General features: G+C 44.1%; 1 long non-coding RNA gene across 1 annotated transcript; it reads right to left on the reverse strand.

The window, feature by feature from the left end:
* Window positions 1-24,658: 24,658 nt before the first annotated feature.
* Window positions 24,659-33,578, reverse strand: LOC130275892 (uncharacterized). Its single transcript, XR_008844942.1, has 3 exons — window positions 33,474-33,578; window positions 29,698-29,872; window positions 24,659-24,728 (listed from the first exon to the last, which is right to left on the reverse strand). It is a non-coding gene; the product is annotated as an uncharacterized LOC130275892 (long non-coding RNA).
* Between the last annotated feature and the right edge of the window lie 38,511 nt (window positions 33,579-72,089).

The following is a 72,089-nucleotide window of genomic DNA, read 5'->3' on the forward strand; positions in this document are numbered from 1 at the left end:
CGCTATCAGACATCTTATCCCCTATCCTTGGATAGGGGATAAGATGTCCAGGGATGGAGTACCCTTTTAAAGGACCAGTGCATGCTCTCTAATGTGTCCCTCATCGATACCTGTCTTGCAGGTTGCTCTACCCAGTCACCTGTGCCTATGTCAGTAATATTGTGGTTTTACTATAGGGAAGCTGTCTGTTCCTAATCAGCTATCCAGTAACTAATCTATGCCTCTTCATCTGGCATTGCCTCTGCCTGATCCTTGTGCACCTCGCTGACTCTTCAGTGCATGACCTGGACTGTTAACACTGTGCATGTTTTAGCCAGATGTATATATGCTACTGATACATCTACCCTTTGTAGCTGCTTAACCTTGGCTGAGTTCAATCTCCTGTTGCTTACCAACACTATCAATATAGTTACAAAAACACACAGAAAACCACAAAAACAAAAAAACTTTATAACTGCACTATAGATCAAAAATTGAGGCTCTAAGTGCACTTTTTGACCAAAACATGTCCCCCATCCACTTTGTGTAGGTGGCCTCATTTCGGATGGGACCCTAACACGCTCACTATACCCACCTCTGCTGGGCATATAGCCTCTGACTGGTTGAATGCATGATCTATATCAATTTAAAATCCTCCTGTGGACAGGGAAGGGTGTAGGGCTAAGGCTTCTTTCACACTGCCGTTGCCACAGCCAAACAGCACAAGCAGAATTTTTTCTCCCGCTATTCTCCCCGGCGGCCCTGACGCCCGTCACACTACCATAAATGGGGCTTAAGAGAGGTTGCCACTCTCACACACTATAGCAAAAACAAAGTGATAGTCAGCACAACAACCAAATAAACAGTGGATGCCACAGTGGTTTTGATCACAAAGTATGCTAAGAATCTCAATTTTTAATCTATAGTGCGACTGCAACTTTTTAATTTCTTTTTGTATCTGTCATCCTGTCATGCACCGAACGAAAAGATAGAATAAAATATTTACAAAAATGTGAGGGTTGTACTCACCTATATGAGACGCTGCTTTTATTGACCATTTGGATCTAGAGATCACAGCAGATGGTTGAGTTTGCAAGAAAAATATAAGTGTTTTTTACCTTAGCTCAGCATTTTCTGCAATTACTCATATGTCATTATGAGAAGTAGCGCCATTGATTATATCATATTTGATCCACCACAGACTTCACACAAATTCAATGTTTTGGACAGATGCTCACAAATGCACTGAGGCTATAGAAACCACTGACAGGAATCAATTGTCTGATGTCTGTGATAATGGAGACTTTCTGCTTAAAGTGAATGCCCACCCTTTTGCCCCATGTATTTATTTATTTGTTTCATACTTTATTCTTCATAGGTCTATAAATGTGCACTAGTGAATGTCTTAATATACAGTGTCTTTTAACATTTAGAGCCTCCTTGTTACAAAGCTTCAAATTCCTTGCAAATACATATGCAGTGTCCCGTTACCGTCTCCCAGCCACTGAAGTAAATAGTTGTTTATGTGGCGGAGAAGCTTTCACTGAGTGTGCAAAATAGATGGGCAAACTAACACATTGCTCTTTACTGCCACCACTGAGAAATTGTAAATTTAAGGATGCTTAGAACATTGGTCACGTGACTTCTTTCTGATTAGTTTCTATGCACAAACTACTAGAAGCTCTAAGGGAGGAGTCTCCCAAGTACATCCCTCTCTCCCCTGAGGACTGGATCCAGTTAGTTTAGCCCTAGCTAGAATGTTGTACTAACTTAATTGTTGGCTTTTTTCTAGCTTACTGGTTTAGGCCTTGTCAGTATCCAGTTTTCTGTTCAAGCTGCCGCAAGTAACCAAGCCCTGGTGTTGCCAGTAAATCCATATTCAGTCCCAGTTGCTAGAGTTTAACTCTTGTGTGTGGAGTGTTTTCTTGTGTGTAGGGCAGGTGCTCATTGTCTTTTTATGTCTTTTTTACATGTTTATTTATATTTTCAATAAAGAACTATGTTCCAATTCTTCTAAATGCTTGGCATTGCAATTTTTTGGGCGATTATTATCAGCCCTGTTGCAGTTTGCATGATAGATCAAAATATTAGTTGATCTACATTTTTTTTTGAGTTTAAAGGGGTATTCCATGATTTTTTTTTATTTGACTATCTACAGGGACTGTAAAGTTAGTGTAGTTTATAATATAGTGTCTGTACCTGTGTGTGATGGTTTCTTCACAATTCTTATGTGATTTTCACTCCAAAATTTATTTTTAACAGCATACAAAATGACTGTTGTCTCAGATTTTTCCCAGCTTGCAATGCGGCCGAGACCTGACTCACTAGTCAGCTGTTGACAGGGAGCCTGTCTGCTTCAATGGGTGGAGTGATCGCTTGGTGAGAGAGAGATCAATGTGCAACTAATGCAACAGCTGGAGGCACCCTGATTGAAAACCACAGGTCTTTGAATGGATGCAGCTCATTAATGTTTGAATGGGTGGGGTGACTGATGTGTGGGAGGGAGGAAAATGTATTTGTGGGATTTGTAGTAAAAAAAAAGAAAAGTCAAACAGGAAATACTAGTTCACAAAAAGCTATCCACAGTGTTATGGTAATCTCACAACATAGCCATTTAGCACCAAGACAAGCACAGATCCTTCCTAAGCATGTCTGTTACTGCCTGCCAGGTACGTACTAAAATCACCTTATGGTGGATAACCCCTTTAACTTAAAGGGGTAGTTCAGTTAATAATTTTTATCTATTTATTAGTTTTCTCCCTCATAGTTTATTTTTATTTTATTATTATTATTTTTTTTTTTTGCAATAAGCATCCATTAAAAATTTACACTCCTTCCACCATTGTTCCTATGGTGAAATGTCATCAAAACCTTTTTCTGCCTCCCTGTTCAAGCATCTCTTGGCTGCTGTCCCTCCTCTTACAGCCCCCACCTTCAGAGACAGAGATCACATGACTCAACTGCTGAGAAGGACCCCTTGACTCTCCATCTGTGAGGGAGAGGGGGGAGACTTCTTCTGCCTACCAACACCTGTGAGGCAGCGCATCTGTTCCCTTACGCTCTGGCACTGATGACTGCCCTGGAGCACAGAGGAGGGAGATGGGAGGCCGCAGAAACCCGGGTGAGCCGCAGCAGTCACAATGACCAGAGCAGCAATTGTGGTGGTGAGTATGACTTTCTGTTTTCTCTATTTTATTTTTCTTTGCAAGCGGGGGTGTTGAACCTATGCTACCTTATGCAGGGAAACTATTCTCCTAATGTGGAGAAACTATGCTCCTAATGTGCAGAATCTGTGCTACCTAATGTGGGGAAACTATGCTCCTAATGTGGGGAAACTATGCTCCTAATGTGGGGAATCTTTGCTACCTAACGTGGGAAACTAATCCCCAAATGTGGTGGAACTGCTGCCTACCTAATGTTTTTGTTTTTTTGAAAACTATATCTCCCAGCATGAACGAACAGCCGAAGAGCATGCTGAGAATTTTAGTTATGCAATAGCTGGAAGGGCTCATTTTGGAAACCCCACTCTAGTGGTCTCCAAAATGAGCCCCTTCAGATCTTGTAAAACTGCAATTCCCAGCATGCCCAGACTGTCCAGACATGCTGGGAGTTGTAGTTTGGCAACATGTGAAGGGCCAAATGTTGCCGAACTACAACTCCCAGCATGACTGGACTGTCTGAGCGTGCTGGGAATTGTAGTTTTGCCCCATCTGAAGGAGTGCATTTTGTAGACCACTGCACAGTGGTCTCCAAACTGTTGCCCTTCAGATGTTGCAAAACTAAAACTCCCAGCATGCACTGACAGCTGAAGTGTATGCTGAGAGTTTTGAAACCACTGTGTAGTGGTCACCAAACTTTTGCCCTCCAGATGTTGCAATACTACAACTCCCAGCATGTCCACACTGTACAGGCATGCTGGGAGTTGTAGTTGTGTAACATCTGCAGGGGCATAGTTTGTAGACCATTGCACAGTGGTTTCCAAACTGCGGACCTCCAGATGTTGCAAAACTACAACTCCCAGCATGCCCGGACAGCCCCTGGTTGCCTAGGCATTCTGGGAGTTGTAGTTTTGCAACAGCTGGAGGCACCCTGGTTGGGAAACACTGATTATATTTAATATATAAAAATATTTTTATATGTTTATATAAAAGATATCTAATACGCACTTATCAGGTGACTGGGGCAGGAAACGGCAGTTAGGAGAAAGTGAGCACAGAGCGGCAGCAAAGAATGCTGGGACCTGAAATTTAAAGACAGCGTGTGGGGAAGGGAACAAGCAGGAGGGCAAAAAGGTGTATTAGAGCCGCTTACAGGAGAAACAAATGTCACAGTAGAATAATAGATGCAAGGTTAATGTCCTATGCTGATCTGAGTTGTTTTTTTTATTTTTTTTACGTTCGTTGGATAACCCCTTTAACTCAGATCTGGGTCTGTCGCTGTAATCATGTAACTCTATGGCGTTTTACAAGGTTTCACCTGACTGTTTCCATTCTCTAAATTCCTGTTCCTGCTGCAGGAAGGATAATCATCTAGTCAGAAGAGGGAATATTTAAGCAAGGACTCTTTCGCAAACACAACTCCTTGTGGGCTTAGTGCTGTGTGGCTACCACATCACGATCATCTTTATCACATCTCAGCCAATCAGTGTAATCCTTCAGTAGAGAGTTGCCTAACTGGACTGCACATACATCTTCACTGTCAACACAAAAGTGCGTAAAGCAAGTCTAGAAATTTACCGTCAGTACAACAGCTTACAAAGCAACTCAGTGGGAATTGTGACAAGATGAGGAGACTGTGGATGAATGGATGGGGGGGGGGTTGAGTGACTGTGGATGGATGAGAGGGCGGGGCGGTGAGGGGCACCAATACAGCACCTTGCCAGGGGAGCAGGGGGCACTAGGTAATCCTCTGGCTATGGCCCATTCTTTCTACTGAACAATGAAAGTCCCAGAGGATGAAGTCCCAGCAATATGTCTTTGATGGATTTTCCTAAGAAAACCTTTATAAACTGATTCTAAATTACAGTATATTTAAGTCTCTAAAATATGAACACCAGTACAGGTTTCTGAAAAGTTATCACTCAGCTTTCCAAAACTCTTGAATGTTAAGTTATCCCAGCGCCAAACACTATAGGAACTGTAATGATGGCCATATTGCTTATCACCCAAACATCTCAGGATCAGATTTTATTAATAGAATTAAGGATGAGCGAATTAAATCTGACGAATCCGAATTCATGACATATTTCAGTAAAAATTTGATTTGCAACTAATGCGAATATTGCCACGATTCGATGGCGCAAATCGCTTCATTAAACTCCATTTAGTGCGGTCCAGGCTCCAGGGCATCTAAAATGGCAGATCCACCTGTGAGGACATGGGGCAAGGAACTCTGGGAAGGCGGATAGTTGGGAGGACCCTTAATCACATGCAGCCTATCAGCAGCCAGCCACCCCTGTGATGTCCCAGCCCTATATAATCAGCAGCCATCTTGTGGCCAGTTACTTCAGCCTTTTATTGCACAGAGAGAGAGAGAGAGAGAGAGAGAGAGAGAGAGAGAGAGAGGGAGAGAGAGGGACTGACAGCAGTGTGTGTTGCACAGAAAAGCATTTTTACAGCAGTGATTCACCTCAAGCCCAAATCCAGCCTAGAAGCACTGATAGGGAAGGGAGTGAGATTGAGAGAGAGAGTGTGTAATTTGGGGTTTAGTACACATGTGGTAAGCTTGTGGGGGTGTAGGGTATATGGTGTGTAGCTGTGCAGTAACTAAAGGGTGCTGGTTTAACCCTTAACTGTCATGACGCCAGGGTGAAGGCTCCTCTGTATATGCTTGTCCTATCGCCACCTGTCCCAAGAGCGATAGGGAGGTATACTAAATAATTGTCCACAACCGGAGGTTTCTGAAAACTGTCAGAACTTTTACTGCAGGTTTTATGCAGAATTAAACAGGAACAGTCTTTGTACAATCAGAGTCTATGAGGATCCTGACAGTTGGTTGGGACCTTGTGAGTTTTAAGCTCAGGAGATTTATATGCGCTGTTCCGCTGGATTTAGGGGATTGAGTTTAGGTCCAGCAGTCACGCGGACTTTAGCGGGGAGTTGTATCATAACTCACGATTTAGTATTATCAGGCTTTGGCCTGGTCTTGTCTTTGAAAGCTGCACAGATCTCTTCTCTTTGCTAGTCCGGAACCCAATAGAGCGAGGATTGGCTGGCAGCTCCCTTATATGGGCAGGGGCTGGCCTTCAGCTCATTGGTCCATACCATCTGTCAATCACTTTACAAGGAATTATGGTCTAGACATGTGACCACCCATGTGACCTAGGAAGGTCCTTTAGCATACCTTAATAGAATTAACATTAGTCATGTGACCTAACGTCCTGCCACTCATTCAACATTAAATATATAATTACATATACATGTAAACATCATAAAATTAAAGAAGGAAGAGGTGACTAGGGGCTATCCCACCAGGAGGACCCTAATGGAATGAAGTAACTCTGGCTTTGGGCACCACCATACAAGGTACGGGATACCATGCAGTATCAGGACACGACACACAACAACTGTGTGCTGCAGCACTGGTGTGTGCAACAACTGATAGGCTAATAGTAGCCAGCTAGATAGGGTGAGCAGAACAGTTAAAGCATACTGTCCTCTATTAAGTGTAAACTGTGCGTACATCTAAGGGGTGTTCCATTTTGTTACTGTAAAAGTCTTAAGCGCCTAGATACTGTGAAAGGCCAGCCAAAAGTACACACCTGCTGGTGTTGTAGACAAATACTGTTTTAAGCATAGTGAAGCGTATTGTACTTACCTCATATACGCACTAAGTATGTCAGGCAGAGAAGCACCAGGACGTGCACAGAGGAGTGGCAGTTTTCAGCATACTAGGGGAGAGTGGTAGCAGGAATCGCAACTAGAGGCCTGAGCTCCCGTATCAGCTAGCGGTCGTGTCTTGACCAGTAACCCTTCTGCTGTCATCGATTGGTTAACACTGTCATCCACTTCATCACAAGTGACATCTGATACCCCCAGCCAACAGTTGGTGAGCTCCTCAGACACAATCCTCAGTTGGCATGGCCCGGGAGCAGTCCCTGTCCTCCCATTGCCTCTGTCCTATGCTGTTCCCTCTCCACAGAAGTATATTATGCTGTGGGTTCAGCTCCGCTATTTAGTGAGGACGATCTAGTAGAGGACAATCAGCAGCTACTGCCCAGCCAAGAAGTGGAGGAGAAATCCGCCGCTTCCTCCGCTAGGCGGGCAAGTAGTGATGAGGATGTGGGAGGTGGTGTTGCGAGCATTCAGGCTGCTGAAGCAAACACTTTTGACGAACCTAAGGGGACATCAGTGACATGCAGACACAACTCAATGATGATGAAGCTGATCACACTTGGGAGCTGGGTGCAGAAAGGGCTTCATTATCATCAGGCGAAGAGGGTTGCAGGTTGCCTGTGAGGCAGCAGCTAAGCCAGCAAGGTGGTAGCATGGTTGTCAGTCAGCATGGTGGCAGAAGTGGAAAGTCTGGAGCCAAACATGCCCGGGGTAGACCACCTGCTTTGCGGAAGCCTACCTTCCCGGGAGGTAGTGGAACAGGGGTTCCTTGAGACGGCGGCAGTAGCAGTCAATTAGTGCAGACTGTTGGTGGGAAAATCAGCTACTCGGCGGTGTGGAAGTTTTTTTATCAAGCATTCGGAGGATGTTAACCCGGCCACATGCAATATGTCACAGGATCAAGGCATGTGGATCTCGTGTAGAGTAAAAAGGTTTCTTACCCACAATTCAACGCGTTTCGCGGAAGACCACTTCATCAGGCATATTGGGAACAGGGAAGGTACATGGTATTTATACAAAGCCATTTAACCCTTAGGTAGACAGAATGTCACAAGTAAAAAAATATATATACATACTTATGCAAACAGACATAAAACAAATATACATAATGTATATAAATCCAATACTTACATATCAAATAGGTTAACAAATACACATATTATATAAATATAAAAAAAAAACATATATGAAAAATATATAAAAAATATAAAAAATATAGAAAAGGAAATAAATCTTTTTTTTATGCAATAAAGGTTTATTAAAGGTTTACAAGGTATATAAATCAGAACAATAAAGGTTCAATATCAGGCAACTTGTCAGGAATATGACCAAAACAAAAACATAAAACAAAAGTGTAAGGCTAAGCCAGGCCTGACTCAGCCTAGAAGAGCGTGTGAGTATTAAAGAACATAAAGAAGCCTGTTAACTATATGTTCATCTCACAAATAATAATAACAGCGGCGGCTCAAGCATAAAAGGGTGGAAGGGAGGGTTTTAGCAATGACTCCCCAATCCACGTCTAGGCTTCCAGGGTATTAGCCATAAACATTAAATGACCTGGCTTAAGCTCGAGAAACCTTATAACTGAAGTACATATATAACTGCAATAAGATAGGGAAAAGAGTGGGAGTAGGAAGAAGAAAGGTGAGAGAAGAGGGAAGAGAGGAGAGAGGGGCGGGAAGGGGGAGGAGGGGTAGGTAGAAACAGATGGCACGGCATGATGCTTACCTCTCAGAACAGCGAACGCGGACGAGATCCCGTAGGGGTCAGCGGAAATCGATGTGTAATATCGGGAAACACGACCGAGTAACATGAGGGGTAGGGTGGACGCTGGCTAGGGCTCTAAGTGTAGGGTTCTGAAATCATTCAAGGAGACGAAGGATGACCATGGTCCCCAGATTAGGTGGTGAGCGACAAGTCCTCGTTTGGAGTCAGCAATAAGTTCCTCCATACGGTGAATGTGGGTGACTTCTTGAGCCCAGGAGGAAAGGGATGGGGGTGTATTTGTTTTCCATAGCCTCGGGATCACTGATTTGGCCGCCAAAAGCATGTATCTGATAAGGCGAGCACTCCATTTGGGGATAGAGGGTGGCAAAATAGAAAGGAGGAGGGGGGCAGGGGAGTAGGGAAGGCGAACAGCTGTCAATTTATGTATGACATCAAGGACCTCGTTCCAAAAGGGTGTCAGTAGCGGACAGTGAACCCAGATATGTGTCATCGTACCTCCCGTTGCACCGCATCTCCAACAAGTGTCAGTTACTCCCGGGTAGATACGGGACAGTGTAGATGGCATTCTGTACTATCTGGTCAAGACTTTGTAGTTTGTTTCTAGGGCTCTGCATGAAATGGACGTCTTGTGCCATTGTAGTAAACCATACTCCAGTCCCCATCGTTGGCTACCCAACTCTCTCTCCGAACCACTCCTGAAAGAAAGAGGATCTTCCGAATGAGAATCTAGGAGGTGGGCATAAATTTGTCTTATCGGGTGGGGGGTGACAGAGGTCGAGCAGCACAACTTCTCAAACGGGGTGAGAGCACGATGCATGTGAAGTTTATTATTGTAGGAGCAATGGAAGTGTTTAAGTTGCATATATTGGAAGTAGTGTATCGGTGTCGGAGGATGACCATTGAGTAGGTCGGTAAGCTGTCTCAGGTCTGTCTCGGTCAAAAAGGATTTAAATGAAGTACCCTCGTTCCTATTGTATCCCAGGAATGTGGGTGTGGATAGGCCGGGAGGGAAGGACAGGTTATTAAATACTGGTAGTAGGGGCCCGTCAGGGGAGAATAGTGTGTTTGCCACGGGTAGGAGACGTTTAGCGTTAAGGATAGAGAGAGTTACCGGGGGAAGGTCAGCAGTGGGTTCAGTCAGGGACGATCTCTTAGTGTGCCACAGTAACGTCTTGGGGTCTATACATAAGGTATACCTTTCAAGGGTGACCCATTGTTTAGTGATTGGGTCTACAGTGCAATCTAGAACCCTGGTGAGGACTGCCGCTAAATAATAGTATAAGCAGTCGGGCAGACCCAGCCCTCCTTTTCTTTGCATCTAGTCAGTGTACGTCTAGATATTCTCGGGTGAGAGTGAGCCCAGACAAAAGTAGAGAGGAGCGAAGAGAGTCGTCCAAAGAAGGCCTTGGAGGGGTATATCGGAGTGCTAGAAAAAAGATAGAGGAGCCTTGGTAGTACGTTCATTTTTATAATGTTTATTCTCCCCAACCAAGAAAAATATTTTCGCTCCCATCTAGCCAGGTCTGATTTCATGGAATGTAGCAGTGGGTGGAAGTTCAATTGGAAAACGTCTTTAGGATTATTAGGAACCTGTATTCCTAGATAAGAGAGAGAGGTGGGGCACCATTTAAAAGGGTAATTATCTTTCAGTTGTTGGAGCGTTCCAGGGGGCAGGGTGATGTTGAGAGCCTCAATTTTTGTGGAGTTTAACTTGTAGTTTGAGTGACGGGTGAAGTTACTTATAGTCGCCAATAGGGATGGTAAAGAGGTGAGGGGCGAGGAGAGGAACAATAAAAGGTCATCTGCAAAAGCAGAGCATTTATGATGGGACGAGGCAACGGAAAGCCCCCTGATGTCCGGATTATCACGGATCGCCCTCAGGAGATGTTCCATACATAGGACAAATAGGAGAGGTGATAGAGGGCATCCTTGCCTCGTGCCATTATAGATGCGGAATGGAGTGGAGAGCTGGCCGTTGAGTCTTATTTGTGCTTGTGAATTCGAATAAAGGGCCATGATACGTGCCAACATGAGAGTTCCTAAGCCTATTTGCGAGAGAGTAGCTCTTAGAAAGCACCAGTCCACCCTATCGAAGGCCTTTTCAGCGTCTAGGGAGAGGAGGCACAGAGGTGTGTTAGTCGAGCGTGCTTGGTGGATGACTGAGAAGGTGCGTAGAGTATTGTCTCTGGCTTCCCTACCTCGAATGAATCCGACCTGGTCGATGTGTACTAGATCTGCCATGTAAGGAGCTAGTCTATTCGAAATCAGCTTGGCAAAAAGTTTTGCGTCTGTGTTCAGTAATGATAAGGGACGATAATTCTGACAGAGGGTAGGGTCTTTGTCTCCCTTCGGAATCACAGCTATGTAAGCTCTTAAAAACGATTGCGGGAGTGGGTCAGCATCCGAGATCGTGTTGTAAGCAGATAGGAGGGGGGGCAGCAATTCCGACCTGAGGGATTTATAGAACTTGGCTGTGTAGCCATCAGGTCCCGGGCTTTTGCCTGCTGGGAGAGAGGAAATCGTGAAGTTCAATTCCTCAGGTGAGAATGGCGCCTCCAGGGCTGATATGGTGTCTGACGATAGCGTCGGAAGTGCCGTTGAAGTAATATAGGATTGAAGAGAGGGGGAGCGAGCGTCAGATGAGGAGCTCGATTGAGGAGTGGGTAGGTGATACAGGTCCGCATAGTAAGCACGAAAGGTCTCGAGGATGTCGGGTGTTAAGTGGGTTAGGGATCCCGTCCGTTTTCGAACCACAGGGACGAAGAGAGCCGCTCTTTTACGTCTAAAGGCCCTCGCAAGCATCTTACTGGGTTTGTTTCCCCATTCATAGAAGGATTTGCCTATTATCTGTCTGTAGTAACGGTGTTTTGCGGCCAGCAAAGCCAGTATTTCCTGACGGACTCCTATAATGTCTCGTAGAACCTGATCTAAGTGTGTCCGTTTGTGTACGGATTCTAACTTTTGTAGTTCTAGGTGGAGTGAGGATAGTTTGGCTGACGCTTCCCTCTTAAGCCTCGCCCCATGCTTTATTAAGACTCCCCGCAGTACGCATTTCAGCGCTTCCCACTTAATTAGTGGAGAGGACTGGGGTTTGGCGAAGGAGGGAAGTGCGAAGGTGATTCTCACTGGGGCATGATCTGAGTAAGTTATTGGGCCAATGGAAGCACGAGAGACCGAGGGCAGGAGGCTATGTGAGCAGAAGATGTAATCTATACGGGAATAGGAGTTACGAGGGTGAGAGAAGAACGTATAGTCTCTATTCAAGGGGTGGAAACAGCGCCATACATCACTCAGTTGAAGCTCGTGTAATTTGGTGCGGAAACGTCTCAATTTGGCATTAGAGAGGAGGGAGTGTCCAGAGGAGGTGTCCAGTATGGGGAAAAGGGGAACATTAAAGTCACCGCAAAGTAGAATTTGACCAGTCGCAAAGGAGGACAGGGCCTCTAGGGTGTTAAGCAGAAAGGATATCTGGTTACGATTGGGCGCGTATATGGAAGCTATCGTGAGCTTATGACCGGAGAGGTCGCAATTTGCAAACAGATACTTAGAGTTGGGGTCTAGGGCTACGTCCTGAACTGATATCGGGAGGGATCTGTGAAACGCCAGGGAGACCCCTTTCGTGCGTGACTCAGAGTTGGTGCTATGAAGCCAGGTTGGAAAGTATCTGGTGGGGAGGGAGGGAAGGTGTTCTGTCTTAAAGTGGGTCTCTTGGATCGCAAGTATGTGAGTGCTTTGTTTGTGCTGGGAATACAGAATTTGGGCACGTTTCTCGGGCGTGTTGAACCCTTTGACATTCAGGGAGACAATATTAATGTCAGCTGCCATGGGGGTGTTGAGAAAAGTGTGTTGACTCACCAACTTCCCAGGGGTTCGCCCGCGCCGCCATCCATCGAGGTTGTTTGCGGAGAGGTCTAGTCCATCTGTAGGAAAAGAAGGGGAAAGGGTCAGGTAAGTACGAGGGTGAGAAAGGTAGAAATAGCAGCCGTAAGAGAACGGACACCCAGGGACTATGGGGGTGGGCCATAGAGGCCGAAGAGAGGTGCAATCAGGGCCTGCCCGAGCACCCAACTAGTGGAAAGCGTGGAAGAGGTGTCAGTCGCCGGTCACACTGGTCTCTAAAGGGTATTAACTTAAGGAAGACAGGTCACGGCACGTGACCCCGATTAGACTAAAGGAATCCCCCCCGAACATACAAAGGGGAGGGATGCTGGAAGATAAAAGGAGTGTCTGAAGACTAATAACACCTATGAGGCATGGGAGGAATTGGTGAGTACAGCGGTCAGTAGAGATGACAAAAAGATGGAAAAAGGGTGAAAACCAGAAACAATAATGCATAGACAAGTAACGACATCAAACAGTCAAAAACAGAAGCAATGTGGATCCAGAACTGCAGTCGTCCCCAATGAGGTGTCGAGTAGGACGAACAAGTTGTTACTTCTGGAGTATGCCGGGAGCAGGTCAAGAGAGACAAGGCATGTCCCTGTCCATGGCATCTCAGGTCGCACGACCCCTCCTTTGTGGTAGCGGGGTAGGAGCTTTTTCAGTTCCAGACTTCCTCAGGGCAGAACATAGGTCAGACGAGGAGCGTGCTGGCAGGGTGGTAGGGGAGAAGAGGCGTTCCCAGTCAGCCAGGTTCACTGGCGGTAGTTTAAACGTAGCCAGGAATTCAGGTAGATCTTCTGGTCTGCGTAGAGTAGCAACAGTCGATCCATGACGGGCTGTTAGAGAAAACGGATAACCCCACCTGTAGATTATTTTCGCATTATTGAGATTGGCAAGTAGGGGTTTCAAGGTGGCCCGTAACCGGAGAGTGCGAAGGGATAGATCTGGAAAAAGACGAATCTCAGTTCCGTTAAATTGTATCTTTTCTAGGCTACGGGCTCTCCTCATAATGTCCTCTTTAAGAGTGTAATGATGGACCCTACATATTATATCACTTGGCTGGAGCGGATCAGGATTTTTTGCTTTAAGGGCACGATGGGCGCGATCAAGTTCCAGAGGAGACTCGGGCGGCCGTTTAAGTATGTCATTAAATATTTTTTGTAGGGTGCCTGGAACTTCCTGGGGGACAATCGACTCAGGTAGACCTTTTATGTGGATGTTGTTTTTCCTGTTCCTATTGTCTAGATCGTCCACATGATCCACCATTTGAGTGTGCTGAGAAAGGAGAGAGGTTGTAGCAGTGCGCAGGGTGTGAACTTCAGAGGCTATGGAAGCTCGAAAGGCCTCCAACTCAGACACCCTAGCTGTCAGCTGGGTCACCTCAGTTTTGACAGGCTCCAGGTCTAGTCGCCATGCGTTCCTCAGCTCGTCCGCCATCGTGAGCATGTCCATTTTGGTCGGAATAAGCGCTAAGAGGGCTTGCAATTCTGGGTGATGTTTTAAGATGTCAGCAGCGGCTTCAGGACTCGGTAAAGAGGAGGTTTCACCTCTATTGGGAGGGTGGGCGGTAGGCGGCTGAAGTGAAGGTATAGGAGGGTCATCCTGAGAACGGACATGTGACCGTTTGGACCTGGACGGGTCACGAGAGTCATCGGAGGAGAAATGAGTCTCTCGGTAGTCCATCTTAGCACGGCCTTTAGAGGGCGTGCAAAACAATTTCTTTTTGGCAGGGGGGCTGTCACCCCAATATTCAGGGACATCGCTATTTCCGGTGGAATCACTATCATCTGGAGGAGTGTCAGAGTCCATGTGATGAGAGTGTGGAAGGGTGTCATCAGCTGGAGGTATGAGGGGAGGTCCATATGGAGCTGGGTTGTGACTACTGCTTTGCCCAGCAGGGGAACTTGTGCTGTGTGCTGTCCCTGATGAAGGGGGCTGAGCAAGGGAGGCCTATCTATGCTCCATGGATGCCTTCAGTGTTGGGGAGGCAGACTTGGGGATCACTATAGTGGTTTTCAGCGGCTTATCTTTAGGGCCACCTCTCGTTGATGGTGCAGGGAGGAAGAGCATGTCCTCCATATTAGCAGGTGGGGCGGATGTACGCAGTGGTACCTGTGTGTAGCCGGCCTCGGTCTGTTCGCTGCACTCCGACGGTCTGGTCACGTGAGGATCCGGGACTTCAGCTGCAGCCGAGGTCAGAGAGGAGAGTGGATGAGCGTCGGCGATGGCAGTCTGCGGGCGCGCAGCGGTGGTGCGGCTTGGGTGCGAACCTCCGGGTAGGTGATTACTGCCGGAGTGTGGCACGCTCTGCTCCAGGGAAATAGGAGGAGTCTCTAGGGTTCCGTGCTGTAAGTCCCGACTAGGCCGCACTTGCAGGCGTGCAGGCGGCTGGCTGTGAAAAACGCCGTGATCGGCTGGGGTGGTCTCTGGTGGTCCTCAATGTCATTAAATGCACCAAGAGAATCAAATGGATGGGTGTTCACATGATGTGGTAATGGTGCAGTTACTGACCGCATGACTCCCAACTCAGAGGGTCTGACAATAGAGGATAAACATATATTCACATGTTGCGATGTTGCATCTCACTTTCGTTTACACCTGTTATTTCAACTGGTGTAGATAGATTTTTTACTGATTCCAGGGTAGAAATGGAAGCAGAATGAGTGGTGTGTAGCATCTCAAATTTAGAATTGGTTACTAATTTATCAGATGTAGTAAAACTATCACGTTCTTTAACATTTCTGTTGTGAAATCTAGAATTGTAAATCATTACCACTTGGGAAAGGTTTGGAGTGTGTATAATGATGTTGATATTTGTTATTATTTCTGTGTTTTGTGTTATTATAATTTTTAGGAATAGCTCCCAGTGATTGCGGTCTTGAATTAACATCAGCAGGTGTGGTGACACTACTGGATATATTCACACTAGGATCAACCAGATTAACTTAAGTTGGTGTAAATTCACATTAAAAACAGAGGAAGTCAATTGCCTAGAGATGTTAGAGTCATCTGACATAACATTACAATCTATGTTGGTAGGTATACAGTGACCGACCCCTCAACCTTCGATGGCCACGACATACGATAATTTCAACATGCGATTGCCTCTCACAGGACATCGCTTGTTGAAGGCAGCATCAACATACGATGCTTTTTTATGTCGGGGCCATCGCATAAACGGCTATTCGGCAGCACTGACTGCTTCAGCTGCTGCCGGATAGTCGTTTACGGTGCCCCGTTAGCTCCGGTGATGTCTCTTACCTGTCCTCGGGGCTCCGGCGCGTCCTCTTCGGGATCCTCTACATTCTCGGTGCTCTCCATCGACGTCATCACGTTGCTGCGCACGCTGTCCCGTCATCCAAAAGGAGCGGCGTGCGTAGCGACGTGATGGCGGCGACGGAGAGTGCGGATGCCGGGGAAGCAGAGGCCTTACCGGAGCATCGGGGACACCTCGGGGAAGCGGCGACAGCAATGGACGGCGACATCCAGGGCAGCGGTGATGAGCGGTGACAGCCCGGAGCGGCGGGGACAGGTGAATACAACTTCCTATACCAGTGGTCTTCAACCTGTGGACCTCCAGATGTTGCAAAACTACAACACCTAGCATGCTGGGTGTTGTAGTTTTGCAACATCTGGAGATCCGCAGGTTGTAGACCACCGTCCTATACTTTACATTGCACGGATCCCTCAACATGCAATGGTTTCAACAAATGATGGTCCGTTTAGAACGGATTACCATCGTATGTTGAGGGACCACTGTATTGGGTCCCATTTTATTTTGATTATGTTTGGGCCATTTACAGACCTGGCCACAAGCATATTCATTCATATCCCTGTTGAATTTGTGGGTTTTCTTTAGTTAATCCACCAGGTCGTCCCATTATTTCTGGTGTTGGGTCCCTTACTAGTAATTTATCACACTATATAGATTTATTTTTGTAACCCTTTGTTTTACAGTTACATTGATACCTTAAGGACTCTACCCAGTTAATTAGAGAAATCAGGAGTGTCACTTTTTATTTCTTACCCTTGATGTTTGTGCACTATATTCCAACATCATCACTTCCATTGGTTTACAAGCTGTACGTGACACTTTTTCCAAATTTTCTTCTGTTCAAGCCCCATTTTTAATTGAAGCTATATTATTTATTTTAGAGCACAATGTTTTTTCCTTTCATAACATTATTTACAGGCAAACCTGAGACTGTACGATGGGGACTCGATTTGCCCCCGGTTATGCCAATTTGATCATGGGGCAATTCCATCCACATCGCACAGTCTCTCACTTTTAGTCAATACATCGCCTTTTACAGGCGATTTACAGCTGGGGACCGGCCGGTATGACGCGGGCTCGAGTCAGGAGCCCACGTCATACCCGGTTAAGGGCCATTGGACGTGTATACACGTCCATGGTCCTTAAGAGGTAAAATTTGGTCATTATTGAAACGATTCCTTCACATATACATAACAGATTTGAAAAATTGATAAATAGAGAATCCTTTTGGATTTTTACACTTGACACGCTTTTCCACGTGGTATTAATGAAAGTATCGAAAACGCAAGATAACATCTTTCGGCTCTTAACAGTAATTTACAGGTGCCATTTTTCATATAAAAAAGATTAATTTTTATTGTCTATATTTTTTATATATTTTTCATTTTTTTATTCATTTATATAATACGTGTATTTGTTAACCTATTTGATATGTAAGTATTGTATTTATATACATTATGTACATTTGCATTATGTTTGCTTGTATAAGTATATATATATATATATATATATATATATATATATATATATATGTATATATATATATATATATATATATATATATATATATATATCCATACATATATATTGTTTACTTGTGACGTTCTGTCTACCTAAGTGTTGAATGGCTTTGCATAAATACCGTGTACCTTCCCTGTTTCCAATATGCCTGATGAACCAGTCTTCCGCGAAACGCATTGCATTGTGGGTAATAAACCTTTTTACTCTATATGAGATCCATGCGCCTTGCTTGATCCTGAGGTTTCCTTAGATGTCTTTGTGTGATTGCTGTATCATCCCAGGAGCTGCTGCCGGATCTGAGACACTTCTATCTCTCCTACCCTTACCATTACTGTACGTGGCTCAGTACAACCACCGATGGTGAGCACCTGAACAATTGTTCGTTTCTCCATTTCCATCTACATTATCACACTATGGAGCGCTTTCCTTTGTTTTACATGCAAGATGTGTTGGCAGAAGGTGAAGCATGGCCAGGGTCCCAATGTTGGCACCACGGTCCTGCGTCAACATATGCAGCATCACCATAAAGCATCCTGGGAGAGCTGTGGTTCCGATGTAGTGGTCCAGCCGGCTGCATCACCCAGTGGCACGCCTCTCCCGGTTTCAGCCAGCCAAGGCTCCACCACCTCAGCTGAAGGGAACTGTGTGTCATACCCATTTTCTGTCGCTCCAGATGCTCCTGCTCCTCCTACTTCAAGTCAGTCATTCCACCAGAACTCCATTGGCGAAGCCATGTCCAAGAGACAACAGTATGTGCCCACTCATCCAACTGCACAGAAGATGAATGTGCTCCTGTCCAAGTTGCTGGTGCTGCAGTCCCTCCCTTTTAAAGAGGTGGACTCTGCACCTTTCAGAGAACTGATGGCTTGTGCCGAGCCGGAGAGTCCCAAGCTGTCATTTCTTTGTGAAGAGGACAGTACCAGCCCTGCACAATTTTGTGGAACAGAAGGTAAGCCAGTCCTTGAGCCTGTCAGTGTGTACCAAAGTGCACAGCAGCACCGACGTGTGGAGCTGTAACTATGGTCAGGGACAATACATGTCCTTTATGGCCCACTGGGTGAATGTGGTTCCTGCACAGCCACAACAGCGACTTGGACAGGTCACCCTGCTTCTGCCTCCACGCTCTCAGGCCATTGCTCCTGCGACAGTGTGCAACTCCGCTTCCTCATCCTCCACCGTGTCCTCAGCCTCCACTGCACGGACAAGTCTCAGTGCCCCTCCAGCATACCATGTGTGCAGGGCATGGCGGTGTCATGCTGTTCTTCAAATGGTTTGCCTTAGCGAATGGAGTCACACAGGGGTGGAACTGCTAAAAGTTATTCGTAAAGAAATCGAATCACGGCTTACTCCATGAAAACTGGAAATGGGAACCATGGTGACCGACAACAGGAAGAACATCTAGTCTGCAACAAGGAAGCCTGAGACATGCGCCCTGCATGGCACACGTGTGCAATCTGGTTGTCAATTGGTTTCTGAAGTGTTCCCCCCCATCTGCAAGACATCCTAACAATGGGAAGGAAACTTTGCATGCACTTCAGCCACTCCTACACCGCGAAGCACACCCTCCTTGAGCTGCAGCATCAGAACGTCATCCCCCAAAATAGTCAGATTTGCGACGTTTCTAAACGTTGGAATTCCACACTCCAAATGTTGGACCGACTATACAAACAGAGAAAAGCCTTCAATGATTTTTTGATGATACAAGCGGATAGGGGGAATCCCCTGTGTAACTTCAATGTCAACCAGTGGCAGCTCATATGTGACACCTGCCATTTGCTCAGGCCCTTTGAGGAAGCCACATTATTAGTCAGTCGCCAGGATTATGGGATGAACAACATCATTCCACTACTTCAGCTACTATAACACATGTTGGGAACAATGACTAGTCTGGGCACTCGAGACATTGTGCCTAGGTATCCTGGCCACATGAACCATGTGGGGGCTGAACTGGAGGAGGAGAAGGGGAATGGGCACAGTGGAGCACAGTTTAGGTTTCACAAGATGGGCAGTTTTTCTAGTCATCGGACAGGAGAGGACAAGCAGGAGCAGCTAGAGGAGCTAGAGAGTTATGAGGAAGGTGAGCCAGACATGCCGTGGCAGTATGCAGTGGAGATGGAGGCAGGGAGTCCCTCCGAGTCACTTGCACAAATGGCATGATGAATGCTCACTTACTTGCGTAGTGACTGCCGAATTGTCACCATTCGGCATCGAGATGACTTTTGGCTCTCCACCTTATTTTACCCTCGCTACCGGCACAAAATGGTGGCCTTTTTTTAAACCCACTGTGAGGAAGGACAACCTAACCTACTACAAAGACATCCTACATAGTCAGTTGGCCGATGCCTATCTGCGCCATGGTCCATTCTCTCGCAGGTCTGACTCGAGGGGCCCTCTGCGCTAATTTTTCACTGCTATGGCTGCTGGGGAGAGGTGGGGTAGCAGGAGCAGTACCATCTTCATCAGCAGTAGCCTGAGTCTACAGTCGCTGATGAGAAGATTTCTTCACCCGCATAGTGAAGCAACTCATCATCAGCAGGTAGACCTGTAGCAGGACCTGAAACAGCAGGTGGTGGCATACCTTGACATGACCATGCCAACACACCTTCTGGGCAGCCAAATTTGATTTGTGGCCGCAACTAACAAAGTTTTCCCTGGAAAAGCTGTCCTTCCTGGCCAGTAGTGTGCCATCAGAGCGGGTGTTTAGTGCAGTGGGGTCATAGTCACCACAAAAAAAAGTCGTCTGTCCACGAAAAATGTGGAGAGACTGACCTTTGTCAAGATGAATCAGGCATGGATCAGCCAGGATTTCCACCCATAAATGCCTGATGCATCAGAGTAGATTGACCATGATGCCACACCAACACTTCACAAATATGGATAGTGCAAAACATATTTAAGGCGCTGCTCCCCAGTTACAGACTTTCCTCCGCATCAGACCACAAGTAAGTATTGAGGATATGCATTAAGTAAAATTTTACTTTTAATAATATTCTTAGGATAAAATATATGTAGCCAATTTTTTTTAAACTCAAACAAAAGGAAAGGTATGCTGGGGGCGGAGCCTGACCGCGAAGCTGGATGGTCGCTCGAGAGGGCAGCTCTCCACAGCTGAGCCATACACCTGCATAAATTAGCCCTCTCCACCCTGCTTTCATGGGCAATAAAGACAAGAATCGGACGGGGGACACCCCTGGCTCCACAAAAACGTAAAAAAGCCAATCTGACATGGCAAAATATTTTAGCAAACGACTTGCTCAGAGCCCGGCGCACACTCCCAAGATGGCTTCGGCACCAGTGAGCGAAGCTGAGCGAAAAGATGAGTTAACCGCAGGGATTCAGGCAACCGCATGGATTAAGCAGGTGAAGACACATGAATCCCCTTCTCATGTTCGGCGATTAAGAAACCTGTCCATCAGGCAGTAGCTATAGGGTGCACTGACCCCGGTGCTCCAAGAATTAGTGGAAATCAAGGCAGATGTTCAACACATAGGCCACCGAGTTTTTGGAAGACGCCATTACTGACTGTGTTGTTTTGGGATACTGCGGCGCACCAGTTGAGGCAACAAGAAGAGCAGCTTAATAGAGCCTTTCTGCTTTTGGAGGATCAAGAAAATCGCAGCAGAAGGAAAAATGTGAGAATAAAAGGCATACCTGAATCCTATGCTGCTGAAGCTCTTCCCTTCACCTCCCTCCTTGGTGAGGAGCGGGCGACGGCCATAGTTATTGATAGAGTTCACCGAGAGCTGCACCCAAAGCCTTCTCCAACAGATCCACCCTGTGATGTGATATGCGGCCTGTTACGTTTTTTGGACAGTGTAGCTATCTGGACAGTGTAGCTATCTTTTCTGCTAACAGGGAGTCCAAGGTGGTCCATTTTGAACCCGCTCCTGCATAAGCTAAGAGAAATGGGCCTGCCTTATCCCTGGCTTTACCCATTCGGCTTCTCGGTGCTGAAAGAAGAAAAACGGTTGACTATATGCTCACAAGATGATCTTAAGAAACTTTGTGATTTTCTCAATATACTACCAATGGACTGTACAGATAAGTCATCGCCTGCCTACACTACCCGAAATGGCGGCCTGGTCTAAAGCGGAGAAACAGAAGTCCCCTAAAGCTCGCAAGGCAGCGCAGAAGACCCAAGGAATAATGGCAACAGAGCCGACCTGAGGTGCCTCTCATATATACAAGATTTTGCTTTAGAGCTTTTATGCTTGCCATGGACCTATTGCCAGGTGAAGTTACCCCTGATAATTCAATTTGATAATTCTTTTTTTTTCTCTATATTTTTGCCCATAACCCTAACTCTTATGGACTGTTTCTCACTGTATACCCCCTTCCCCCCCCCATTACATTTACATCCCTGTTTTATCCTGTAGTCATGCTCATATGCTCATGTACTTCCTTCGCTTAACCCCCCCCCCCCCCCTCACTGGCCATTTTTCCCTCCTGCCCTCAGTGCTGTTATGCTTGTAGTACTGAACCCCATGCAATCTTTTTGTATGATGGTAGTGGCCATTTTTGTTGCATCTTTGTGTGCGGCATATGGATTCAACTGCCTTGGACTCCGTAGCTCCATGTTTGATAACACAGGACACTGACATCTTCCGCTCCTGGAGACTCGGAGGTGGAGTAATTTCGAGAGACTGGGGGTTATGACTGTCTTTCATTATTATTGCCTGACTATTGTGCTAGCTATATTTATCATTCTGCTTGCTACATCTCATTAAAGATGTCATCTCATGAATAGATGTAGATGTCATCTAATGAATTGTGCGCCATATTCTGTTGCATTGCACCAGAAATTCTGTCTGTGCCAGAATTTGCGCCAGAGTTTGCGCCAGAATTGAAAAATCCCGACTAACTCTCCATTTTACTAAGAAAACCCGAAAAGGAGGAGTGACAGCCCGTAAAAAGGGGTGTGGTCTCCGGAAGGGGCGTGTTCACGACATTTTCACAAAAACCCAACATATTTACTAAGGTTTCCACATAAAATGTGGTGGATTTGAGTTGAGGAAAACCAGACAGATCAGAGCATGTGTAAAAAAAAAGCAAAGTGTAGGGAAAGTGGAAAATGTAGGGAATCCATAGTAAATACTGTGGAAAAAAAATTGTAGGTAATTAAAACCCAGAAAGAAACCTACACTCCACTCTTAGTAAATAAGGGCCAGTATCTGTGATACTGAGCGATAGCAGGTGTGGTGTCCTATATGGTACCTGTTTATAGGTCCCCATAGCCAGAGTCCCTAGGACATCGGGGTCCTTTTGTATAGTCCACCCCTAGTCACCTCTCACCCCTATAGTCATTGCTCTAGTCTTATGCTCCTTATTTGTGGAAGTTTAACTGTATAAAATGTACATAAATAGTTAATTACCTGTGAGAAGCGTAGCAGGACCTGCGGGTCACGTGATCAGGTAAACTCTATGGTATTTCTGCTTGAGGACCTTTGGAAGTCCTTGTGACGTAATGCACTCATTTCCTTTGTGATGGTGAGTGACAGATGGCTGGACCAATAAAAACGGCCCCGCCCCTGCCCATATAAGGGCGCGGCGGCCGTTAATCTCCCTCTTGGTTCCTGGCTGTTGACGAGAAAGGATCTGCGCTGCTGCCATCAGTGAGTCTAGGCCTTAGCCTTGCGGCGACGACTGTTCTATTCCAAATTGTGAGTGTATCAATCCGTAAACACTCTGCAAGACCACCGGACCTTATCTATCCCCTAAATCCGGATGGATCTTCGCAATATATCCTGAATTCAGAGACTATTATATAAAGTCAAGGTCCGCAACATCTGTCAGTCATTGAAGTATAGAGAGATTGTTTGATTGAGACTGTTACTACTCTGTTGATGTACCGCAAGCCATTAAGTAAAGTTTATGCAAGTTCAAATTTAACTACCTTGTGGACCTTCAGTCTTTATTCTTATGCACCTATCGTTACTAGGAAGGGTGGCGATAGGCCGGAGAGTCATCTCAGCATACTAGCCCTCAGCCTGGCGTCACAAACTATAGGGTTAACATTAACCCTTGATATACAAAAGCAAATCCCTGACTGTACTACCCCTACCCCTGAGGCCTACCACACAGGGATTTAGGGAATGTTGCACAGTACTGCATCGTTATGCATGGTTATCAATCCTTCATCATTATGACTGACTAGCCTCTGCACTTATGTTCCTTCCCAGCTTTTCAGTCTTCTTTCCCCTTCTATGGTCTTACCCTCACGTTCCCCTCCATACCTGACTATTTCCCCTTGTCCTTTCCTCACTCTTACTCTCTCCCCTTCTGCTCCTCTTTTCCCCCTCCTCCCTTCTACTTATATCATACGAATAATGTTAATGTTACCGGTGTTTAGGGCTCACTATTGTTATTATTATTGCTAACTTTTAACGCTCCTAGTGGTATTCTTTCCTAGTAAGCAGGTTTGGGCCGTCAGTCGGTTTGGGAATATTGCCGTGCCCCAAGTGCATTTGGCTTTCCTTTGCAGCCTTCCAGTACTCTTGTCTTGTGTCTTCCTTACTGCTGACCTCTCTCATCTTGGTTTTCTCCTATGCATACCCTCTGCCTTTGGCTTTCTCCTACTTTCCACCTCTTTTTCTTGGTCTACATTCTTCTTCCTCTTCTCTTGGGCCCAGTCCTTATCTTTTTCGCATACTCACTTTCTCCTTACTAGGTCCTTACCTACCCCTTCTCCCTTCTCCCCACTGCCTACATTAAGTAAGCTACCTATAGAAGCAACTTGGTTGTTTGAGCACAGACTACCCCCCCCCCCTGCTTGTCTCATGGCCTCTTAAAATACTAACACATAATGTGAAAGGCTTTAATTCCCCTACTAAGAGACTTTTAGAGTATTTTCTCCTTATTGAAGAAAGAAGGGGTCTCAGTGGCCTTCCTGCAAGAGACGCATTTTAAACAGGGACATATACCCAAGCTACCTACTAACCACTTCTCTCTTTGGTACCACAGTGGGAGCACAAACTCATCTTCTAGAGGTGTCTCTATTGCATTGCATCGTGATGTACCCTTTCAGTTTGAGGCTTAGCAGTACTCGGGGGATGGCAAAGCATTGTTTAAAAAAGGTGAGATTGGTTCAAAGACATACACCCTGGCCTCAGTGTACCCACCTAACAAGGCCAGGTCCACTGGCTGCTTCGGACCATGGAGGAGTTGCAGGCTTTTGAGGGGCCCATCCTTCTTGGATCGGACCATAATGTAGCTCTTGACCCCAAGTGGGATACTTTGGTGGGGCGCTCCGCAATCTCCTCGTTGGCCCTTCGCACTCTAAAAAATATGCTTTACACTATGGGCTTAGTGGACATTTGGCGTATCTTGCATCCGGGTGATCGCACATACACATTTTTCTCTCTACCTCATTAGTCTGGATTACCTCTTTTGCCACAACAGTTTACTTCAATCATAGAACAAAGAAACTTGGCACTGAAATAATGTGAGATTTATTTCATATGCAATCCAAAGTTAAAGAGAATGTTTCGGTCAAACATTGGCCTTCATCAGATCTAGAAATACATAACAAAAATCGCAATAAGTATATATATAGGACATCATGATCATAGAGGGGTTGAGGGTTGTTTATAAGAACCAAGTGAGGTAGGGACCATCTGGCCAATCAAAATGACATATCTGGTGTTTGGACAGATTGCTAAGGAATAAAGTGAAACAAAACCATCAATATGCTGGTGGCCTGTCTAACAATGGTGTACTGAAAGCTAAGTTAGCTGTATATTTCTAAGGAGTACAGGAGAAATACAAGGTGACTTAGACTTGTTGAGGTCCGTAAAAATACAGGTGGATATATATGTATAGGATAGACAAGCCAGATCGTGGTGACAAAGATTTAAGGCATAGGTAAATGGGGTCTGCTGGGTAGAACACGATAACAGCAGCAATACAATAGCAAATGAGGACATAGAAGCAACCTTCAGAATAAGGACATAAAAGTACATATCTGCATAATAACAGCAACAGTGAAACAGTAATTAAGGACATGGAAGCAACTCTATAATGCTGTACATCTTCAGAGATGGGAAGAGTTAGTGTCAGGGGCAAGGTCCTCTCCGGACCAATCTCCAGAGTACCACCACCTGTATCAGACAGTTGGATTGGTTTCCCTTCGACACACTCTCTCAGGAAGGTGACTAATCCCTTGACGAAAGCCACACTTATGATTAAATAGACTTATGACAAACCGCAAGTAGACGAGGGGTCTGGGGCTAAGGTTCTCTCCCCAGCGATGCCCAGCTTTCTGATACCTTTTATTTTACATCCACAAGTGTCAGTTATTGATGTGTGGTCAAAACTGGATCACATTCCTCTCAAAGACTTATGCCCTAATAAGGAACCTCCAACACCTGAGCTAATTCAGATGCTGCTGCCTACTGTCAAACTTAAATTTTACCACTGCTACTTAATCAGAAGAGCATGTATTGCTGTACCACAGGTGTGTGTCCTTGGGGCTGATCTCAATAAGTTGGAGCGTATGGCGCTGTCTGCTCCCCGCTCTGGGCTCAGATTGCGCACAGTACATTCTGGCATGGTACAGGAGGCAGACTCTGCGGTCCCGTTATTCCTGCTTTGATGGGAGAAGGAATTGAATGTGTCGCTCACTGTGGAAGAACGCAGAGAAGTAGTGAGACATTCACATGGTTTTTCAAGATGTGTCAAGCTGCAGGAAGGCCACTACAAACTCCTCACTGGGAATTATTACATCACTGGGGCCTTGTCCTACAGACACATGCTGGAGGTGCCATGCAGGTAGAGGACCCTTCTCCCATATATGGTGGCACTGCCCAGACATCGTTCCGTTCTGGACAGAGATTGGTAAACTCATATCTATTATAGTAGGCAAACAGATTACACTGACACCTCCACTAGTACTCTTAGGCTTCTCTAATGCAGATTACAACATGCATAAAACATGTTTAGTTGCCCACTTACTCTCTGTAGCAAAGGCTTTGGTCCCCCTCCACTGGCTACAAGTGCTGCCTCCCACCACACTCCATTGGCATCAGAAGGTGTCTGACCTCTGTAGAATGGAGGAATTAAACAGATGGAGTACTCATTCCCATGTTAGCTCTCTGAAAATTTGGATGCTGTGGCTGAACTATAAAATTGGCCTAGCATTACCCCTATCCTCTTCTCTGGTACCCCCTTAAACGTCTTAATTTTTCTCTTCTTCCTTATATTCTGTTTTATCTATACTCTTGGACCGGACCCTCTTTCCTCAATTCCTCTTTCCTCTTTTCTCTTACCCTTATACCTTCTGCTTCTCGTCTCCTCCTTCCTCCTTGTCTCCTTTCTATGTCTGTACAGTTTATTTTCCCCTAGTTCTGTTAACCCTCCAATTTAAGCCCAGATGCGAAAGCTTTGAGGTGATGGAATCCTCTGGACCCCAATGTACAAGTGTATGTATACGGCAATGTATCTGGAATACCGGTGCAGGTGGCGGACCTCATTGAGCACTCCTCACCAATATTTAATACACCATTGGGATCAGCTAGACCTCACTGCCCAGGCATCTATTGCTTTATTGATTTCCTTTTCCCTATCCCCCTCCCGTTTTCCCATACATGTTTTCTCAGTTATAGTTTCTTAAACCAGTCGTGAACTGCAGCTGAGGCGGGCATTTCACTGTCCATACTCCTAACTAGATATGGGCTTCAATAATTCGTATTCTCCAAACTGCCTTATGTGTGTATACTGGTATTGCCAATCACTGCGACACTCTGTCTCTGGGTCACTTTCAGGACTCCTGATGCTGCTGCTGCCACCTCCAGCTGTCTCATTCTGCCACCATATGTTCTCCTCATGCTGCCGCCAGCTCCAGGCTGTCTCATTCGGCCACCATATGTTCTACTGATGCTGATGTCAGCTCCAAGCTGTCTCATACTGCAACCATATGTTCTTCTCATGCTGCTGCCACCTCCAGGCTGTGTCATTCAGCCACTATATGTTCTCCTCATGCGGCCGCAAACTTCAGGATGTGTCACTCAGCCACTATATGGTCTCCTCATGCTGCCCCACCTCCGCGCTGTGTCATTCAGCCACTATATGGTCTCCTCATGCTGCTGCCACCTCCACGCTGGGTCATACAACCACTATATGTTCTCCTCATGCTGCCGCCACCTCCACGCTGGGTCATTCAGCCACTATATGGTCTCCTCATGCTGCCGACAACTCCAGGCTGTGTCATTCAGCCACTATATGTTCTTCTCATGCTGCCGCCATCTCCACGCTGTGTCATTCAGCCAATATATAGTCTCCTCATTCTGCCACCACCTCCACACTGGGTCATTTAGCCACTATGTGGTCTCCTCATGCTGCTGCCCCTCCATACTGTCTCATTCTGCTGCCATGTGTTCTCCTCATGCTGATGCCATCTCCAGGCTGTTTCATTCTGCCACCATATGTTCTCCTCATGCTGCCGCCTGCTCCAGGCTGTCTCATTCTGCCACCATATGTTCTACTGATGCTGATACCAGCTCCAAGCTGTCTCATACTGCCACCATATGTTCTTCTCATGCTGCTGCCACCTCCAGGATGTGTCATTCAGCCACTATATGTTCTCCTCATGCTGCCCCACCTTTGCGCTGTGTCATTCAGCCACTATATGGTCTCCTCATGCTGCTTCCACCTCCAGGCTTTGTCATTCAACCACTATATGTTCTCCTCATGCTGCTGCAAATTACAGGCTATGTCATTCAGCCACTATATGCTGCTTCCAGCTCACTCCAGGCTGTGTCATTCAGCCACTATATGGTCTCCTCATGCTGTTGCCAACTCCAGGCTGTGTCATTCAGCCACTATATGCTGCTGCCAACTACAGGCTGTGTCATTCAGCCACTGTGTGGTCTCCTCATACTGCCACCAACTCCAGGCTGTGTCAATCAACCACTATATGTTCTCCCCATGCTGCTGCCACTTCCACGCTGTGTCATTCAGCCACCACCTGGTCTCCTCATGCTGCCGCCACCTCCACACTGTGTCAGTCGGCCACTATATGGTCTCCTCATGCTGCCGCCACCTACACGCTGGGTCATTCAGCCACTATATGGTCTCCTCATGCTGCCGCCACCTCCACGCTGGATCATTCAGCCACTATATGGTCTCCTCATGCTGCCGCCAACTCCAGGCTTTGTCATTCAGTCACTATATGTTCTCCTCCAGCTACCGCCACCTCCACGCTGTGTCATTCAGCCACTATATGGTCTTCTCATTCTGCCACCACCTCCACACTGGGTCATTCAGCCACTATGTGGTCTCCTCATGCTGCTGCCCCCTCCATACTGTGTCATTCAGGCACTATATGGTCTCCTCCTGCTGCCGCCAACTCCAGGCTGTATTATTCAGCCACTATATGGTCTCATCATGCTACCGCCACCTCCATGCTGTGTCATTCAGCCTCTATATTGTTTACTCATGCTTCCGCCACCTCCAGGCTGTGTCATTCAGCCACTATATGTTCTCCTCATGCTGCTGCAAACTCCAGCCTGTGTCATTCAGCCACAATATGCTGCCGCCACCTCCAGGCTGTGTCATTCAGCCACTATATGGTCTCCTCCTGCTGCTGACAACTCCAGGCTGTGTCATTCAGCCACTATATGCTGCCGCCAACTCCAGGCTGTGTCATTCAGCCACTATGTGGTCTCCTCATGCTGCCACCAACTCCAGGCTGTGTCATTCAACCACTATATGTTCTCCCCATGCTGCTGCCACCTCCATGCTGTGTCATTCAGCCACTACCTGGCCGCCACCTGCCCGCTGGGTCATTCAGCCACTATATGATCTCTTCATGCTGCCACCACCTTCATGGTGGGTCATTCAGCCACTAATTGGGCTCCTCATGCTGCTGCCAACTCCAGGCTGTGTCATTCAGCCACTATATAGTCTCCTCATAGGCTCTGTCATTGTGCTGCTCTGCAACAGTGATTATTATAGCAATGTCTCTGATCTGCATGTCATATGGAATATTATTTCACTAACCCAGCACACACCTTATGCGTGTTACAGCAAGGCAAAGTGTTCTACACCCCTATTGAGGCTCTCTGTAGGCAAGAAATAGCTGTTTTTAATAGCGATTTGCCACAAATAAGTTCGGACCGAAACTAATTTTTTGGGAAAATTCTGTGAATTTTCAAAAATGTGCTCATCTTTAAATAGAATAGAAGAACTCAACAGAAGAGGGACTTATATCGACTAAAAATTTTAAGGTGGAAATGTGGTTTATTCTATCAGTAAATACATCATTTTGTTCATAGGAATTTAATGTCATTATTCTTAGGTAAATTGGGGCCTCATGTGTATTCTGACATTTAATGACAATAAGCTGGTATTGTCATTGTTTCCTTTAATTATAATTTGTCATGAATCACACTGTACCAAGATTCATCTTGCCCTTATTGTAAGAGTTCCTTGGAAATAAAAGAACAATGTTATGCTGAATAGGCTATAAAAAGGTCATGTACTCACAAGAAACTCACTGGGATTAGATTTCAAACTGCCAACCCAATTCCTTGGACACTCCGCTCGCTTTCAAGCGCTGACAAGACCATCGCTTTGCCTTTCAAGTCAGTGAGGAACAATTCTCAGATGTAAAATGCTTTCCACAAACATGTCTGGAAGGAAATATCTTTACCCTGTTTTACTGGAAGTGAGAGAAAAATCTTTGTGGTTACAGACATGACTTATTCACCCTCTCTGTAATTGGAATTGATTAGGAAAAGGTAATAAATCAATATACAAAGCTACAACCACATTCAAGAACTTCTCTCTACATAATTGTAATTACTACATACTATACCAAAAGTATTGGGATACAGTATATCTCTTATGTTCCTATGATTCAGAAAAACTTAAAGGGGTACTCCACCCCAAGACATCTTATCCCCTATCCAAATGATAGGATGTCTAATCACAGGGATCCCACCGCTGGGGACCCTCGCGATCTTCCTGCTGCACCCGGCGTTCATTTAGAGAATCGGGTGCAGCACCAGTGGCTCGTGCAGCAGCTGCATCAAAATAAGGGGCAGCCTGACCGTGGGGCACCCCGTTCTTTTCTTTTTTTTTTCTATTTAGTCTGTGGTCCTTTTAAAGTCAGCTCAGGGGCCGGGGCTGTGCTGCCTTCCTTTGAGGAGAGGGATGCTCCTTCTCCTCTCCCCCTTCCCCACGCTCCTCTGTGTGCATCCTTATTGGTGGAGCAGGCACATGTTTCCTGCTCCACCATGGATTTAAACACCCACAAGGGCCGCCGTAATAAAGAGGACCTCCCCTGCCCACTAGTGATCCACTGATTCTGCCCATCTGGTAGGTTACTTTTTGGTGGGAGGGGGTAGGTTGCAGTTTGGGAGGCATTATCCTAGTGTTTCCTAACCAGGATGACTCCTGTTTTTACAAAACTACAACTCCCAGCATGCCTTTGGCTGTCCAGGCATGCTGGGATTTATAGTTTTGCAACAGCTGGAGGTACCCTGGTGTGGAAACACTGATCTATCTATCCTCCTGTCTATCTATCTATCTATCTATCTATCTATCTATCGTATACCTCTATCTATCTACTGTATCTATTTTATATCTATTTATCTATCTATTTTATCTATGTCTATCTATCTATCTTTCTATCTCATATCAACCTATCTATCTCACATCTACCTATCTATCTATCTCACATCTACCTATCTATCTATCTATCTATCTATCTCATCTCTCTCTCTCTCATGTTAATCACTATTTCTTTCTTCTATCTATCTATATAAGTGTATCTATCTCATATCCAGGGACAGACTGACAGGTCGGGCACCCAGGCACTGCCCACGGACTCAGGCCTGAGAAGGGCCCGCCGCTGCCAGAACCTTTTCTTTTTTCTAAAATCTACCTTCAGCCTACTATGACTCAGACGCTGGGACAGGCTGTGGGCTCTTTAAAATCAGCACAGGGGCTGCCAAGGGCACTTCCTACCTGGGGGCACTGCCTACCTGCGGGAGGGGGTACCACTACTGGGGGCATTACTTACCTGGGGGGGGCACTATCTACTGGGGACATTACCTACCTGGGAGCCTTACCTACTGGAAGCATTACATTCCTGATGGCATTATCTATTACTTTCTGGGGGCATTACCTACTGGGGGAATAACCTACTACTTACCCATCTGGGGACATTATCTACTAACTACTGGGGGCATTGCTTACAACCTACTTAACGAGGGTATTATCTACTACCTACCTACTGGGGCAGTACAGCCCTACTGGGGGTTTCCGTCTCATAGGGGAAATTTTCTAACTAACTACTGAGGGCACTACCTAATAGAGGATGGAAAATTACCTACCCACCAACTCCCAATCTCCCTACCCTTTTCCCCCAACAGACCTACTTCCTTGCAGGGACCCAGGGGGGCATTATTTGGAGCACTGCGGGTAGGAAACAGGTGGGGAATGTGCTGAAAAAGTGTGGAACCTAATATGTTTGCTGTCTGGCTGATTCTTTGGAGAAGACTCATGGTTGGAAGAAGACTTTATGGTGGTCAGATCAAAACAGAGAAGAAAAGGAAAATGAATGACTCCAAGAAGATGCCCCCCGTGAGTCAGTAAATGTAATTGCACTGTAATCAATTATATGGTTTGCAGCCCCTGTGTAGAGCCAGGGTCATTGCTATATGGGCTTTGTATGGGGAATATAGGTCTATGTTTAGTGATTTTTATATAGTCACTATGTGGTGATAAAGTAAGTGGTCATGGTGTGGGGATACTATTCTACCTTGTGTCCTGGTTTTATTGGTAATATTGGTGTCAGTATACAGGATTTGGTCAGTAACATTATGAAGGTGATAGATATATTCTCAGTTAACTAAAGGGCTCTTGTTTTTCATAGACAGTGGGTAAAATAGTGGTCTGGGAGAGGGTATCTAGGCCTTGAGTGGTCTAAGGGGCCCTACAATTTCTGATGGCAGCCCTTTGGATCAGGGATAAGATGTCTAGTGGCAGAGTACCCCTTTAAGACATGCAAAAAGTAGTGTACTTTACTACTCAGTTGCTAGCGACCTCTGTCCAGCTTCACTAGATAGACTCCATTGATTTTTCCCTGCAATATCAAGAGGTCAGATCAGATCCTGAGCATTTACAACTTTTGACATGTCTGTCTGACATGCGAAAATATTTATATATTTTTTTTAATAAATGACAGGAACACTTTAAATTTAATAAAAAAGTCCTGAAATTTGTCTGGGGGGATTTTTTATTTTTTTTTCAATGAAGCAGTTTTGGATTCAGAGCCAAATGGAATTCAGCTTTATATTCAAATGTAAGTAACTAATAGAATTGCCACTTACCTCCTTTTAAGAGCAGTAAGTAAATATGAAACAGAGTAGAGGAGAAGGAACTCGTGTCAAAATAATAGCAGTTCTTGCTCCTCTAGCGTTGGTATAAAAATACTTGCTTACTCCTTGCTAGTGGCCGGGATCAGTGTTTTTCTCTGTTCACTTTAGTGACTATTAAAGTGTACCTTTCGGTGTGACCTTTTTTCTACTTTTAATCTTTGAATTCAGGGGGTTTATGCAGTCCCATTGCCATAGGTGTATAAAATCCAGTACCCACCATCCAGTCTGCCTTTGAGCCATTGAGCAGCACTGTTAAGAATTGGAAGTGTTTAGGGACCATAGTCTTCTCACACCCTTTAAGAGGTTCTCCCCTTGCGGGGAAAACCCCTTACTATTATTACTATTATTACTATTACTATTATTTTATTATGCTTCTCAGAGCTAGATAAAAATTCCTCAATCAAACAAGTTAAAATAATCAGCGGCACTTATAAGTGGCTACTGATGGATGCTACATATTTCGGCATCCTGTCACAGGGTTTGGTGTCCAGTGTTGGGTTTGCCTGCACTCTCAATGTGCTGTTTGAATAAAGCACATAACTTCTCCCAATTGCTGGTAACCCTATTGTGTCTTTATTTTAGCCTACAAAGATGGCCACAAAGATTTACCAATAGCCTTCATGATGTTTCAGTGAGAAATCAGCTTTTTCAAGCTATATGAGGCTAATGGGAATAAATAGAGCAAGGCCCTCAAACAGGTTGGAACTGCTGGGCCCCCAAAAAACTGAGGGGATGGACTCTAAAGTCATCAGATGCATAGGCACTTACGATACATATGCATCTCATATTACACAAATTCTGAAAACACATTGGCATGTACTAAGATTGGACCCAGAGCTACAGGATATAATTGGTAATACACCTAGTATCACTTACAGAAGAGAGTCCAACATTAGGGAGTCGAAGACTAACAATACATGGATTCCTAATCTACCAGAAAGATATTGGGGGAGATTTATCAAAACCTGTCCAAGGGAAAAGTTGTTGAGTTGCCCATAGCAACCAATCAGATCACTTCTTTCATTTTTCAGAGGCCTTTTCAATAATGAAAGAAGCCATCTGATTGGTTGCTATGGGCAACTCAACAACTTTTCCTCTGGACAGATTTTGATAAATCTCCCCAATTATCCTTGCGGATACTGCACAATGTGCAGATATATGCCAAAGACCAAAATGTTTAAAAACAATGGGTGTCATATTCAAAACTCCCATTTTGGAAAAATTTTCCATTAGATAATCAAAGTGTTTTACATGAGAATGATCTAAGGTTTACACTATTCCTGACAGTTTTGTAAAAGTGGAAGTGGTTATGTAAATGTCATGTTTTGCATTATATTTTCAAAGGGGCAAGAGTCCATTGTACGCCAGCTCTTTGCTAGTGTAGAAATCACAGAAATGTCTCTTTTTTTCTTTTCTTTTTTTTTTCTTTTATTCTTTGGGGAAAAAATTTGTTATTTAATAAATGATTGAAAAACAAATAATTATCATTGGAAAATGTTAATAAAAAATAAATAAATAAATATATATATATATATATATATATATATATATATAAAGCAAAGGAGCAACAGCACTCTAAAATCCAAAGGATATAAAAGGGAAGGTGCAGGCAACCTGTAAAAGGATCAAGTCCAACGATCCATCCAAATGTAAAAAAGGAAGATCAGGGCAGCACTCCAATAACGTGAAAAAAGATAAAATTTATTCCATCAAAACAATGTGCAAAACAGCAGCGACGTTTCGATCCTCTCCAGGATCTTTTTCAAGCTTGAAAAAGATCCTGGAGAGGATCGAAACGTCGCTGCTGTTTTGCACATTGTTTTGATGGAATAAATTTTATCTTTTTTCACGTTATTGGAGTGCTGCCCTGATCTTCCTTTTATATATATATATATATATATATATATATATATATATATATATATATATATCTCACAGAAAAGAGTGTTCCACTCACTCCCCAAGGTGCATAAAGGTATATTTCCACCTCCCCTTCGACCAATAGTTGCTGGCATTGGGTCGTTGGGGGAGCGCCTTGGGGAGTGGGTGGATCACCATCTCCAACCCCTGACTAAAATAACCCCCACGTTCACACAAGACACTAAGCATGTGATCAATATCTTAGAAAAAATTGTGTGGGATGAGCAGTTGTCATGGGCAACCTGTGATGTTATAGGCTTATATCCATGCATTCCCTGGTCTAAGGGCCTAGAGGCCCTGTCCGTCCATATGGAAAAATTCAGCACATACTCCCCTGGTCTGCAGGAATTTATCACCATCGCCACGGAGTTTTTGCTTAAACACAACTACTTTGTGTTTGATGGTGGTTTCTACCTGCAGACCAGGGGAGCATCAATGGGTGCCAAATATTCCCCGTCTTTTGCAAATATCTACATGTTTCATTGGGAGCAGCTCTTTATTTTCAGTGATAAAAACCCATATTATGATAATATACACTGGATCAGTCGTTACATAGACGATTTATTGATAATTTGGAGGGGTACGGAGACACTATTTTCGGAATTTGTTAAGTATATTGGGAACAACAACTTAAATTTGGGGTTCACCTCACATTTCGATAAAAATACAATTAATTTTTTGGACATTTCGCTGATTAGTGGGAGTGATGGCATAGAAATTCGCCCCTATAGAAAAGACACAGCCTCTAACTCCATTTTATTGGCCTCCTCCTGCCATCCACGACATGTCCTGGATAATATTCCCTATGGTGAATTATGCAGAATAAAACGTAACTGCTCTAGTGAGAAACAATTTAAAATTGCAGCAGAGGAACTTCATACTAGATTGGAGCAGAGGGGTTATAGCGAAAAAATACTAAAAAAAGCAGAAATAAGAATAGAGGGACGGGGGCGCGAGGAACTAGTATCCTATTCCAGTAGGCACCAAAATAGAAGGGACTCATATAAGGTTGGAGGCAAATTAGCCAAAAACACAATCAAAAATGAAAATGTAAATCCGAGTAAAGATAGACCACCATTTTTCGTGACTTCATACAGTACTCAATTTGGACAGATTAAAAAAATAATAAATAGATATATTCCGGTATTAGAAACAGATCCAATATTAAGAGATTTATTATCAGAAGGTATTTCTATTGTGTCCAGGAGAGGCCCCACTATTGGAACCAGAGTCTCACCTAGTCTATTTACCAGTCAAAAGGAAAGTGTAAAGGACCGGGACTGGTTGAGGAATATAGGTAATCGTAAATGTGGTCATACTAGATGCATCACGTGTACACACATGGTAAATTCAAATACCGTAACGTCTTGCACAACAAATAGGACATACAATATACACCAGTATATCAATTGCAATACTAAATCCATTATATATGTAGCAACATGTATTACGTGTAATTTGCAATATGTAGGATGCTCGGGTAATTCATTAAAAGTGAGGTTTAGGAAACATATTACGGATGCTAAAAGTAGTTTGACAAACATGTCTATGCTGTCACGTCACTTTAGAGAGTCCCATTCAGGGGACACTACCCATTTACGAGTATTGGGGGTAGAAAAAGTCACCTTAGGACCTAGGGGAGGCGATCTTAGAAAGAAATTATACAATAGAGAGGCACATTGGATGTTCCTCTTGGGAACAAGATTCCCGCAAGGGTTAAACAAAAGATTGGATTTAATGTTAACGTGTGCATAAATTGAATAAAAGAATATAGTTGATGTATACAATTTATTATTAATCACGTATGTTTAGTTTCCGGTCCAATATGCATTCTTCGTTTCTTGTGCACATATAATAAATTTTGAATTGTCGTAAATTATAGGGGATGTTCACACGGTGAGATGCACATTATGCGGTTATTGATCTATATATAAATATTTCGGATCTTGGTGTGCAGATATAGTTCAAATTGTTTATTTCGGTAAATATGTACCTCCAAATTAATATGAATATCGGTGGTATTGATGGACTAGCTTTTAGACTATTCGAGATTGAAATTTAAATGTTACTCAAAATTTGAAATTTAAAGCCGCATTGTCTGCATCCTTGTGTGAACTCTCTCCGAACGATCAGATGTGATCATGATTCCCAATGCCATGTTTTGTAACCAACTGTTTTTAATTAAGATTCATGTGGTCATGTGACCAAACTCATGTGTATTTTAACCTGCATTATTGAGTGTATGTCTATCTACGACTAAGCACCTGAGTGTGCGAAACGCGTCAGATTGTGTCCTGTCTAAGCGTGTGAATAAAGCCATTGACAAGTTTTACCTGCATCTTCCCGAGTGCCGGACGTTTTCTTTTCTGTGAGATTTCTACTAAGCCGGGAGCGGTACCGGTGTCCGTAGCACGAGATAGTGCAGCAAACGCGAGAGTGGTGAGCAGCCTGACCTTATCTGCATATATATATATATATATATATATATATATATATATAGGAATATGCAAATAAGGAAAGAGGGACACATCTGCAGACAGCTGTTTCGGGGTTCTTGCAGTACAGAGCAGGGTGATCTGGCTTGGCTAAGATGAGGGGCCTTAGACCAACTAAACAGGATGAGTATTTAACTCAGAGTTCCTGAGAGGCAGCCATCATAACAGGCAGTGAGTATCCATCATTAAACTGCTGCCCTGCCTCTGATAATCTGCTAAGTATCACCCTCTTTCCTCCCTGCAACCTATACCTTTGCCCCCAACTTCTATCTCTTAAAAACCTCCACTCTCTCTTGGCTTCCACAGTCTAACCCTATCCTTCCTATCCCAAGACTCCTTTCCACTCCTCTCTAATAAGACTTATTAACCCCTTCCATCCCTGTTAACTGTATATCACAAACTCCTATAGCCCTAGGGACAGAAAGCTGTTCTGGATTGAGTGCTTGTGTATTGGTGTGTAATTAGGTGGGTGGGTACGATATTGTATTGGGTTAAAGTGTAATGTAACCAGTATAATGGTAAAGGGGTTATCCAGGAAAAAACTTTTTTTTATATATCAACTGGCTCCAGAAAGTTAAACAGATTTATAAATTACTTCTATTAAAAAAATCTTAATCCTTTCAGTACTTATGAGCTTCTGAAGTTAAGGTTGTTCTTTTCTGTCTAAGTGCTCTCTGATGACACGTATCTCGGGAACCGCCCAGTTTAGAAGAGGTTTGCTATCGGGATTTGCTTCTAAACTTGGCGTTTCCCGAGACACGTGTCATCAGAGAGCACTTAGACAGAAAAGAACAACCTTAATTTCAGAAGCTCATAACTACTGAAAGGATTAAGATTTTTTTATAGAAGTAATTTACAAATCTGTTTAACTTTCTGGAGCCAGTTGATATATATAAAAAAGTTTTTTCCTGGAATACCCCTTTAATGTAGTGAAGTTACCATTGTTGTATACACTGAGATACATTGAGATTATACGGATATATATATATATGTTAGCTAAAGTTATATAGTGTATTAGTGAATAAACCTTTGTATTATTAACCCTGTGTTGGAAATTACTTAAACTGTACAATTTACAAAGGGAAACAAGAGTAAGTTGTTAACACTTGAAAAAGGAAGGAAGGAGGAATAGTATACAATATTTATATATTCTATATTAGTATTATATACCTTCCTTATATCCCCTTTATCATTGGCGATATCCTTTATCATTAGGATACCCTTTTATAAATCCTTTATCATTGGTATATATCCTTTATTATATATATACACAGTGGTCCCTCAACATACGATGGTAATTCGTTCCAAACGAGCCATCGTTTGTCGAATCCATCGTATGTTGAGGGATTCGTGCAATGTAAAGTATAGTAAGCTGTACTCACCTGTCCCCGCCGCTCCGGACCGCATCCCGCCGCTCCCGATGGTGTCCCCGCCGCTCCCGATGGTGTCCCCGGGCCTCCGCTGGGCTCTCCTGGTCTTCTCCGGTCCTCTGCTGGGCTCTCCTGGTTTTCTCCGGTCCTCCGCTGTCTTCCGCAAAGCATTACTGGGCCTATGTAGCGACGTCATTACGCCACTGCGTACGCCGTTCCTATTGGATGACGGAATGGCGTGCGCAGCAGCGTATTGACGTCACAGGAGAGGGCCAAGAAGACACGGGAGGACCAGCGCTGGACCCGAAGGGCACCCCGGAGCATCGTGGAGGGGTAAGTAATACTCACCGCACCACACGGGGAACATTAAGCTGCTATCCAGCAGCAGCTTAAGCATTTTGCGCTGCCGGATAGCACTTAATGCGATGGCCCCGACATAAAAAAGCATTGTATGTCGATTTGATCATATGTCGGGGCCATCGTATGTCGGGGGGTCACTGTATATATATATATATATATATATATATATATATATATATATATATATGTATATATATATATATAATATTTTTTTCATGGTCACTGCACCTGCACTTGCATTTAACCCCTGGACATGTTTTATTTATACAGTTATCACTTGTATGGGCACCAGTTATCATTGAAAATTATGTGAGATACTTCCCTGATTCTAAATTTAGTGCCAAACTCTGCAATTTAGGTGCAAAAAAATTAAAGATGGAGGCAAAAAATTATAATTTTGGTGCCAAAATCTGTAATTTTGGAGTGAAAAAAAAAAAACAACATCAGCACAAAAATGAACTCTCACATATTTTCAAAGCAGCAAAAGAGACTGCTTTGACTGCTTAAAGGGGTATTTCGCCCCTAGACATCTTATCCCCTATCCAAAGGATAGGGGATAAGATGTCAGATCGCCGCGGTCCCGCTGCTGGGGACCCCTGGGATCCCCGCTGCGGCACCGCGCTATCATTACGGCACAGAGCGAGTTCGCTCTGCACGTAATGATGGGCAATACAGGGGCCGGAGCATCGTTACATCACGGCTCCGCCCCTCGTGATGTCACGACCCGCCCCTTTCAATACAAGTCTATGGGAGGGGACGTTGCGGTCATCAAGCCCCCTCCCATAGACTTGCATTAAGGGGACGGGCCGTGATGTCACGAGGGGCGGCGCCATGACGTCACGCTGCTTTGTCCCCCGTATCGCCCGTCATTACGCACAGAGCGAACTCGCTCTGTGCTGTAATGATAGCGCGGTGCTGCAGCGGGGATCCCAGGGCTCCCCAGCAGCAGGACCGCGGCGATCTGACATCTTATCCCCTATCCTTTGGATAAGGGATAAGATGTCTAGGGGCGGAGTACCCCTTTAAAAATGTGAGGAAAAACAAAAAAGGTGTGATTAATATTGCTGGGACAGAAGTTTTTGAATATCTCCCCCAATGTTTTAAAAAAAAAAGTTTATTAATTGCAGTAGTCGGAACGTGATCTACGAAGCTATGTTCACATGTATGAAAATATATGTATTTTGATATTTTATAATTATGATAAGATCCATATCAGATAAATAATTAAGATATCTAAGATCATTACCCTCATTTAAGGTAATACTTTAATAATTTGACATCAGAAAATTGGGGGCATCTACTAAGATGTGTGTGATTTAGTTCATTTTTTTTTTACATGTGTTTTTGAGTGACTCCGCCAAATTTATGAAATGATTGCAGGGCATTTGATACATTTTGTGGAGGATACACATTTTCTGAAATTTCACTTTTCACATATACCAAGAAGCTACGCTAGGTCTGGGCTGGTGTAGAATAGTGACTTTTTGGTGGGTTTTGTGACTTTTTTGCGTAAGTTGCAGTTAATAAATTCATCACCACTGCACAAGACTAACCCCCAACAGCTGGTCTGTACCCTCTTTTAAAAAAAAAAGTGTAAATCGAAAAGGCGCAAAAAATATCCTTAGGCAGGGCCGCCATAAGGGCAGTACAGCCAGGGGCCCGGACCAGAAGCACTGTGTAGAGGGGCCCGCAGCTGCCAACGCTTTCACCCTCCTCTCGCACTCCACACCTAATATCAGTAAAAAGAACAAGCTCCTTGCAAAGCAACAATCACGGGAGCCCATCCTCTCCACTCCCCAATGCTCTGCCTGTACCCGGCCCCCCTCTCTCCTGGCCCCTCCCCCACACAGGCCTCTTGCTGTATACACCTCTGCAGTCAGGGAATGGCAGGAGGAGGGGGCTGCAAGGTGCACAGTCTGAAGCCTGAAACTAAAGTGAAACTGAAAGTAAAATTCACTCAAGATGTTGACCCCCCTGGAGCTGCTCAATTGTGTGTGTGTGTATATGTGTGTGTGTGTGTGTGTGTGTGTATCTTGAGCCTAATCATGTGTGTATACCTAAGCATTATGTATGTGATGTGCATGTGTTTGTATCTGTGCATTGTTTGTCTATGTATGAATGTATGTCTGTGTTCACAGTGTGGGGCACTACTTGGGTATATGGGGGCTCTCTTCAGGAGACTGGGAAAGCTGTGTGTGCTGCCTGTCACCCAGCTTTCCCACTCTCCTGAAGGGAATATTTGTCTGGTAAATCAGCCATATTAGAGAGATGGCATGGAGGGAAATAACAGATGTCACAATAGTACTCTGCCATTAAAGGAGTCTTAGTGCAAGACTTACAGTACTTCCCCAGCTTTATAAGACTCCTGAATAGCAGAATTCTAGTATGACACCTGGTACTTAATGTCTACAATATAGCTGCTTCCCCAGACATATATTCTCTTCAGAAGGCTAGGAAAGCTGGGTGACAGGTAGTTCATAAACCTAGGGAAGTAATGTGAGCCCTGCACTGTGTAATGTCACCCAGCTTTCCAAGTCTCCTGAAGTCCTAGAAGTGATGGACTGCTTTTCCTCCCTTTACTTGTCATGAAGTATGGAAGCTGGGCCCTCTCCCTTCCACCGCTCTTCACACTAAGGCTGGGTTCACATTACTTTTTGATGATCTGGTCACCGGACCCGGCCCGTATCTAATTCATTTGAATGAGCCAACTGGAGTCATATAGGGGGACATTTATCAAAGCATTTAGTAGGTTTTTTTGCTTAAAATTGTCGCTAAATTGTCGCACGTGCGCCTGCACTCTTTTTTCTGCGACTTTTTGCTTGTTCAGTGTCCTAAGCAAAAAATAAAAATCTTGCTTACCAGAGCAAAAAGTGATTTTTGACTTGCAGTGGTCAGAGATTTATCAAGTGTGACAGTCGCAAAACAGTCGCATCGCATGAAAAACCTACTAAATGTACTCCAGCTCAGACATGGAGCAGAAAAAGCCACTACCAAAGCAAAAAAAGAAAAAGTGCTTAAGCGAAAGAAATTTATCAACAGGCTGAAAGCAGTTGATAAATGAGTCGCACATAAGCAAAACAATAGTAAGAAAAAAATTACTAAAAAAAAGGAATACATAAGCAAACATTGATAAATGTCCCCCATAGTGACTCCGCTCGGCTCATTTTTGCCCTGTATCCAGTTTTCTGACCAGACCTAAGACCGTGGTATACAGTATTTTTTTGGACTAATGCTTTTGGTGTGTGTGTGTGTGTGTGTAAGGGGGGGGGGGTGTTCCAGACACTATGACTTTATGGGGCCCCGAAATTCCTGATGGCGGCCCTGGCCTTAGGTGCAGCGCTGCACCTAAATAGAGACTAATCTAGACTCAAAAACAGCTCTAAAGACAATGATAAATCCCACCATTTGTTCCTATCCTCAGGGCCAGATTGAGGCTGCCTGGAAGACGGAGCACTTCATTATGTTGCATTGCATATTGGGTGCAGTATAGTTTCCCCACATTAGGTGCAGTGTAGTTTCCCCACATTAGGTGCAGTACAGTTCCCCCACATTAGGTGCAGTATAGTTTCCCCACATTAGGTGCAGTGTAGTTTCCCCACATTAGGTGAAGTACAGTTCCCCCACATTAGGTGCAGTACAGTTCCCCCACATTAGGTGCAGTACAGTTCCCCACATTAGGTGCAGTACAGTTCCCCACATTAGGTGCAGTACAGTTCCCCCTCATTAGGTGCAGTACAGTTCCCCCACATTAGGTGCAGTACAGTTCCCCACATTAGGTGCAGTACAGTTCCCCCATATTAGGTGCAGTATCGTCCCCCACATTAGGTGCAGCATAGTTCCCCAACATTAGGTGCAGTATAGATCCCTCACATTGGGAGCAGTATAGTTCCCCAAATTAGGAGCAGTACAGTTCCCCCACATTAGGTGCAGTATAGATTCCCCACATTAGGTGCAGTATAGTTCTCCCACATTAGGTGCAGTATAGTTCCCCACATTTGGTGCAGTATAGTTCCCCCACATTAGGTGCAGTATAGTTCCCCCACATCAGGTGCAGTATAGTTCCCCCACATTAGGTGCAGTACAGTTCCCCCACATTAGGTGCAGTATAGTTCCCCACATTAGGTGCCGTATAGTTCCCCACATTAGGAGCAGTACAGTTCCCCCACATTAGGTACAGTATAGTTCCCCACATTAGGTGCCGTATAGTTCCCCACATTAGGAGCAGTACAGTTCCCCCACATTAGGTACAGTATAGTTCCCCACATTAGGAGCAGTACAGTTCCCCCACATTAGGTACAGTATAGTTCCCCACATTAGGAGCAGTACAGTTCCCCCACATTAGGTGCAGTATAGTTCCCCACATTAGGAGCAGTACAGTTCCCCCCCATTAGGTACAGTATAGCTCCCCACATTAGGTGCAGTATAAGCAGTACAGTTCCCCCACATTAGGGACAGTATAGTTCCCCCACATTAGGTGCAGTATAGTTCCCCCACATTAGGTGCAGTATAGTTCCCCCACATTAGGTGCAGTATAAGTCCCCACATTAGGTGCAGTACAGTTTCTCCACATTAGGTGTAGTATTGCTCCCCACATTAGGAGCAGTACAGTTCCCCCACATTAGGTGCAGTATAAGTCCCCACATTAGGTGCAGTATAAGTCCCCACATTAGGTGGAGTATAGTTCCCCACATTAGGAGCAGTACAGTTCCCCCACATTAGGTACAGTATAGCTCCCCACATTAGGTGCAGTATAAGTCCCCACATAAGGTGCAGTATAAGTCCCCACATTAGGTGCTGTATAAGTCCCCACATTAGGTGCAGTACAGTTCCCCTACAGACATACAGCCTTCAGCCATATACAGTGTATGGCTGGAGGCTGTATGCCTGTTTACTGCCCCACTTCATTTTTTAATAGAAGTTATTTACAAATCTCCTGCCTTTCTGGCACCAGTTAATTTAAAAGAACATGTTTTCCAGTGGAGTACCCCTTTAAGATATTTACCTTTGGACACATTTTAGTAATATACTGAATGATAATAACATTTGAATACAAATGATGTAGAATGGAGAGGGACGATCAGGGGGCTGTACAATGAAGATAGGTAAAAAGATACTAACCATAATGGGCTGGTCAATTGATCAAAATTGATGAATTACAAACTGTAAATTATAAACTGTAAATTGTAAACAAAAACATAAAAACATCCCAGTACTGAACTAATATCAGGATTATACCCCTTTCTCTCCATTCTTGATGTACTAATCATTATATGCTAATCATACTTTCATTTTTCACTCCCTCTAATTTATCTAGACCCCTCTACTAATATAGGATAATAATTAACAATTTTGATTAATGTCCTAAATGTTAATAATATAATAATGATGATGATGATGATAATCATATTAATAATAAAACAATATATCGATACCATACCATTTAGTAATTAAAAAGGACAATACTTACCATGATTACCATTAATTAAAAAATATATTTTTGGGGGAACAATATGTAATGTAAAAAAAAAACTCCAACTAAGGTAATGTATCAGAAAGTAGCAGTCGGATTTTAAAGGGTACTCCGGTGGGGAAAAAAAATAAAAAAATTAATCAACTGGTGCAAGAAAGTTAAACACATTTGTAAATTACTTCTATTTAAAAATCTTAATCTTACCAGTACTTATCAGCTGCTGTATGCTCCTCATGAAATACTTTTCTTTTGTATTTATTTTCTTTCTGACCACAGTGCTCTCTGCTGACACCTCTGACAATGTCAGGAACTGTCCAGAGCAGTAAAGGTTTGCTAATGGGATGATTGAGAAGATGACGTTGCATTAAAAATAATATGAAGAGCGCAACCATAGGCTTATGGAAGTAGTGCAAGACTTGAGAATATGATGTGCAGATAGCTGATAGTTCAGTATAGGGACAGGAAGTGATATGCACAAAGCTGATTTATCAGTGAAACTTCGGGGAGGCTATTGTTTTAATACAGAGGACATCTTTGTGGGCTGAAATAGCAGTGATGCTCTTTATTCAAAGAGCACATTGGGAATGCAAGCAAACCCAATACTGAACCTAAAACCCTGTGACAGGATGTAGAAATGTGTAGAACCAATAGTAGCCACTTTTATGAGTGCCACTGATTATTTTAACTTGTTTGTCTGAGGGATTTTAATCTATCTTCTAGAAACATAATAAAATAATAGTATATTTTAATAAGGGGGTATCTAGTAATTGTTTTCCCCACAAGGGGGCAACCCCTTAAAGGTTGTAAAAGGATATAACTGCCCTGGGACCTTCAGGGACTTTTTATTTTTTAGGAACCATAGTAACTCACCAATGAATTTACAAACCATATAAAGTTACAGAGCAAGTTCACCAAGTTCTGAGGTGCATAGTGCTGACTGCAGAGTCCAAACCTCAACTGTAATTAAAATAAGCACAAAACTACCCTCCAGGGAGCTTCATGGATGGGTTTCCATGGCTGAGCTGCTGCATGAAAGCCTCACATCACCTAACGGAAAGAGAGGTCAATAGAGATATAATCGGGTGAGTTTGGTGTGGCAAAAGTTGACAGGCCCATACAAGGCCCTAACCTCAACCTCAATCAGGGGTGGGGACCTGGTGCTTAAGGGGCCCCAAAAACACATCTGCCTCATAAGTGACCAATATTTAATGACACATGGGGCCCTGCTGCAGATTTTTCATAAGGGCTCAGAAGCTACAAGTTATGGCTTTTACCTCAATGAACACCTCACAAATGCTCTTCTAAATGAATAGGCAATAATTCCCACAGACACCCACCAAAAACCAATAGAAAGTCTTCCCAAAACAATGGAATCTGTTGTAACTGGAAAGAAAGGGAGTAACACCTTACCTAGGAATTTAGAACGGGATGTCCTACATTCTCTCAATGGGGAAAGAAGGAAGGTAGGTCTAATGTAGATAGACAAGAAAAGGAAATGATAGATAGATAGATAGATAGATATGAGATAGATAGATAATAGATATAAATAGATAGATAGATACATAGATAGATACAGAAAGAAAGATGTGAGATGTGAGACAGACAGACAGATAGATAGATAAATCTTAGGGCAAGGAGGATTATGGATTCATCTGAAAAGTTAGACCGGGCCCTCAATAAAATGGTGTCTAACTTTGGACAGTGGGGCTATCCTGACAACCTTATACAGAGACAGAGACTCAAGGTTACATCAGATGTGACAGACAATAGGGGGACACAAGAGAGACATATTTTGACTAAAGATAAACAGATTGCCTTTGTGAGTACTTACAATGATCTATCTCCAGACATTGGTAGGGTCATGCGTAAATAATGGCATTTGTTGAGTGGATATACAAATATTCCTGAATTATCCTCTCCACCTTTAATGTCCTACAGGAGAGCCGTCAGATTGAACAAACTAGTGACTGCGGGCATTTCATTGATAACTGGTGATACACAAAGATACATCACCATACAGAAAAAAGGTAGTTATCCATGTAGATCATGTATTAACTGTAAATACATGAAAAAGGTCATTTATCCTATAAAATATTACCTTACCTGCACTTCTTATGTAATTTACATACTCTGGTGCCCATGTGGTCTCCTCTATGTGGCTGAGAACACATAGGACATGAAAACAAGTCTCAATCAACACAGATATTCCATTAGGAAGAAGAAAACCGATCTACTTGTACCCAAACATTTCATAGACTATGGATACAGTGAAAGTGATCTTAATTTTATGATCATAGACCACGTTCTCATATTAAAATGGGAGGCGACCGACAGGGTTTACTCAAAAAGACATGAGTTAAGTTGGATTTTTGCTCTTAATTCTTTGAAGTCATATGGATTAAATGTTGAGTTTAAAGTATAGTATTGTCTAGGGTTATGGGGAGATAAGGTACTCTGGCTCAGCCTAGATGCGTGATCTATCTATGTCAGTGTATTCAGTACAAAGGAAGTTCATTTGATCATGGTATATGAGTTTAATTATATTTCTTTCTCTTTTCTTACAGTGGCCTCTTGGGATGATACTACATCCACCGGACTGGAAATTTATTTTTCCTGTTTTTCATTAATAGATATTTCATTTTGATATACTTTGGTTATTTTGAGTCATTACATTATTATGGGGGTGATATGCTGAGCATGATATGGTTGTAGTTGGTAATGGTATTTATTTTTTATTTATTTACATTTTATTTGTTATTCTTTTTTATCATTATATTTTTATTTCCTTGAGATACTGGTCTGATAGCAAGTACTTGCACACATACAGACACCCACCTTCATTGTATTAGACCGAATGGGTCTTGGTTGAGGGGAGTTGGTCTGCGTTCCACCTAGGTACCCATCTATTTGATGGGACTTCGGGAGGATATACAACTAGGAGGATCGGATCCTGACATAGGATATGCTGGGCTCTGGTCTTACAGACTCACCTCATCATCTAATCATTAATTAACCTTAGGTGTGGTGGTAATGTGAACATGTCTTTATAAAACTGTTTTTTTGTGGGGTTTTTTGTTTGTTTTTTTGTTCCTTTGTTTTGCTTTTTTCTTTTATTTATAATTTATTTATAGTTTTTTTTTATTTACCTATTTGTTTTTTTATTTGCCAGTTTTCATTTGCCCACTAGTTTCTTTTTTTCATTTGCCACTTTTTTAAATTTTCATTTATCCATTTGCTCCTCTATTTTGTGCCTCATTTGCCCATTCTCAAGATGGCTGAGCGTGTCTTGGGTTCTCTGTGCACGTGAGCAGAGACAGGGAGCCCGGGTTGCCATGACTGCAGTTATGCTCAGCATTCACTTACATCCCCGCCAGAAGTGACATCTCAACAGCACGTGCGCATTGGAATAAACATGTGACGCGCAAGCGTAGTAGCTTTACTATAATGCGTGCACATTGTTTGCACGCGTTACTCTGTTTGCAAACAAACAGCATATGGATGTCCCAGTGAGTGAGAGATACAATAACCATTGTATGTGTTTGTTTTTAACTGTCACAAGGATGTGATTTATAAACTAATCATGGTCCTATTAAGGTGGGGTAATGATGGGGAGCACTATATGCACATGATTAACTATGTATAGTAATTGAATAAGTATTTTCACATGTATTGTTTGATACCACTGTGATACACTGTATTCAAATTTGATGTTTTTAATACATAATGTTTACACTAAATTGATTTGCTTATTGGACTATTGATACCTGATGGGTATCCCTATTTAAGTGTGGCTTTGCACCATTTGTACTGAGCTTGAGAAAGGCCAGGTGAGCTGGCTGAAACATTGCTTATAGACACTCATTTTTGATGGAATAAACTTAATGTTTTTTGTTTTTTTTTTAGAACTGTTTGCTGTGGACTTATACATTGCTCAAAAAATTTAAGGGAACACTAAGATAACTCATCATAAATCTGAATGGATGAACTAACCGTATGAAATACTTTCGTCTTTACATAGTTGAATGTGCTTTAAACAAAATCACACAAAAATGATCAATGGAAATCAAATTTATCAATCTATGGAGGTCTGGATATGGAGTCACACTCAAAATCAAAGTGGAAAACCAAGCTACAGGCTGATCCAACTTTGATGTAATGTCCTTTAAACAAGTCAAAATGAGGCTCAGTAGTGTGTGTGGCCTCCACGTGCTGATATGACCTCCCTACAATGCCTGGGCATGCTCCTGATGAGGTGGACTAAAGCATCCGCCGACTCCTGGACATTCTGTGGTGCAACATGGCGTTGGTGGATGGAGCAAGACGTGATGTCCCAGATGTACTCAATCGGATTCAGGTCTGGGGAATGGGCGGGTCAGTCCATAGCATCAATGCCTTCCTCTTGCAAAAACTGCTGACAGAATCCTGCCACATGAGGTCTAGCATTGTCATGCATTAGGAGGATCCCAGGGCCAACCACACCACCATATGGTCTCACAAGGGGTCTGAGGTTCTCATCTAGGTACCTAATGGCAGTCAGGCCTCTGGCAAGCACATGGAGGGCTGTGCGGCCACCCAAAGAAATGCCACCCCATCACATTACTGACCCATACTGGAGGATGTTGCAGGCAGCAGAATGTTCTCCACGGCATCTACAAACTCTGTCACGTCTGTCACATGTGCTCAGTGTGAACCTGCTTTCATCTGTGAAGAGCACAGGGTGCCAGTGGGGAATTATGCCAATCTTGGCGTTCTCTGGCAAATGCCAAACGTCCTGCACGGTGTTGGGCTGTTAGCACAACCCCCACCTGTGGACATCTTACCCTCATACCACCCTCATGGAGTCTGTTTCTGATCATCTGAATGGACACATGCACATTTGTGGCCTGCTGGAGGTCATTTTGCAGGCCTATGGCAGTGCTCCTCCTTGCACAAAGTCGGAGGTAGCGGTCCTGCTGCTGGGTTGTTGCCCTCCTACGGCCTCCTCCATATCTCCTGGTAGCGCCTCCATGCTCTGGACACTATGCTGACAGACACAGCAAACCTTCTTGCCGCAGCTTGCATTGATGTGCCATCCTGGACGAGCTGCACTACCTGAGCCACTTGTGTGGGTTGTAGACTCCGTCTCATGCTACCACTAGAGTGAAAGCACTGCCAGCATTCAAAATGTCCAAATGACCAAAACATCAGCCAGGAAGCATAGGAACTGAGAAGTGGTCTGTGGTCACCTCCTGCAGAACCACTCCTTTATTGGGGTGTCCTGTTGTCTGTTCCATTTGCACAACAGCATGTGAAATTGTTTGCTTCCTGAGTGGACAGTGTGATTTCACAGAAGTGTGATTGACTTGGAGTTACATTGTGTTGTTTAAGTGTTCTCTTTATTTTTTTGAGCAGTGTATATTTTTCTGTATACTACATGGACCCCTGACCCAGGTCTGGCTTCTGCGTGCACCACCTATATTTTTGCATGTTTGGATTGTGCTGCTTTCCTACTGCTAGATAGATAAATACATAGATAGCCTCATATACTTGAGTGAAATCTCCCAATAGCGGACAATCATGGGGAATGAAAAAGTGTCTGCTATTGAGAGGTGTCCCCTCAAAGGCTCATTTTTTTTTCTAAATGACCAAATACTGTACTGTAGAGTACTCACTCTAGAGTGCAATTATCTATAAAACATGCTAAATAGCAATATTACAGTGTTGTTTAATCACCCCATATCAACCCTGTGCCATTTCATCCTCTCTTTATACCCTTGCCACTTTATTCCCCTCTGTGCCTTGTGCCAAATCATCCCCCCTTACCCCCTGTGCTACATCATTGTCCCTTGATCCCCATTTGCCATTTCATTCTGCCTTTATTACCCTCTGGGCAAATTCATCACCCCCCTCTTTACCACACCCTGTGCCATTCCTCCCCCCCCCCCCCGTGCCATTTCATTCTCCCTTTATCCCCCTGTGCCACTTTATCCCACCTGTGCCAAGCCATGCCTCCCTCCCCCCTTGTGCCACATCACTTTCCCCCTCCATCCTCCCCATGTTGTTCTTCTTACCTGGGCAGCAGGCAGTGCAGTGGTTCTCAGCGGGTATGAGGTCTTGACGTCCTCTGCGCTGCAGGAGCTTCATTCGTCAGTACCCGCAGCTGTCACTGCTCACAGCCTATGCAGCGCAGAGGACGTCAGGAGAATGTCAAACCTGCTGAGAGCCCCTGCACCCTGCACCCCCTTGGGATAAAGGGAAAAGGGAATGGCACAGAGGGATGAAATGAAATGACACAGAAAGTGGTAAAGTGAAGATGATGAATTTGCACAAAGGGTAATAAGAGGGAAATTAAATAGTACGGGGGGGGGAGTCAAGGGGAAAAGATGTGGCACAGGGGGTAATAAAGGGGGGTGATTTGACACAGGGGGAATAAATTAGCATGTGGGCATCAGGGGGGCGAATGACGTGGCCGGCAGACGTACAGAAGTAGGAAACCACTGTTTAAAGAGCGGTCTTCTGCTTCAATGCTGGGGCTGCTGTAGGGGGGTGCAGTGGGGCCAGGGCTCCTGGGAAGCCTGGGCCCCTTAATGGGGCATTGGCTCTACCCCCCTGACAGCCCTGTGTACAAGGTAGGGCCTGCACATAAGCCGGGTAGTCCCCTATTGGGAGTGTTTTGTCCCTTATTGGGTGTGTTTTGTCCCCTATTGGGAGTGTTTTGTCCCCTATTGGGAGTGTTTTGTCCCCTATTAGGTGTGTCCGCGAGGAATTAAAAACTGTTCGCTATTGGGAGGTGTCCCCTTGTGGGAGGTGTCCGCTAAGGAAGATTTTACTGTACATAGCTGAAATACAACAATGAGAACATATTGACCAGGCATGCTAAACATTACGTGAGGGACCCACTCTAAATAGGTGGCCTTGACGTGGCGAGTGGGCTTGTACTTTTTGATCAAAAATGTATACTAACAACCTGTTAGTTTTTGATATTATGCTGAGAAATAATCAGATCATTATACAAGATTGTAGATGTGCTACCATGCCTGTTTCTTCTACCCGAATTAATGCTAAACATTACATTATCATATCGGGAAAGGTCCAGGCATGCTGCTGCTGTTGCTATTATCATGAAATTGTCACAGCCACATAGTCATAGAGCTGGCAAGGGGTAATTTAGGGTTCCTTTTCGATCTAACAAGCAGCGGCTATTTACACAGCAAGATTGAAGCAGAAGATGATAAATTTTATACATTTTAAGAAAAAATTGTGAAAATACATAATGCACTGCTCTTTACAAATGACCCACAATTTTTATGTATTTCAATGCTTTCAAGCAGTCTAAATATATATATATATATATATATATATATATATATATACATATATATATATATATATATATATATATATATATATATATATATGACCTCATTTAACGACTCAGCCGGTACAAGGGTGACCTGCGAATGGTTAAAGCTTTTTGTGCAGAGTCCATGGTGTTGACATAGGTAATGCAGGGTGGCAGTCGGCTCTGCTGTAATTGTAATTCTAGTTTGGGTTGCATTTTTCCAATTTGCATAATGAAATCCCTTAATGCACTCCTCTCCCGCCACTTCATTCAATAATTCCATTTGACAAGCTAAATATACATTTTCCAAATTGTTTTAATGTCACTTTTTTTTCCCAAAGTGGGACAGACGTAAGTACACATGTCTGAATACATTTCGTCCGGACCCACACAATGTAAAACATAATCAAATGAACATTACAGGAGTAAGCTTAATGGCATTTTTTTTTGTAATGTAGATTGCATAGAATGTTTTAATTTCACTTAATATGAAAGATATAGGCCAGTGGTCTCCAAACTGTGAACCTCCAGATGTTGCAAAACTACAACTCCCAGCATGCCCGGACAGCCAACGGCTGTCCGGGCATGTTGGGAGTTGTAGTTTTGCAACATCTGAAAGTCCACAGTTATGAGACCACTGGTATAGGCTTTGCTAAGGGCAGAATCAGAAAGATTGGGCCTCATTTAGACTTGCAGGATTCCTCTTTATTTACTATTGGGAAAAGTCGGGAAAATTTTCTGACCAGCTTCTTTCTAGGTGGAAATTTCCAGCCATTTATCCACAGGATCTTCTGTGAATTCAATAGTAAATTGGTCAGGTTGTGAAACCATACCCCTTTTTGGATCGGCCACGCCCCCTTTTTTGGCTTTTCACAGTGCAGTGTCGGGTTTGTCGGATTTTCCTGGGCACACTGTCGCACACTGGCGCAGACATGTCGCAAACATGTCGCAAACACTCTGTGCCAAAGAAACCCAACAAAAACTGGTCGGTTTCAGCTTAGTAGATGAGGCCCATTATCTCTTAGTCTCCTATATATCTATAGCTAATCTATTAGGGATGTATATTAGACAAATCTTTTCTTAAATTGGTTTTCAAGCATTTTGAAAACATTTATATCCAGCTGGGGAGTGAGAAAAATAACAGAAAAAAAAATAAAAATAAAAAACAATACTTACCCCAAGGCTCCTTTTCAGCTCTGTGCGGTCCTCGATCTTCTGATTCTAAGATGACTGTTTAGTGTAGTGCAGGACCTTTCTACTGGCCACAGCGATGGCCTGTCTTTTTTCCCCCCAGCAGGATAAGAATTTTAGCAAATGATAGAAAAGCCTCTTTAATTTATCTCTTAACTCAATGGGGGGATTCTATTATAGTCATAACACCCAATTTTAGCATAATGAAGTCAAAAAGTTTAGCACAAAGCTCAAACATTTTGAACTTTTTGAGGTGTTTACTCTGCCCCCGCCACTTTGAGCTGGAGCAGACGCTTTTGTGTTAGCAGCAGCAGCACAGGATAATGTACGGTATGCATTTTTTCTTTTAGCTCAGGTTAGCCACATTAAGGGTACGTTCACATGGGCAGATTACCTGCAAAATTTCCGTAGTGTATTTGCTTTGGAAAATCTGCAGCGAATTTTGCTATTGACTTCAGTGGGTCCAAAGGAAAATCTGCAAATCTGCCTCTATTGCAGATCTTCTGCTGACCCATTGAAGTCAATGCAGATACGCTGCAGAAATTCCGCAGGTAATCCGCCCATGTGAACGTTCCCTCAAGCATCAAAAGAAGTCCTGGACAACTGATCAATGCAATTCTTCATACATCCATGCACTGACATGTATGAATAAACCACTGCTTTATCTTGGGACCTATTGGGAGGGATTTGTCTCATATCCATATATTTATCTATCTATCTATCTATCTATTATATATATATATATATATATATATATATATATATATATGCAATTCAAAAAATTTTGCAGTATCTTGTAATACCTTTTTTATTGGACTAACAGAATTTTGTCAATTTTGTCAATCTCACAAGCAGAAGACACAGGTTGCTGCAGATGCTGCCCCAATTATAAATGAATGGCCTGAAAATTTAGCAACATCTAACCCCAACAATTTGATAAGAGAGTGGATATGGGAAACAAAAGCACTAGTGGTAAGAGCCTTCTTCGGGAATGGCAAGAGAGGTTCAGTATCTGATACTAGACTGCAAAACTGTAGATAATCCCTGAGCACCACAACTGGACACTATACGTGACCAGTAGTAAAGTAAGGAACTACCGAATTGGCAAGTGAGGTTTTGATAGAGACCAAGGTAAGTTGTGCATGCTCAGAAGATAACCGCAGCTGCCCAGCCTGTACGAAACCCTTATTCCCTTGAGAACTGGTAAACTCCCCTGGACGGAGCAACCCATACAACGCTAAAGAAATACCTGCCTTCAACACTCTACTACACAATAGCACGAAGGGATTTTTCTCCAACAACTCAGAGAGCTGTTTGAACAAAGTTCCCGTAATAGGTAACCTACCCGGTGACACAACAGGTCTAGCCTTCTGAATACCCCGCGGAATGGTAGAGATAGGATGGGCTGAGAATATGGACCCTCCCTCTGGATTCTCTTATGACAGATTGAGTGCTGAACCCCTGCCAAATATTACTTGATAGTGTTATAACTAAAGTTAAGGTCAGAGTGGCAAAACCCCACAAACATAAGGATGTAAGAAATGGTATCATGACCGCATTGAGATGTAGCTGTTTGAAATTCAAATTTTTTTTCCAAGCATTAGAGAAAAGAGCTTTATTTACAAGATCTCTAGCAATGTACATTAATTGATCTAATTTAACATCAGGTGTTTGACAAGAGGTGCCGAAGTAGCCATCTTGTCTGCCCCTGGAATGACCTGAAAAAAGAGATTGAGTTTAGCACAAGATAACACATCGGCTGCTACACTTTTAACACCATCAACATGTTCACATTTCACATGAAAATTATGCATCTTCCCCTGTGGCCTAACCAGGAGTCAGCCATTTTGAGTCCCGCAGAGTCACAGACCATTCAAGCAACCCAACCAACTATACCCTTAGCCTGCAACCTAGTGAGTAAGATTCCGCAACTGCAAGCCAGAGACAGCCGACCGGTACTGAACAGAAAGTGCTCCTGAAGAAACTCTAGCCTGTAGCCATGACAGAACTTCCAAACTTACAACCTGTAAACATGACAGGAAATAGCCTAGCTTTGCCCCATAGCAGGTAGCTGAGACCGGAGTGTATCTCGACACCTGAAGCCATGTCAGGGAAACATAAGGAAAACACAAGTTTGCCTTTAGCCGTGACAGGACTTTCCAACCGAGCTGCAGCGAGATAAGAAAAGCTTCCTGTGACTGTGGTGCAACAATAATTACTCCCCGGAAATTAACACCCAGTGAGATACCAATAGTATGACAAAACATGGTGAAAAACGATGACTGCCCTACCAAACCTCCATATTCTCTAAAGCACTCCCTGTCTTATTACTTACCTTAACTGAATAACCAACAACCTAAATCACAATTAGCAACCACGTCATCCTATGACCCCCACCAAATTCACCAAACACATGAGACTACCTAACCCACCTGAAGCTCCAACAATATGGTGAAAGCACCGGGATACTAATATGAAATTGATGAACCTGAATAATGAACAATCTATGAGTACCTGAAGCATAAATAAGCGAACTTGATCACCAATTCACTACCTGTGGGAGTTAATCCGAAGACCTGAGAAGTAACAATGATAGCAAAAAGACATCCTGTAAGTAACCACAAGCACTACCCACCCCGCTATTGTAACAGATACTAGTGAAATTTGATCCCTCATACTGTAGACTACTCCTGTGAACTACCTAGACACCTGATAACACTGCATCCCACAACATGTCAACCATCATACAGAAGCTAATTATTCGTGGGCTCCTGAGCTCTATGATAAGAAGAGAATCCACATCCATTGTACCCATAAAGTACTACTCACCTAACAACCCAAAGTGCATGAACCTTGTCATAACCTACACCCCCTAATGATTATGAGGAAACTATCGAGACTCCCTGCCCCTTCCAGCCGTACTTTTCCTAAATAGACTAATGCCAACCCATCACTTTACAACATCCCCATTGGGAAGCACCGGACTCAGTAAAATTGCCTCAAGCCTGAATATCCAGCCTCTAACCATATCTACTGCGCCCAAACATTGAATCAGCGTAGCGTGATTGTGTGATTTACGGGGGTAATTAGTATTGCACCACAGGCACAGGGAGCTTATCTTATCTCACTGCAGCTCGGATGGAAAGTCCTGTCACGGCTACAGGCAAGCTTGCATTTTCCTTAAGTTTCCCTAACAAGGCTTCAGGTGACGAGATACAGGCAATTTTTTTGGAATAGAGTAAAGCTACCTACTTTTTTTAGCCACTACGCCTGGAGTTCTGCAGCATACTTTGTATGGATTATTTATCTATCTATCAATCTATCCATGTATCTATCTATCCATGTATCTTTCTATCTATCTCATATCTGTATCTCTCTCCATGTCTCTTATTAATCTATGTATCTACATCTATCTATCTATATATATCTCATATCTGTCTCTCTCTATGTCTCATATGTATCTGTCTATCTATCTATCTATCTATCTATCTATCTATCTCAATCTATCTATCTATCTTATATATATCTCATATCTATCTATCCATCTATCTATCTCATATCTATCTATATCTACCTATCTTTCTATCTATCTGTCTCTTTCTATGTATCATATGTATCTATCTATTTATCTAGATAGCAAATGAATTGTCCCACAGCACTCCGGTATGGTGAAAATAATGAAGTGTTTATTCCTCACTTCATTATTTTCACCATACCGGAGTGCTGTGGGACAATTCATTTGCTATCTAACTATTGCTGACTGTGACCAGGGCTGCGACTGGGCCCGCCTGCACCCACAAACCAAGACGCTGTCGGTTTTGCTGCTCTATTGACTTTGAATTATCTATCTATCTCATATCTATCTATCTATCTACAAAACAGTAGAAGAGAAGCACTCCACGGTCAACAAAGGATGAGGGTGCAAGCGGTCTCAGGGACCTCGGTCCTAGGTCCAAAGGTGCAGATTCAAAGCAAAAGAACGACTGCAGCACACCAGAGTATCCAAAAAATAGTGTAGCTTTAATCCAGCAAAAGACAGATGACGTCTCACACCACCATTTTCGAGTCAAAATACAAGTAATCCACAGTGGCTTATATAACACACATAGCGTGAATAATTAGTTAAAAAACATCACAATTAATTAGGATATAAAGTGAATATAAAGGTATAAGTAACATTAATCAGGGACATCCAGTTTGTGTCCTGTAAAAAAGTGACATACAAATACATACAGTGCCCTTGAAAATACTAAAAAGATATTAACAACAGCTCATAGATGCATAATTATTCATAAAGCAATCAGGTGGCAGTAATAATAAATATGGAGGGTGGGAAGGAGCTGTGGCATAACTAACTTACCAGCCTGTAAACATATACAAAGAAGGGAGTACATCGATCACCTGATCATCATGTGACTCCAGTGAAACATCTGTTCAGGGCAGCGCACCACTGGTACTGTATACACCAGGTGCATGTGCACATCCCGATCAGAGTGAGCGTCGGATATATAGAGAAAGGGCGAAAGAAAAGGCATATCCACAAACGGGGGAATAAATCCAAAAATGTGAAGCTCAAAATAGCAAAAGTATAAATGGCATATTGTAAGAATGTGGCTCCCCAAATCATAAGGTAAGTATGAAAAAATGAGATCAGATAAAGTCAAGTAATACCCTGTAGATGTATGCTTCTACACTTATTCTAGACCGGTCACATATGTACAGGTGTTTTTGTCCAGACCCACCCGGGATAGCAATACCTTGACTAGACTCCAGGACTAGAGAGAGGACGGAAATCTGTCTTGAAGTCCACCGATTAATTTAGGGTTCATATACACAGTTCGGGTCCACTCTGGGAGTTTACGGAACACCTTGCATCCACCTGTCCATTTGTACTGTAGGCAGCATACCAGGTGCATAGGGGCCATAATAATGTACTTAATTACTAGACCAAAATAAAATAAACGAGAAGAGGAAAACAAATAATAAAAACAAATACATTTTAATGCTCAAAAAATCTATACAATAATCACTGATTGGCTCACTGAAAGACAAGCAGAAACATAGCTGGAAGAGACAGTACAAAAAATGACAAAAGAGATTTTTTTAAAAAGGTGCAAGTAAAAAATCAGGCTGTTCAGTTTTGCCACTTGTCCTTATTTCGCCCTGCAAAAAAGAGACAAAAGGAGAAAATTTAGGTATTAGAACCAAGATAAAATGCAGGATCACACAATACCAATTAAATTTATAGGGGGACAAAAACATCTTCATCAACCTTAGGCATTGTATATTTGGGGGGTAACCGTTAAGTCCACATTGAGGCCCTTAGGTCTCAAAGACTCAAGTTCAGAGATCCATTTAAGTTCTTTATGTTTGAGGATACTAATACGGTCTCCTCTGTGGCTTAAGTTCTTAAGCTTAAGCTCTCTTCAGTGGATAGACATGGTCCAGAAGAGTAAACCTCAGGTATTTTTCTGCGTGTCCAGCATCCGAGAAGCCCTTCTCATAGAGGAGCCCACATGGGCAGACAAGGACTTAAATGACAAAATCCGACATGCATGTAAGATAGTGTTTCAAAAGATAATGTTTACCGGATTGTGGATGTATAAATTCTGGGCCTTGGTTCATGTATCTACAGTTGACACACTGGCAACAGGGGAAAGAGCCCTTACTCCTGACAGTGAGATATCTCTAATCCCCCAAGGAAACGTCAGATTTCACTAGCTTATCCTTGAGGTTGGGAAGACGTCTATAGGAAAGAGAATTATAGGGAAGTTAATTATGCCACATGTCCTTCCCTCCATCCAGATTATTATTGACACCTGATTGCTTTATGAATAATTATACATCTATGAGCTGTTTTTAATATCGTTTTTGTATTTCCATGGGCACTGTATGTATGTTTATGTCACTTTTTTACCGGACATACACTGGATGTCCCTGATTAATGTAATTTATACCTTTATAAGCACTTTATATCCTAATTAATTGTGATGTATGTGACGCAATATACAATGCGCAATCTCAGATCTTTCGATTTTCAGTTCATTAGCTTCTTACTAATGCGAGTCCCGCCAGTTGAGTACTTGATTATTATTGCTATATATAAAGCCCATGTCTCAAGTGATCCCATTTTGTAACCTACTTATTGTCTACCTCTGGTTAGACGTTTTGGTTAGACATTTTGGTTAGACGTTCTTAGTTTGAACTCCTCACTTCGGATAAACAGTATTTCTCTTGTAATTGTCAATGTATTCCCGAACTTTGTCTGCTCTGAGCTACTTGTCATGCCGTTCGCATGTCGATCCCATCATATGAAAGTTGTACGGTTGGATTATATTCCCTATTTTTACGTGACATGTGTACGGTTCACAGTTTCTCCTATGTCAGTGGTTACTTGCACTTCGACTGTGTTAACTTTTTCCTATTAAGCTGTATTTCATGTACAATGTCATTTGTTACTTGTTGAAAACCAATAAAAACTTATTGAAACGTAATTGTGATGTTTGTTAACTAATTATTCACAAAATGTGTGTTATATTAACCACTGTGGATCACTTGTATTTTGACTTGAAATAGAGGTGTGAGACAACGGAAACGTCATCTGTCTTTTGCTGGATTAACCCCTTAAAGACCAAGGCAATTAGGTCTGTATGTCCCTTAAAGACCAGGCCTGTTTTTTTTCAAATTGGGGATATCTGACTTTTTCAGAGAATAACTCTGGCAACATTTTGCCATTGTCACAAGTTTTCCTTCATGTACATAGTAAAAGTAAGCCAATTTCATTTGTTGTTTTGTTTTTTTTACAATGCAAAAAATCATGAAATAAAAAAAATATATATGTTTTAACACTAATAGCTTGCATACATTTACTGACCAAATAGTTTATGAAACTTATAACTTCAGATGTCTACTTTATTTTGAAAGCATTTCTTTTTTTTTTAATTAACATTTTAAATAAATTAAAAGCCTAACAATTTAACTTGAAAATTAGCTTTTTTTGAAATTGTGAAAATTAGCTTTTTTCACAAATGCATCATTTGTGGGGCATATTTTTTATTTTTTTTTTCAAAGTAATGTTTTATTGAAGTTTTAATAAGAGTATACATTCAAGCACTAGTTGAAAACATCAGTCGGAACACTGTCATTATAACGCCTGCTCATTTCTCAAAAAGGAATAATCCCCATAAGTATCTAGAAGGCAGAAACATCAGATACAGCTGTCTATCAATGTAACTAAAATACAAAACTGTAATGTGTAACTAGTTGGAACGGCGCTCCAACGCCTATCTTCTCTGTAATCTGCAGGAGCTCAGAGGGGTGATCAGGCAGAGGTGCAGACGACCACATACTATATCAATTTAGTGAGAACCCACGGAGGGGTCGGATGGAGGGGTTACCGATTTGTAAACTCGGGATGAGGTATGTAGTCGTATACAGTGGGCCTTTCCATGGCAGATTTAATACTAATGCAAGGAGATAAGTAAGAAAAATAAGAAAAAGAAAAAGGAAAGGTTGAGAGTAAAAAGTGGAGGAGAAAGTGAGAGATGAAGAGGAGGGGGAGGGGAGGGGAAAGGGCATGGGAAGGGGTGAGGAACGATAGAGGGTACAGGTCTAGTGTGAGAATTATAAATACCGTGTGGCACGAACGGCTGCGACGACTCCCGGGCAACTCAAGGATCCACCTCAGGTTTTGAAAGACCATGTAGAAATTTCCAGGAGAACCTAATCTCCCAGGTGAAGGGTTTCAAAGTCGCTAGACGAAATAAATTCCGACCAGGGTCGCCAGATGGCATAGAACTTGTCAATTTGGTGGCGAGAGTCGGCAAGTAACTCCTCCATTCTGTGAAGGTGGGAAACTTCCTTAAGCCAGGATGAGAGTGAGGGAGGTGTCGATGACTTTCACAGTCTGGGTATGACTGTCCTGGCTGCTAGCAGGAAGAAGTGTAGCAAACGGGCACATGAACGTGGGATGTTTTCGGGAAGGATAGATAGGAGGGTCGGTTTAGGTGACTTGGGGAGTCGAACCGAAGTCAGTCGGTATATAATGTCTAAAATCTGTGTCCAGAACGTGGCCAGAGAAGGACATTCTAACCAGATGTGGGTCATGGTGCCACCAGGCCTTCCGCAGCGTCAGCAGTCGTCCACGACGTTTGCGTAGAGACGAGCCAGTAAGGAGGGGACTCGGTACCACCGTGTCATAATTTTATAGTTAGTTTCATGTGCTTTGCAAGAGGTGGAAGACCTGTGGCACCATGTGAAGGCCCGGTGCCACTCCCCGTCTGAGATGGGACAGCCCAATTCCCTCTCCCATGCTGAGCAGAATGATGGGAGATTAGTTGAATGTATGTCAAGAAGAAGGGAGTAAATTGCACTAATAGGTTTGCATATTGGTGTTGAGGAGGCACAGAGGCGCTCGAAGGGCGTCAGTTGCCTATGAAGAGCCAGGTGCCTCTTATGGTTTCTATAGAAGTGGGAGATTTGAGTGTATTGAAATTCTTGCATGTGGGTCCGGGAGTGTTCACTTATTATTTCGCTTAAGGGTTTCATTTCCTCAGAGGTCAGAATATCTCTAAACGTGGGGGCATCGTCTCTCCTGAGTGAAAGGAACGTTGATGCACTTAGCGCCGGAGGGAAGTCCGGGTTTCCAAATAGGGGCGTGAGCGGGCCAGAGGGGGAGAGGATTGACTTGTGAGCTAGGTATGTGTGATAAATTGTTATAATGGATGCAAGGATTGGGGGAATAGCGGGACTCGGGTGTCTGGGCAGGGATCCTTTTGGCAACCACAGGATGGATTTAATGTCTAGGTCAGTGGCCCTAGATTCAAGTGCTATCCATTGCTTCGTCTGTCTATGGTGGAAACTATCTAAAATCCTGTTAAGCGCTGTGGATAGATAGTAAGCTGTGAAGTCAGGAAGTGCCAGTCCACCTTCTATTTTCCGTCTAGTCATGGTCATTCTAGCTAGTCTCGGGTGTCGCCCTCCCCAGACAAAGCCAGTTTGGATCCCAGAGACCTCCCTGAAGAAGGAACGTGGTAAAAATATCGGTATTCCGGAGAAGAGATAAAGTAGACGAGGGAGCACATTCATTTTAAATATATTGATACGTCCCAACCATGAGAAGTCCCTGCGCTCCCACCTGGCCAGGTCCGAGCGCAGTGTCTGTAAGAATGGGGGGAAGTTGAGGCGATATGTGTCAGCCAGATTATTCGGGACATGAATACCTAAGTATTTTAATAATAGTGATTGCCACTTAAAAGGGTAGGATGCTTTGAGGGAGCGGAGGGTTTGGGCAGGGATAAGGATAGGCAGAGCTTCGCATTTGGATGCGTTCAGTTTATAGTTACTGTAACTCGAAAAAGAGCGCACAGTAGCCATAAGGGAAGGCAGGGATGTTATTGGGGTGGATAGGAACAGGAGCAGGTCGTCCGCGAAGGCCGAGCATTTATAATGACAGGACGACAGAGATAGCCCCAGGATGTCAGGGTTGCGTCTGATGTCCACCAATAGGTGTTCCATACAAAGGACATATAAGAGCGGAGATAGGGGACATCCCTGTCGTGTGCCATTACGGATGGTAAAGGGGGCAGATAGTTGACCATTAATTCGGATTTGTGCCTGTGGGGACCAGTATAATGCCATTATCTTCCCCATCATGGACCGTCCTAATCCAATCTGGGAGAGCGTGGCCTCAAGGAAGCCCCAATCCACCCGATCAAAGGCTTTTTCAGCATCCAGGGATAGGAGCAGGAGGGGGGTTTTGAGGCGATGAGCAAGATGAACTGAGGAGAAAGCCCTCAAGGTATTATCCCTTGCCTCTCTGCCCCTGACGAATCCCACTTGATCGGGATGGATTAGGAAATCCAGATGGTCTGCCAGTCTATTGGCCAGTAGTTTAGCAAACAATTTAGCATCAACATTAATCAATGAGATCGGGCGGTAGCTTGGGCAAAGTAGGGGGTCCTTCCCTTCCTTGGGGATCACTGTCACATATGCTTGTAGGAAGGACGGAGGAAGTTGGGGTCCCACGGTGATATTGTTAAATGTCTGGAGGAGGGGAGCCGATAGTTCCAATTTAAGGGTTTTATAAAATTTTGCCGTATAGCCGTCCGGGCCTGGGCTCTTGCCTGTAGGCAAGGATGAAATCACGGAGTCTAATTCCTCAGGGGAGAAAGGAGATTCCAGGGCGCTAATAGTTTCCTGGGAAAGCCTGGGCAAGGCTGTGGAGGATATGTATTGTTGGAGAGTTGGGAGGTCGGTCAGGGGGGCAGAGAGCGCTGTCGGACGTGGTAAGTTGTAAAGGTCTGTATAATATTTGTGGAAGGCAGTAAGAATGTCCCCTGTAAGATGGGAAGTAGTGTGTGATGATGTTCGGATTTCAGGAATGAATGTGGAAGATCTCTTGTCTCTTAGGGCAGAGGCCAGAAGACGGCCAGATTTGTTGTTCCATTCATAATATAGCTTTCCTGTGATCTGCTTGTAATAGCGGTGACTATTGTTTAATAGGTCTAGTAGTTCATGACGGACTCGCAGCATTTCTCTATAGGTTTGTTCCTGTTGCGAGTGTTTGTGTTTAGTCTCCAGTGAGTGAAGTAGCTTTGTCAGTGAGTTGTATTTTTCCGCTCTCTCCCTCTTTAACCGCGCCCCATGGCTCATCAGTATGCCTCTTATTACACATTTTAGCGCGTCCCATTTCATAGACTGAGGCGTCGGGTCAGAGGCGTGATCTAATGTGAATTGAGAAATCGATTGTTTAACATCCTGTAGACAGATGGTATCTAAAAGCAATGATTCATTTAGTCTCCATGAGGCATGGGGTTTAGGAAAAGAGGGGAAGGAAATGGAGCAACATACAGGGGCGTGATCCGAAAGTGTGATTAATCCTATTGAGGTGGAGGAGACTGCCTGTAGGAGGTGGTGGGGGAGGAAAATATAGTCTATCCTACTATATGATTGTCTGGGGTGTGAGAAAAATGTGTAGTCTTTCCCTTGGGGGTTAAAGGCCCGCCACACGTCGCTCAGTTGTAGGGAGTGGAGTTTACGGCGCAGGGCTGTCAATTTATTGTGGGCAACTGTGGAGTGGCCAGAGGAGGTGTCATGGGTGGGAAACATAGGGATGTTAAAATCACCCCATAGGATGATAGCGCCCGTTGCAAATTCCGAAAGGGCGTCTAATGTGCGTATCAAAAACGGAATCTGCGAGTGGTTAGGAGCATAAATTGATGCTATTGTGAGATGTTGGTCAGCTATGGAGCAATTTACAAAGAGGAATCTGGCATCAGGGTCTGACTTGGAGGATGTTATGACCACCTGCAAGGACCTATGAAATGCAATGGACACTCCCTTCGTCCTGGCCTCGGGGTTGGTAGAATGGCACCATTTGGGGTAGTATCTAGAATGCAGGGCAGGGAGGTGACCTTCCTTAAAATGCGTTTCTTGCAGTGCAAGGATATGCATTTTCTGTTTGTGGAACGAGTAGAGTGTCTGGGCTCTCTTTTCGGGGATATTGAAACCCTTCACGTTGAGGGAGGCTATCCTGAGATCAGCCGCCATGGTATGAGGAGTGTTTAGATGGACACTTACCAGAGTACCCGGGAGTCCCGAAACCGTCCGCGCCACACAGGATAGAAGCAGCCATTGTTGAACACCTAGAAAAGGAAAGAAGAGATGGAAGATGAGAGAAAGGACAGAGAAGCCGACGTACAGACACGAAGGCACAGGGACTACAGAGGGAGGCCATAAGGGCCAGAGTTAGCGCCAGGACCAGCCTGGCTGGTGACCTAGTGGAGGTAACATAGAAGGCGCACCAATCACAGAGGACAATACCGTCCATCATCTAAGGGAATATCGGTGTCAGGTGCTAGGGCCAAGGCCACAGATACTCTAAGGGGGAAGCCACAATTCCGGATAAGTACGGAAAGGGCCGAATATGTGTGGGCTATGGTGTTCTGGTCGGGCACACGGCCCTTTGAAAACTAGTGGATGGGAGGCAGAAACATTGCTAAAGAAATAAACATCAATGAACACGGTGTAACTAAACAGTATACAGTAATAATGCCAGGCAGACATTTTGGACCTGTGAGCATCACATCAAAAGTCCAATAGTGCAGAGCTCACAGACAGGACATTCTGCTCACTTCTATCAGAGGTGAGGAAAAGGTGAGAAAAAGACTATCAGGTTTTTCTCTTCTGGCGTTGCGGCAGAGGGGCTTGTGGGAATACATCATGGTTTCTGTGGGTAGATGAGGGTCCAGTGGTCGGGACGACATCATCATGGAATAAAGTGTCCCAATCCGGTAAGTCCACAGGAGGGAGCTTGAAAGTGTTGAGAAAGTTACGGAGGTCGCCCGGGTGACGTAGGGTCGCAGTGGTGGATCCATGTTTCGCGACTAGAGCGAAAGGGAAGCTCCATCTATATAAGATCTTAGCGTTTAGAAGTAGTAGAAGTAAGGGTTTCAACGCCGCTCTTAGTCGTAGTGTGCGGAGGGAGAGGTCTGGATAAAGCTGTATTGGGGCACCGTTGTAGGTGAGGTTCTTTATAGAGCGGGAGCAGCGCATTATTTCGTCTTTTTGTTGGAAACGGTGTACCCGGCAGATGACATCACAAGGTTTCTTGGGATCTGGGTTTTTGGCTTTTAAGGCGCAATGTGCCCTGTCAAGTTCAATTTTATTATCATGTGGTTTCTTGAGTACTTCATTAAAAAGTCTCTGTAGGGTGTCTGGTAGGTCTTGTGGCTGGACTGTCTCCGGGAGTCCCTTGATTCGGATGTTGTTTCTGCGGTTTCTATTATCTATGTCATCGAGATGATCTCTGAACATGGATTGTTGTAGGGTCAGCTTCCTAGTAGTATCCTGTAGAGACTGTAGCTGCGTGGTGGTAGCTGCTTGGGAGTCCTCCAGCTGTTGTACTCTATTTTGAAGTTGTTAGACCTCCTTCTTGACTGGTTGTAAGTCCTTTTTCCATGCCGATTTGAGGTTAGTCGCGAGGGACATCATATCTGCCTTTGTTGGCAACAGAGCCAGCAGCGCCTGTAACTCAGGGTGGCCTTTAAGTGTATGGACAGCAACTTCAGGAGTTGGTATTAGGGAGGTAACGGGATCCTGAGTCGGAGTAGAGAGTGGGTCGCCAGCGCGGCGATTAATCGGGGTCTTAGCAGCCCTAGGCATATCTCTCACTGTGCTTTGTGAATCATCCGAGGAGGATTTGCTGGAAGCACGGGCCCTAAGAGCTGCAGCCTTTAGGGGAGTCTTGAAAAGCTTCTTTTTAGCCGGTGGGCTCGCACCCCAATAATCTGGAGTATCTGTGTCCTCTGACGAATCCTCAGAGTCTCCATCAGATTTTGTATCAGAGACATCCATTTCACTTGTCCAGTCAAGGATATTATCAGGTGGAGGTCCAGGTACTTGGAGAGTGCTATGACCCAGTGTAGTGGGGTATGGGATAGTCTCCTCTCGGGGGTCTCCTTGATGTCGTCTGACCTCTGTGTCCCTTGCTGTGGCGCTCTGAGCTGAGGGCAGAGGACTGGGCAATGCAAGCTGCTGTGAGGTCTCAGGAATGATATCTGCAGGGGCGGAGGAGGACATAGGAGAGTGGTCAGCAGGAGAACAGCTTATGTCACTCTGAGGGTGAGGCAGCTGAGGGGCCTGAAGCGGAGGAAAGTCTTCTCTACCCCACTCTGTAATGCTGGAGGCTCCCCCTTGGGCCACCTCTCCTTGAGGGAGTACAGTTCCGTTATGTGCGTAGACAGCGGGAGCTAGCTGTTCCAGTGTCTGGGTTGTCTGGACAGGTGAGGAGAGGGAGGGCCGGAGCTGCAATGGTGGCGCAGCGGGGCTGAGTGCTGATGGAGCGGGGGGGAACCCAGGTCCCGAACCCACTTTATGTCCTCGGCGGTCTGTGGTATCAGCTACCGGGTGCTGGGTGGAAGCTAGGTCTTTCTGTCCTCCGGTCTTGGGCACTGGCGGAGCAGCAGAGGGTACCAAGCGGCTCGCTGTAAGCGCTCCGACTCGCGCCTTCCCGTCACTTCCGGTCTCAGACATGGCGGATCTCCCTGCTCTCCCACTCCGGACCGAAGCTGAATGAGGTTGCTGGGGCTGAAAGAACGCTGTGATCTGGCGTGTCGGGTTCCCGGGTTGTTCAGCTGGCTGTTGGCGGCGTTTATTCCTGTGTCTGCCTCCCATAACACAGAAGGTAAGCCCTAAAACTGACGGCCGTAGCTGGAGCTCTCAGGGGTCACATCCACTCGCCAGCGCGCCAAGCCACGCCCCCCCCTTGTGGGGCATATTTTTTGTACATCGCTTCTCGACGGGAATCACACACAGCACCCCGCGATTGTGCTGCGGGGTGCTGCAGGGAAGACAGAGAGAGCTCCCTACCTCTGTCAAAACACTTCCAGCCCATGGTCACTTACGACCGCAGCTGTAAGGGTTAAACTGCCAGGACTGAAGTTTACTTTGGTCCCGGCAGTGCGGCAGAGTCCCGGCTGTGTGTTACAGCTGAGTGCCTGCCGTGATCTTGTGGGTACACTGAGCAGTACCCATGAGAACCATGGACTTGTATACTCGTCCAGGTGTGGGAACGTGTTAAGGCTACACTATTTCTTGGATACTCTGGTGTGTTGCAGTTGTCCTTTTGCTTTGTAACTATCTATCTATCTATCTATCTATCTCATCTCAACTCATCTCATATCTATCTATCTATTTATCTCATATTTGTCTCTCTATATCTCATATCTATCTATATCTATCTATCCATATCTATCTATCTCATATCTAGCTATATCTATCTATCTATCTATCTCTCTCTCATATCTATCTATCTATATCTATCTATCCAGTGGCGTAGCGTGGGTTGGCAGCACCCGGGGCAAGGCAAGTAGTTTGCGCCCCCTAACCCGTGGATTTTAGCACTCGAGTCTCTTCCACTAGATTAGTTAAAGAAACCCTTATCCCCTAAGCACATGTATTGTTTGTTATGAAAATACTGATGTAATTAAAGTAAAATGCATCTAAATACAAGTTTATTTTCAAACACTTTATTGAGTGCGAACATGCATTACACATTCTCCACATTTTCAGCAGGTCTATGAAAACAAATCTACAAATGTAGTAACCTTGCATGGGCCATGCTATTATAAGTTGTCTCACAACCATCGTAAACGACAAAAAATATCAAGAACAAAAACTAAACATCAAAATGGAACCAAACCCTGGAGATGATCCAAGGCACATGACTTTGGGTATTATAACTAAGCGGCAAATGTCAGGGGGGCATTATATGTGCATTATATGGGCACATGACAGGGGGCCCCTGTCATGTGCCCCCACATATATTGCCCCCTGACATGTGCCCCTCATGTATAATGCCCCCTGTCATGTGTCCCCACATATAATGCCCCCCTGACATGTGACTCTGACTTATAATGTCCCCTGTCCTGTGTCCCTCACATATAATGCCCCATGTCCTGTGCCCTTCACATATAATGCCCCCCTGACATGTGCCCCTCACATATAATTCCCCCTGAGGGAGCAGGACAGGGGGCATTATATGTGAAGGGCATATGTCAGGGGGGGCATTATATGTGAGGGGCACAGGACATGGGGTATTATACATGAGGGGCACATGACAGGGGGGGTCCTGTCATGTGCCCCCACATATAATGCCCCCTTGACATGTGCCCCTTATTCATCATTTGCCCCTCTCACTTATAATTTTCTCCCCCCTCCCCTTTCTCACGCCCATCACCTTTCTCCCACGCTGCGGCTGCTCCCTTCCTGCAGTCAGTGAGAGCCGCGGGGACGTGATCTCCGGGCGCCGGCGCGATGATGTGATGTCATCGTGCCGGCCTGCCGTGATTGGCTCTCACTGACTGCAGGAATGTAGCAGCCGCGGCGTGTGATAGCAAGGTGACGGGCGTGAGAAAGGGGTGGTGATGCGGGACAGCCAACAGCTCCCGCTCCACCATGCGATAGTTCAGGAAGAAGGGCAACAATCTCGGGGGGGCAATTGCCCCATTGCCCCCCCCCCCCTGGATCTGCCACTGCCTCCACAGTGGGCAGAGAGAGTGAGTGAGCCAGGCAGGGGCAGAGAGCTGCGAGTGCGAGCGTGCCCCCCCCCCCCCAGATGTTGCGCCCGGTGCGGCCGGCCCCCCCTGTACCCCCACGCTACGCCTCTGTATCTATCTATCTATCTCATATCTGTTTCTCTCTATATCTCATATCTATCTACTATCTAATATCTATCTATCTCATATCTATCTATTTATCTAAACAGCAAAACAGATTTGTGGAGCAGCGCCCAATTCAAAGTGCAGGTGGTGCAAGCAGCAAAAAAGGTCCCGGTCAAGGCACGTCATACATCCAAATAATAGCTGGAGCTATTTTTTGGATATCTATTTATCTATCCATCTATCTATCTATCTATCTCATATCTATCTATCTATCTATCTATCTATATATCTCATAACTAGCTATCTATCTATATATCTCATGTCTATCTATCTATCTCATATTTATCTATCTATATATCTATATCATATCTATCTATCTATCTATCTATCTATCTATCTATCTCATGTCTATCTATCTCATATCTGTTTCTCTCTACATCTCATATCTATCTATCAATCTATCTCATATCTATCTATCTATATCTATCTATCCCTCTTATATCTATCTATCTAAGGATAAGTTGGCCAGCACATACTGATACCAAACTATTGCATGGACCCGGCATAGCTGCTAGGCTAAATATACACAAACAGGAGAATACATCAGCACACTGCTAGCACAAAGATACAGATAAAACATGAAATGCTATATTGCTACAATGAAAAATGAAAAATTGAGGTGCTTCGTATACTTATAGATCACCGAGGTGATCCAACAAAACCCTATTTCCCATATATATATAAACTTGCACTTTATTATTGAGTAATTTCTCACACTTAGGACAAACAGATTAAAAATGCAGTGCCACTCTCTCCATATAGTAATCCTTGTATATAGACAGCGCCAATCTGGCTACCTGACACTAATCATATAGTCACCGCATGCACCTGCAGTGTGCTATGCAGATTGGAGACAGCACTGTGTTTAAAATCAATTCTCAGCCCCCCTCGACATGTTTCGCTGCAAGATGCAGCTTTGTCAAGAGGACAATGGGCATGTTGTCGTCTTGAGAAAGCTGCGTCTTTGATGGTGATTGAGGTGCTTTCCTCACCATTTGGCCAAATAGCTTGGAACATCCCACCACGATAAGGTGACCTAATTGGGACGGACCCTACACTGTGAATGTGCCTCTGTGCAATCAGTTACCAGGCTTGTAAGGTGCACGCTGCTAGGCTAAATATACACATCTGTATCTTTGTGCTAGCAGTGTGCTGCTGTATTCTCATGTTTGTTTATCTATCTATCTATCTATGTCATATCTGTTTCTCTCTATATCTCATACCTATCTATCCATCTATAATTAAAGATCCAACTTTTAATTGATATAAAATAGCAGCACTCCAATCCTTATAGTAAAAATAACAAGGACGTTGTAATCTCTTTTATGCCACATTTCAACCCTAAATTGAGACCTACTTTAAGCCTGCCCTCAAAAAACAAAAATAATAAAAGATAGGTGATAGATATGAGATAGATAGATAGATAGATTGATAGATAAGAGATAGATAGATAGATAGATATGAGACAGATAGATAGATATGAGATAGATGATGATAGATAGATAGATAGATAGATAAATAGATCGATAGATAGATACGGAATATACTGTATTGTTTACCTCTGTAAAATATGAAAGGATTCATATACTGTAAAATATGAAAGGATTCTGTAATTCGGCACCAGGCGGGTGAAGAGTTTCCAGAATAAGTCTTTGTCATTAATCAGATGAATCTTTTCTTGGATAATGTATAAAACATGAGACATTGCAACAAAAGCTTGGGGAAAAGCACCATCTGCTATTTCTAGTTGTACAGAAGAATTGTCTCTGACAGGAGCAAATAAATTTAATTATCAAAGATTAACATGTAATACTGCAAACTAACAGAACGATTACATGTGTAATATATGGCATAATATACCCACTATTATACATTATAGGAATTTCAGGCAGCACTGTGGTAATATGAAAGCAATAGGATGATTGATTCTTATATCAGGTCATAGAGCTCATTGTTGTTCAGTGGCGGACCATTGTAGCTGATCATTTCAGTCATAGCTGCTTAAGAGCCTCTTTGACATAAAAAAAAAAAAAACTAGACATGTATCAATATGGCATTGACTAAAGTGAAACACTTTCTACTCTTGCAGGGATAGTGCCAGGATCCGGACTGGTATGCAGAGAGGACACTGGAGGTGGATCCACTGTGTCAGTGAGGTGATGGCGTGGGCCATACCAGGGGAACAGAATCTAAGGGTTTACTGGTTTTCACCAGAGCCCGCCGCAAAGCGGGATGGACTTGCAGAGGCAGGTAACCCCCAGGTCGTTCCACTCGATAGCAACTCAACCTCACTGACAGCTGAGACAGGCGCGGTACACAAGGACAAGACAAGAGCAAGGTCGGATGTAGCAGAAGGTCAGGGCAGGCAGCAATGCTTCATAGTCAGGGGCAACGGCAAGGGTCTGGATACACAGGCTTGGAATACACAAAACGCTTTCTCAGGGCACTACGGCAACAAGATGCGGCAAGGACAGGAAGGGGAAGTGGGTTTTTATATGTTTTGAACTGATTGGGCCAGGCACCAATTAGTGGTGCACTGGCCCTTTAAATCTCATAGAACCGGCGCGCGCGCCCTAGAGAGCGGGGCCGCGCGTGCCGGGAGGGCGCGGCGGAGGACATGGTGGGTGAGAGACACGGGACGCGATCCGAGAGCGGGCACGTCCCGCACCTCGGATCGCGTCCCCTCCAAGCACATGGAAGCAGCGCTCGCGGTCAGCGGTGCCGACCGGAGCGCTGCATACAGAAACATGCCGCGAGCGCTCCGGGGAAGCAGCGGGACCCGGAGCGCTCGGCGTGACAGATAGTTTATGTTATTGGATCTACAGCAATTTTGATAATATACTGTATAACATACCTCTCAGCTGCTGCAGAATTTTTTCAAGAAGCACTTCATTTTTTCTTTTCTCCTATATCATGCACACTCACCATCACTAGTCATACTGCACCATTTGTTTTATTTCAGAACAGCATCATCAATGTGTTTCATAACCTTAAAGGGGTACTCCGCCCATAGACTTGCATTGAGGGGGCGTTGCCGTGATGTCACGAAGCGGGCGCAGGCGTGACATCACAAGCCTACGACACTGCACCCGACGCTCTAAACGAACGCCGGGTGCAGCAGGGAGATCGCTGGGGTCCCACT

This window comes from Hyla sarda, chromosome 6 (genome assembly GCF_029499605.1).
Source record: "Hyla sarda isolate aHylSar1 chromosome 6, aHylSar1.hap1, whole genome shotgun sequence".
In the NCBI taxonomy this organism is placed as follows: Eukaryota; Metazoa; Chordata; class Amphibia; order Anura; family Hylidae; genus Hyla; species Hyla sarda.